We start from the raw sequence: 55,629 nt of genomic DNA on the forward strand, positions 1-55,629 counted from the left end.
GCCCATTTGCAGCCATTTACCATTGTAATTGGAAAACCAAGCACCTCCTTATGAGAAGCTATAGTGTAATAATGAAATTTAAAAGATTATGAGAGTCATTTGATTAGAGTACCTTGCTAAGCATCGACAACTAGTATAACTGAATCTTGTTCGTCCTCACCTTTTTTCTAGTTCCAACCACAAACGCGCTTGAGGCAATGCTAAAATATCACATAGTAATCAGAAATCTTTGACCTTGTTTGGAGTGGATTATTACAATCCACCAAAAACTCGACGATGATGCATTGATCAGCGATTCTCACCTTCTATCATAGGAGGCATTTAGCATAAGATTTTTGGAAGGTTATGAAGGCTAGACTAAGATTAACACGAGAATCTGCCAGGAAGAATTAGTGACTCGGTGCAAGATTGTGTTTCATATAGCCATCGACGTGGTCCGAAGGGTCGCCATTGAGAAGAGGATCGAAATGCACAATGATACATAGCCATACAGCTAAGAATCCATGATCAGGAGCAATTATTACCCCTCTCAGTAGCTTGAGATGCAATGAACCAGATACCATGGGCAATGTTCATCATCATCATCAGAATCCTTAGTTGGGGTCGTCTATGGGAATTCTATTCAGCCATTCAATTCTAATGAGGATGATATCCTCTATTAAACCATATGTAATTGAGTCTTTTCTTACTACCTTCCACCACATAATTTTAGGGCTTATCCTATTGCCCTTTTATAGCCTTTAAAGACCATGGCAATGTTGACACTTTAAAAAAGCGGCTTTTGGTAATTGTCCATGTTGTGCTGATAAGACAGGAGAAGAAGAGTAAACAGCCTGGGGTGCATTTGGGAACACCATCAGAAGCTATTTCTAATAGCTTCTCCTTCAAAATAGAAGATATTCTGAATTTTAAAGGTATTTGAAAACATTTCCTCACAGGAACTGTTTCTCTCAAGAATCTGAAATAAGCTAGAAGTGCATCCCTAGTGAAGGAGGGAGATGACTCTCTCTCTCTCTCTTTCTCTCTCTCTCTCTCTCTCTAGCTGAATATTGAAAATCAGTGGTACTATTGAACCAATGTCGAAGTCGAATGGTTCAATTCAAACGATACTAAAGATGAATGGTCAAACTGGACATATATTAAAAGGTCCAATTAGTCCATATTTGAAAATTAATGAATCCATTATTGATATTGAAGATGAATGGTCTAATTGGGCTGTAAATCAACAGCTAAATCGGACTGCTGTCGATAGCGAATGATCAAATTCAAATGATATTAAAGATGAAGAGTCTAATTGGAGCCATATAAGAAACAAAATACTCTATTAGACCAAAATTGAGGATGCATAGTCTAATTGTTTTGACATTGAAGATTGATGGTTCAACTGGGCCAATATTTAAAATCAACAGCTCGATTAGGACCGATGCTGAAGCTGAATGGTTTGATTCGAGTGATATAAAAGATGAATGGTCCAATTGGACTGATAACAAAGATGAATAGTCCAAATTTTAATATCAACAGTCCGATTGGACCGACATTGAAGGTAAACATTACGATTTTGATGACCGAATGGTCTGAGTAGGTTGATATTGACAATAAACAACCCAAATGGATAAAGTCAAAGTTAAATGATCTTATTTGAATTACACTAAGGAAGAATGGTTTGATTGGACCGATATCAAAGATGAGCAGTCCCATTAGTCCATAGTTGAACATCAACGGTCCAATTCAATACCCTTAAAGATTCTATTAGACAAAAATTGAAGATCAACGGTTGATTGGCCCAAAATCGCACATGAATTGTCCATTTGTACTAAAATTGGAGACAAATGATTTAATTAGGCTGATATATATATATATATATATATATATATATATGTAATTCAAAGGAGCTATTGGACTGATGTCAAAGACAAGTGATTTGATAAGGGCAATATTAAAGAAAGAAAGTCCAACTGGACTAGCAGCATTAAAGATGAACGTTTGGATTATTCAAAAATTAAATATCAACAATTGAGTTGGACCAATATTAAAGATCAACAGTCTGATTCCGTCAAAATTGGAGATGAATGATATGATTGGTCTGATATTGAAGATAGCTTCGATAGCAGCAACAATCAGATTCGATTAATAACAAAGATGAATGGTCTACTTGGGCTGAAATTAGAGATGAATGTTACGATTAGGCTGATGATCAATGGTTGATTTGGCTAATATTGATGATCAAGGTATGATATTGAAGATGAATATCAAATTGGATCCAATCAAACTGTTCATCTTCAATATCAACTTGTTGATCATCAACATCAATCCAATTAGACCATTCAGATCTAACTCAATCCAATCATACTGTTTATCTTCAATATCGGGCCAATCAATCAATCATTAATATCAGCTAATTAGATCATTTATCTTTGATATCGATCCAAGCTGACCGTTCATATTTATTTGCCCGAATTGGGCTAATCAAATTTGACATTAAACCAATCAGGCCACTCATTTTCAATATCGGCCCAATCAAAGTATTCATCTCAATTTCAACACAATTGAACTATTCATCTTTAATATTTGTCCAATCAGACAGTTGATCTTCATTTTTTGACTAATTGGACCATTCATCTTTGATGCTAGTATAATAACTAATAAGATGTTCATCTTTAGCATCTTTTGAATCAGACCATTCATCTCCAATTTCAATTCAATCACATGGTCCATCTTCAATATCAATTCATTTTGACGATTGATCTTAAATTTTGGACTAATTACATCTTTTGTCTTTGATATATGTTTAATCTAACTGTTCATCTTTAGTATCATTCAAATCAGACCATTCAGCTTCGATATTAGTCAAATTGGACCATTGGCTTCCGATACCGGCTTACTTGGACCAATAATGACAAAGACTAGTCCAACTATCTTGGGTGCCAACCTATTGATTATGGATTAAAGGTGTGGCTGATATGGACTTGGAATCCATCATGTGGGCCCAACGATTATCCAAATATAGATTGAAAGAAGCAAGCCTCAAAAGCTTAAAGCTATTCTTTAGTAGAACTAGAAGTTATTTTCAAAAGCTAGTTAAACAATGTTTTACCTATGTTCTCTTCAGAAGTTTGACAGTATAGTACTTCTCAACGTAACTCCTTTATGGAAGCTGCAACCAAACGTACCCTTACATTCCAACCGGTGCTAAGCATAGAGGAATAAGTTTGACTGTAAGTTACTTTGGATAAGCTACTTATGGCATAAGTAGCTTATCTTGGTTTCTACTTATTCAACTGATAAGTTTGTTTGGTAACACCATACATATTTACCAAAAAAAAAAAAACATGTTTGGCTTCTAACATCATAAGTAATTATCTCTCAAGTTTTTATGGTCCCCCTCACAATCACCATCCATCATATGGGGCCAACCTTTGATGTGGACCATTCATTGTGTGGGCCCCACCTTTGATGTGGGTCATCCATCATACGGGGCCCACCTTGGATGTGGGTCATTCATCATTATGTCCTAACCTTTAATGTGCACCATTCATTATGTAGGGCCCACCTTTGATGTTGGTCATCATCAAGCGAATCCCACCATCAATGTTATTGTCCATCATATGGGGCCACCTTCGATATCCACCACCCATCATGTGAAGCCCACCTTTGATGTAGACCGTCCATTATGTGGGACGCACCTCTGATGTGGGTCGTCCATCATGCATGGCTCGTCTTAGATATGGACCACTCATCATTAGGGCTAACCTTTGATGTGGATTGTCCATCATGTGGGGCCCACCTAGATGTGGACTATCCATCATGTGTGGCTCACGATTATTAATTGCGCATCATGTGGAGTGTGAACTGTCCATCATGTGTGGCTCGCCATTATTAATTGCGCACCATGTGGAGCCGACTTTTGATGTGGATTGTCCATCATGTGGGTCCCACCATCAATGTGGGTTGCTCATCATGCAGGGCTCACCTTAGATATGGGCCATTCATTGATGTAGAGCAGGTCACGACAATTTTATGTCCAAGATAGACCATAGAAGGCCCGATTGGAGGTGGAAGCAATCAGGACTGTCAGAACCCTAAAATAGGCATATCTCACAAACCATAATGAGTTATTGGACGTTCCATATATGATTCTGGGGTAGGAGAAGCTACTTTAGCTACTCAACCCGCTATACCAGGTTGCCCATGCCAAATTTGTGAGATTCCATCTGATCGACGGTTGAAAATCCTTTCTAATTTCATTTTTACTATTTATAGTAAGTTTTAGTTCGATCATAACTCTTGATCCTTTGAGCTTTCGGAGTCGTGCCCAACATGAAAAGGGCTTAGAAAATTTAGGAGAATCATATGGTTAAGCCAAAATTGGACACTTACTATTTTTGGCTGAAAACCATGAAGTCTAGTAGGAATCATGACCGTCTGTCTATAAATAGTAAGTTTACTATTTATAATTTTTAGGGAGTTTGAGTTGGAGTTTGATTCTAAAACTTCTTATTATGGTTGTTGTCACTATTTAAAGGGTCGTAAATTCATTTTTATCATCAATTAATTAATTTTTAAAATTTTTAGAATTTATTTATATTTTCCTATTTTCCCTCATGAATTCGAGGAATCTCTATGAGGAGTCCAGAGAAGCTTCGTGGATTCGGATTAATTATCCCCTTGAGGAAGATGGTGATCGACCTCATCACGTCCATCCCTGTGCCAATTGGTATCGGAGCGAGAACTCCCCTCGAACCGATGACAAATAATGAAGAATTGACCAAAATCCCCTAGATGGTGATACAGGGATTCGTTATCTTTTGGAAAGAATAAAAGTTTTCCACTGAGTGAGTTAGTTGACCATGCAAGGGCTGCAAGCAACCCTCAACCGTCTTACGTATACTCTAATTTTGTCCCGATCCCAAGGCAATGCTCAGCCGCTCATAGTTGTTTTACGACCCAACCCAGATTTCTGTAAGGCACTATAAGTGGTGAACATAGGGCTACCCAGACGAGTCGTACTCTAGCAACAAGGACATTAATGACGGTTTTGCCCAACGACCACTTCATGGAGGCGATCAAATAGATCGTGCTGAAAGAGATTATCAAGGTAAGGCCGAACTTCCTAGTTTTAATGGTATATTACGTATAGAAAATTTCCTTGACTGGTTAGCTGAAGTAGAATGATTTTCTATTACATGTACGCTAGAGCATAAAAAGGTGAAATTAGTAGCATTCAAATTAAAATATGGTGCTTCTGCATTGTAGGAGCAATTACAACTCTCACGTGTCCAATAGAACAAGGTGTCCATTCGATCATGGCCACTGATGAGATGCCTTCTTTGATTACGATTCCTCCCTAATGATTACGAGTAGGTATTGTTCCAGCAATACCAAAATTGCCGACAGGGGAATCGAACTGTCATAGATTATACTGAAGAATTTCAGTGGTTAGCAACGTGGAATGACTTGTTAAAAACTGAATTGTAGAAGGTAGCACAATTTGTAGGTGGGTTACAATTGATGATTCAGGATCGAGTTTAGATGCACTCGGTCGGGACCATGGATGAAGTGGTTCAGTTCGCAGGTAGAGCAAAAACGCACCTTGCGAGAGTCCCTACTCGGACTTATCCTTCAACTCGGCCCCTATGATGTGTCCCATGTATGATTTAATGCTGGCATGTGGAAAAGAACCAATAGGAGGACATCTTCAACCTCTTGCAACCATAAACCGTGACATGGGGAGCGGCTCATCTAGGCCTTAACATATAGCACCCACAACAACGAGCTCGAGTAATATTCCAAATCCTTATAGTTGGCTAAGGCTGAGCACTTGTTACTGCTATGGTCAACCGAGCCACTTATCAAACACCTGCCCTTAACGTCCTGCAGCCCATTTAACTATTAACGAAGGGGGCACTGAAGATGATGTAGTGGAAGAAGACCTTGAATTTGATGAAGATGAATAAGCCACTGAGGAAGGAACTAGTGATGAAGAATGGTTTGCCAAGGATCATGATGAATCCTTGATTGTGAGGCGATTATTATACACCCCACGAAAGGAGTTGCATCCACAATGACACAATATATTTTATACATGGTATACCGTCAATAAAAATGTCTGTGATATAATCATAGACAGTGGCAGTAGCGATAACATTGTCTCAAAAGTGATGGTGGACAAGCTACTCCTACCTACGACAAAGCATCATTCCCTTACTCTATTGGATTGATAAAAAAATGTGAACGAGACCAAGGTAACCAAACAATGTACTGTCTCGTTTTCAATTAGTAAAAATTATGAGGATCAAGTGCTTTATGACGTGGTCGATATGAAAGCATGCCATATGTTACTTAGTCGACCATGGCAATCGGACCGTGATGCGACTCACCGAGGATGAGACAATGTTTATGTCTTCGTCAAAGACGATCAAAAAATGGTCATTACCCTTATGGCACCAGAAAACCACCCTGAAGCTTCTAAAGTGAAGGGGAGTTCCCTCCTGATTATTCGAGATTTCATGGAAAAATCTAAGGAAACCAGCGAAGTATACGCTGTGGTGGGAAAGGGCGAGGAATCAGTGTTCTTAAACATTTCTCTAAGTTTAAAGTCGTTGCTGAATGAATTCAAAGAAATTTGGCCTGATGACCTTCTCGATGGATTACATCCCATGCGAGATCCTCAACACCATATTGACATTGTTCTCGGGTCCAATTTACCGAATCGTCTTCACTATCGGATGAGTCCAAAGGAGTGCAATATTCTGTAAAGATAAGTGGAGGAATTGATTCGTAAGGGTCTAATCCGAGAAAGCATGAGCCCATGTGTCGTACCGGCCCTATTAAATCTGAAGAAAGATGGAAGTTGGCTCATGTGCTTCGACAGCCGGGCGATCAACAAGATTACCATAAAATATAAATTTCCCATACCACGACTGGACGATATGTTGAATATGCTTAAAGGTGCAAAATTATTTTTAAATTCAATTTAAGGAGTAACTACCATCTTATTCGAATACGACCGAGTGATGAGTGAAAAACAACTTTTAAGAACAAGGAATGGTTGTATGAATGGTTAGTCATCCCCTTCGGTCTTTCGAATGCATGTAGTACATTCATGAGGTTGATGAACCAAGTTCTAAAGCTATTCATTGGGCGTTTCGTAGTAGTCTACTTTGATGGCATTTTGATATAAATTCAGGATGAAGCAAGCCAATGAAATACTTTAAACAAGTCCTTCAAGTGCTCACTGAAAACAAGTTGCATTTAAAATTAAAAAAATGCAGTTTTTTTTTCTTTTTTACTGATAGCTTGTTATTTTTGGGCTTTGTCGTGACATCCATGGGCATCCAAGTGGACAAAAAAAAGGTAAAAGCCATCAAGAAATAGTCGGTTCCAACAAACATCCACGAAGTACGGAGTTTTCATGGATTGACGATATTCTATCGTTGGTTCATAAAAAATTTTAACAGCACTGTGTCACCAATTACAGATTGCATGAAGAAGGGACCATTTCAGTAGACTGGTGAACCTGACATGAGCTTTGTTGAAATCAAGCATAGATTGTCCACAAACCCTAGTTCTTGTAGTTCCTAACTTCAACAAACTGTTTGAGGTCAAATGTGATGATTCATATGTCGTAATTGGAGAGTTTTATCTCTAGAAGGCAAGTCGGTAGTCTTCTACAGTGAAAATCTTAGTGATGCACGTAAAAAGTAGTCGACCTAAGAACACGAATTGTATGCAATAGTCCAGGCACTGCAACATTGGCAACATTATTTAATTCAAAGGAAGTTCATTCTTTACACATACTATTAAGCTCTCAAATTCATTAATAGTCAGGTTAACGTGAATCGTGTGCATGATATATGGGTTACATTTTTATAGGAATTCATGTTCATTCTGAAGCACAAGTCAAGGCAGCAGAACAAGGTGGCTAATGCACTTAGTTATCGTACTTCACTAATCGTTACAATGAGCAGTGAGGTAGTCGGCTTCGACTGTCTCAGCAAGCTGTATGCTGAGGACGAGGACTTAAAAAAATGCATGGATGAGATGCCAAGATGGTCATTCGAGTGGCCAACATATGTAAAATGGTTTCCTCTTCAAAGGGGCTCAACTGTGCATGTAAGACCCATAACCCTGTGAGACCAACCATATGCTTTATTTTCAGTGTTGACACGTTCCAAGTGAACCAGATCGGTGAGTTTTAATCGCGACCCTATTTCAGTACCGCAACACCCTGGACTTGTACCCTAGCGATTGCACGAGCGCTACAATTTCAACGCCACACGGCACACCCCATTGCGATTCCTAGATTCGAAGTTGTAGTTTTAACACAATCTGATGTGGGCCGCGTAACGCACACGGGCTCCACTTGCACAAATCCCAAGATTGTCCAATCCATCAATTAACACATCAATGAAGCCATCCATCACTCATGTCTCTCTCTTCCTAATAGTCAAACAAGCCACGCCTCCTATCATGCAACCCATGCCTTGCCCATGCTAAGCCATCCCTCTCTCCTTCTTTTTCTCCCCATTATATCCCTCCAACTTTTTCTAATTCCCTCCCTATCCTAAAATTTCTACCATAAAGCCCCTGATTCCTTCTCATTTCTACTATTTTCTAGCAAGAGAGTAGGAAAAGATTAGAGAGAAAGAGAGAAAAGAAAGGAAGATTAGGGAGATGATTTAAGAGAAAAGAGAACTTGAAGAGAGAATTAGGAGAGATCAATATGTTAAGAGGAAGAGAGGAGAGAAAAGAGAGATTAGAGGATATTGGGGGTGGAGAGGAGCTTAGTGGATTGTCCGATCGCCTATCCACGTCGATCCAACCATTCATCTATCACTGTGAGTGCTTGAGAGGATCAAAACCCTCCATTTCTTTGTAATTTTTTTCATTTTAGTGGGCCCACGATGGTGGGACCCACCTTAATATGTACAGAGTACATGGTGGACCCCATAGTGGCGAGGGGCCACTCCGATGGTTGGATCTACTCCCCTTGTTTTTCTTATTTCCATTTCCTTTCTTTCCCCATTCTTTTCCTTTTAAGTTATGGTGTTGTAGGGCCCACAAGTGGGACACGCTAGTGGAGAGCGTGCCCCGCACGCTATCACAGTGTGGACCACCTTCTGTGGCCCACTGTGATGTTTATTTCCAATCCAACATATTGATGGAATCATGTACATTTGGAGGGTGGAAGACCACCAAAATTGGGCTAATCCGAAGCCCCTTGGCCCAACATGAGTTGGTTCACTTGATGGACGGATCAGATCTCTCACATGGACCCCACACACACACACACTGGACGTCTCTGGCATTGAGAACATCCAACATCTGGACGGTCCTCCCCTTGTGTGTGTGTGTGTGTGTGTTTAAAAGGGAGGACCGTCTAGACGTTGGATCTTCTCAACGCTAGAGACGTCCAGTGTCCAGACGCCTTAAAAAAGGAGGGAGAGTGGGACCTCCACTCATGGGTCCCACCCTGATGTATATATTTAATCCATACTGTCCATCCGATTATCCTTCTCATTTCAGGCGTTGAGCCCAAAAATGAAGCTGGTCCAACTCTCAACTCGTCCACACCATGAGGTGCAAGTGGGCGGGAAGCCCATGCATCACAAGCACTTTTGCATGGGAAGTTGAGTTGGATTTCCACTCGTGGGACCCAATGTGATGTGTTTATTGGATCCACACCGTCCATCTGTTTCTTTAGATAATTCTACACTATGGGCCAAAAAATGAGGCAGATTTGATTTGTGAGTGGGTCGCATGGAGGAACCCTTACTATTGAAATCTTACAAAGCCCACTATAAGGTCCATGTTCGTCCAAACCAACCCATGTCAAGGCCCATTAGACCATGTTCGAGCTGGCTCATATATATATATATATATATATATATATATATATATATATATATAAATATATATATATATATATATATATATATATATATATATATATATATATATATATATATATAGGGCACTAGCTACTACCAGCACCTTGGGTGGGCGTGGAGTAGGACCTACTTGTGGGACCCCCCATAATGTATGTGACTTATCCACTCCGTTCATCCGTCTTGCTAGATCATGTTAGTCCATTGGGCCAAATATCAGGCCGATCGAATCTTAGGCAAACTGCACCGAAGGGAAAAGTGGACAAGTATTGCTGCCCATTTTAAGCAGCACATGGGGCCCCCTCATGGGACCCACCTTGATGTTTCTATGCCATCCACGCCGTTCATCCTCTTGTTCATGCCATGTTAGGCTAGAGGCGAAAGGTTTAGGCCGATCCAGATCTTAGGTGGGCCGCACCCTAGGGACTGTGGGGGTGGAAACCCCTTAGACTTGGCCCTGGATATAGAATCCCTTAGATTTGTGATCCCATGACTTAGGAATCCCTGAATTCGGGATCCCTTGGATTTGGGGCTCTCTTTTGAATTAATTATTAAATCAATTTAAAATCACTAATTAGTGTGTGCATGTAATGTTAACACTATGGTTGTATTAAATTCGTTGAGGCATATACTTTACCTGAAATGATGAAATTTCAAAACTCAGATGGACCACAAGCATAGGATCACATCCTAGTGATTAACCAACTATTTATAACCGTTGATTACATCGTAATGTTCAAATGGTGCAGATCATCCTATTGATGCCGATGATAATCTGATCATTTTGGGATATCATCAGTGGGCCACGTGCCCAATAAATCAATAGCGTAGTGGCACACATGTTGAACATGTGGGTGTCCATCCGGGTCATTCCTAGTGGACCCCGTCACAACATATGTATCTTATTCATGCCTTACATCCAATTATTAGATTTGTATGTGCATGCTATATGAGGAGCCGATGTTAGTTTAACATGGGCCACTTCACATAGACCTCTATATTTCTAGTGGGGCTTGTTGTTCAGGTCCCACTCTCTATATATAATGTGCCAATTATGGCCGATTATCACCTAATATGTTTGATAACATGATGGTGTATTTAGCCCGATAGGACACTGATAACATATCTAATATAATGGATATCATGCTCATTTATATGCCCATACACATCATTTGTATAACTATTGTGGATGATGATTGATCATAACATACGCCTTTCAGTTTAAGATACTTAGGGGACCCTATACGAGGTAGGGTTGCCCCACATGATCGCGCAGTATACGTAGATTTGGTGCATGACTTGGATAGTATGACTCATGCATTTTGTATATAACGATCACTTTTATGCCCTAGCGACGTTGAGGTTGTGGCCTTCACAGGCATATCATGGATGGCCAGATTGGATACCAAAAATATCTATTCTAACACTAGGACATTATGCATGTCCTTGGGTGAAAGTCCTTAAACCCTTGTGGTACCAATAGGATGTTTCAGCATCGAGACCGAGTGGATAACATGAGCACCCGAGTGCCAAAAACTAGTAAGGCATGTCTCCCAATATGTCATGGTCAGTTAAAAATGGGTGTGACCTTATCCACTCGAGGGTAGAGGGTTGTAAGCTAGTTTGAGTCTGACCAACTCGTAAATGGGTCCGCTTTCGACAAGCTGGTTGGACAATGGCATAACACTGATAAGGTGAAAAGTGAGGTCTTTTCCACTCGCTTAATCGTATGCTCCATGAGCGGTAGCTAGTGTTGTAGTGTACTAGACTCTGGTGATGTTTCCATATACGAACTATACCGATACGTGGACTAGTTGAGGATTGACATGTTTGTGTTGTATCTCTAGCATATGACAATCGGCCATGAAGGCCTTGCATTACATAGCCTTGGTATAGCTAATAGTATTCATGGACTTAACAACTTAGCCCTCCATCAACTCCCGCATACTCTGATATCTGTATTATTATTATATGCATTATGCACGCACACACGCACTCCACTAAGCTTCGTAGGAGGCTATGTGCGTTTGTTTATGCTACAGGTGATGTTAGGGCGAATCAACAACTTCGAGCCCGGAGCATGAGCATATTCTTTGAGTTTTGATTACATCTTGTATTTCCCTTCCATCATTGTACTTAAAATTTTTATTAGTGGATATGTGGTGATGCTATTATTTTGTGACTTCGATACACTCACGATTATGTTCCTTTATAAAAAAAAATTTATCTCGAAAATCCTTATTGTAGGATCTCAGGATCGGAACCTAGCGTATAAGAGCTGAGAGCTAAGAATGGGGTACTACGGAGGTTGTCGGCACCGAATTCGACAGCAAAAAATTTAATGAGCTTGGTTCCCGAATTTGGGGCGTGACAGTGCATCCCTCAAAGTTGTATGAGGGAGAAGATTAGTCAAAAGGTACATGTAGGTGGACTTAGTAGACACCTTGGGCGAGACAAGACGCATGCTCTTATGAAGGAATGGTATTTACTAGCCGCAATTGTTACATGACGTGGGTAAAGCAGTGCAGCGTTGAAATATTTGTCAGACCTCCGAGGGGTAGTCTCAGAACATGGGCCTCTACACCCCGTTGCCTGTGCCTGACAGGCCTTGGGAGGACTTATCTATGAACTTCGTACTTAGTCTCCCACAAACACAGTGCGACATGGATTCAGTGTTCGTGGTGGTAAATTGTTTCTAAAAAATGGCGCGCTTTATCCCATATAAGAAGACTCGATGCAACACAAATGGCGAAGTTATTATTTAAAGAGGTCATGCGGCTACATGGGGTTCCCAAGACCATTATTTCTAACTGTGACACGAAGTCCATTAGTCTCTTGGCGGACTTTGTGGAATCGGTTCGGTACCAAAATTTAGTTCAGTAGTGCCTAACTCTCATAGACTGATAGACAAACTGAAGTTGTGAATCGCACGTTAGGAAACCTCCTTCGATATATTTCAGGTGAAAAATCAAAGGAGTGGGATTTGGCCTTATCTTAAACAAAGTTTGTATTTGACAACATGGTGAACCGCTCGTAGGGCTGTACACGAGTCGAGCTAGCTTGAAAAGCTCGCTCAACTCGGCTCCAGTCAGCTCGGATTGACTCGGCTTGAAAGGCCAACTCGGGGCGAGTCAAGCTTCTTTTCTAAAGCTCTAGTTGAGTTCGAGCCGAGTTTAACCATGGTGTATTTCAACTCGACTCGAGTCGAAGCTCGAACCATAAAATTTTCATATTATATACATATATATATATATGTATGTATGTATAACTTTTTTTAAAAAAGGTAAAAGTAAAAAAGTAAAAAAACCCTACCCGACCCATTCCCTCTCTTTGTCTCTTTCTTTCCATTACTCTTACCCTACCCAGCAGCCCGTCGGTCGCCATCTATGCCTCTCTCTCTCTCTCTCTCTCTCTCTCTCTCTCTCATTTCCTGAAGAGAGAGATAGAGAGGCCAGCACGCCACAGCCCACACCCGCGTGGCCACGCCCAATCTCGACTCAGCGATTTCGAGTAACTCGCATGGCCGCACCCAGCAGCCCACTCAGCCCATTCGGCCACCACAAAGCACAAAGGTGATTTTAATTAATATTTTTTATTTATTTATATTAATATAATGAATATATGATTATAGATTTTTTTTAAATATGATTAATTGGGTTGGGTTGGGCGATGATGGTCGATGGGTTGGGTCGAGTTGGGCAGCAGCAGCAATAGGTTGAGTCGGGTTGGGGTTTGGTCATTTGGGTCGAGTTAGGCGATGGGTTTGGGTCAGGTTGGGCACTATATTGAGTCAGGTTAGGGTTTGGGTTGTGTGGGTGGGCTAGGTTAGGTCGGGTTGGGTACTACGTTGAGTCGGGTTGAGGTTGGGTCAGGTTGGGGGCTGGGTCGGGTCGGGTTGAACAAGCTCGAGCTCGACCGGAGGTAAACTCGACTCGACTCGAACCACTAGTTTGACTCGAACTCAACTCGACAGCTTTGGCAAACAAACCAAGCTTCAATGTTGAGCTTGAGGCCAAGCTCGAGCTCAAGCTCGAACTCGAGTACATCATGGACGAGTCGAGCCGAGCTTGGCCCACCTCGACTCGACTCGACTCGACTCGATGTACAGCCCTAACCGCTCAACAGGGAAGTCTCTGTTCGAGATTGTCTATGGTCGAGTGCCCTCCACACACTTGACTTGGTCCTTTGCCCAAGTTCTGGGTACGAGCATTACAGCAAAATATATAGCAGATCGAATCGTGGGCCTTCATGCGGAGGTGCAAGCCAAGTTGCATTCTTCAAACGACAAATATAAGAGCAAGCCGACAAGCATCGGTGACAAAAGGTGTTCGAGATGGGCGGCCAAGTTATGGTCCATCTACTTAAGGAGAGATTTCTGACCAAGACTTATAATAAGTTGAAGAATAAGAAAATTGGACCGGTACTGATCCTCCAAAAGATCAATGAAAACGCTTATGTTATTGATCTTCCGAATAACATGGAGATCTCGCATAATTTCAACGTCACAGACCTGATCGAGTATCATGAATTGAAGCAGGATGAAAACTCGAGCACGAGTTTTTTTGAAGTAGAGGAGACTGATGTAGAGTAGGTCGCAGACACTTTCATGTCCAGGATGGACCAGAGAAGGTATGATCAAAGGCAGAAGTGATCAGGACCATCAAAACCTTAAAACAAACATATCTCACAAACTGGAATGAGTTATTTGACACACCATATATGATTCTGGGGTAGGAGAAGCTACTTTAGCCACCCAACTTGCTATGTCGTGTTGCCCACGCCAAATTTGCGAGATTCCATCAGATCGACATTCGAAAATCCTTTCTAATTTCATTTTTACTATTTATAGTAAATTTTAGTTTGATCATCACTCTTAATCCTTTGAGCTTTAGGAGTCATGCCCAACATGAAAAGGGCTTAGAAAATTTAGGAGAATAACATGGTTAGGCCAAATTAGACACTTACTATTTTTGGCCAAAAACCATGAAGTCTAGTAAGAATCATGACCATCTATAAATAGTAAACAAGTCATGGATTTTAGGGAGTTTGAGTCTGAAACTTCTTCTTAAGGTTGTAAATTCATTTTTAAAGGATTGTAAATTCATTTTTATCATAAATTAATTAATTTTTGAATTTCTTAGAATTTATTTCTATTTTCCTATTTTCTCTCGTGGATTCAAGGAATCTCTGTGAGGAGTCCAGAGAAGCTCCGTAGATTCTGAGTAATTATCCCCCTGAGGAAGACAGTAATCGACCTCATCTCGTCCATCCCTGTGCCATTCATCATTAGGGGTCGATCTTTGATGTGGAGCATCCATCACGCGGGGCCACTTTAATATGCGCAATCCATCATGTGGGACCAGCTTCAATGTCCACTGCCCATCTTGTGGAGCCCACCTTTGATGTGGACTGTCCATCATATAGGCCCCACCTTTGAAGTGGGTTGGCCACAATACCAACCATTTTTGAATGTAGGCTTTTTATCATTATGGGCTGACCTTTGATGTGGACCATCCATATGTAGGCCCACATTAATATGAGGTCATCTATCATGTGGGGCCCACCTTTTATGTGGACCATCCACCGTGTGAGCTCCACCTTCAATGTGGATAGTCCACCACATGGGTCCTCCTTTGATATGGATCTTGAGAGATAACCTCCTTTGATATGGACCATGAAAGAAAAGTAGAACACTCATAAGCTAAAAAGCTAAAAATAATTACTTATTAAGAAAAGTAGAGTTTGGTACATAAGTTACTTTTACTATGGTGCTTGCCAAACTAACTTAAGCGAAAAATAGTAACTTAATTACTTAACATAAGGTAAAAAGTAACTTATTTGGTGCTATCCAAATGGGCCCTCAATGGCAACTAATTTCCATGCATTAATCTAGTTTGGGAAAAGAATGATGAAGTCAACCTGCAAATTTTTACAAATTTATCCATTTGGAGGGTGTTTATTAATATGTTGGGATTATACATTCAAGGCCATAACATAACACAAGCCATTAAGTTACATCTACTACAAAAAAAAATTCACTAAAAGAGAATTCAACTATGTAGAAAGTATGTGGTGTGTGTGGACTATGAGGGCAATGGTGTGAGATCATATCTTCCAACTTTGGAGCATCAGTGACTGTTTTTTACAAGAATCTTCCCAGTTTTGGATGTTGAAGATGATTTAAGAACAGGAAGACGTTCATGATGGAGTCTGAGGGGCATATAATGGTATTCTATGTAGACTAGAAGCACTACGGTGCTACTAGTGTCATAGTAAACAGTAAGAGGGTACTCTTACATTGTTATACAAATGTGTAAGAAATCATCTACGTGGAAGCAATTCCTTGGATCCAATGATAGCGGAAGATAGAGGCTTGATGTTGGATCTTCCCGGATGTGTCTCACGGTGCATGAAGAAGGTTACACAACTTTCACTTGCATAAGAAGAGGTCTAATGGAGCACTCTTTTTCAAGCAAGATCGATTGATATTTAATTTTAGACCAATAAAATTATTTGTCTTTAATATTGATCCAATAAGAACTTTCAATTTAAATATTGTACAAGTAAGACCATTAGGTTACGCATTTGTCCAATTTGGCCATTGATTTTCAATATCAGCCCAATTGAACCATTTATATCCAATTTCATCTTAAGTCTGATCGTTCATTTTCAATATTGATCCAATCAAATCATCCATCTTCGATTTTAAGCTAATTAGACCCTTAATCTTTAATATCAGTTCAATCAAAATTGTTCGTCTCAATTTTAGATTAATTAGACGGTGGTCCAATCAAACCATTCATCTTCGACATTAGTCCAATTGGGTTGTCAATTTTCAATATTTGCCCAGCCAAACTATTCATCCTTAATTTAACACAATTGACCCATTCATCTTCAATATAGTCCAATCAAGCCATTGATCTTTAATTTTGGACAAGTTAAACTGTTTTCCTTTGATATATGTTTAATATGGTCATAGTCCAATCAGGCCATTGATCTTTAATTTTGGACAAAATAAATTGTTTTTCTTTGATATATGTCTAACACGACCATTCATCATTAGTGTCATTCAAACCAAATAATTCAACTTTGACATTATTCCAATTGGTCATTAATGTTAAATATCGGCACATTTGAACCAATCGATGACAAAAGACCACCAATCTTTCCCATATTGATGGCTAAGAATCAAAGGTATGACCCACATGGACTTGGACTATTTATCACGTGGGCCCAATAATTTTAAGAGAGAGAGAGAATAATTTCTCATGAGAAATAAGTTCTTCCCTCGCGTCTTTCAGTAAAATGCTAGGTACAAGTGTAGTTAAATGGGTGTGGGTTTGAGTCATTGCCTTGGTGGTAGACTTTTGTGAGTTTCAACATGAGATCTTGGGTTTGAGTAACCATAGGTGGTGAAATTTTGTGGGACTAACTGCTTTATCCATGTAGTTCATCAATCTTTCTGGCTCAAGTGGACCACACCATAAGAAACAATGGGGATTGAATACCTATGGTCGAAAGCTTCTCAAGGGCTGATATTTGCTTTATTTTAGGGTATTAACTCAAAATTGAAGAATATCCAAAGCTCAAATAGACCACACCACAACAAACAATGAAGATAGAATACCCACGGTCAAAAACTTTTCAGGGCTCATAGAAGTTTTAGATCAACATGATATTTGGTTTTCCCTTCATTTTGGTTTGTCTAACCTTATGAGTAGGTTGGACGACAAATAAACATCAATGTGGGTCCTAGATGTTGGGGGCCTTACACAAAACCTTTGGATCTGGCCTCCCAAAAACACCAGAATTACGGGATAATAAAGCAATGAAAACAATCAAAGCATAAATTACACCACACAAGAGATTATTACGTGGAAAACCCTCAAAGAGGTAAAAACCACGGGACCTCGTACACATCAACAATCCACTATCAAGTAGAACGTTACAACCAATCACAAGCACACACCGCTTGGATCAAACTTTCTTCACTCGCGCAGGAGTGGATAAACAATAAGAGAATAAAAAGAAAACAGAGAGATCTCACTGATCACTAGGATGTAGAAGCGCTGAGACGTCGACTCCCTTTCACAAGCTTCATCTCTCTCTCTCTCCTCTCTCTCTCTCTCTCTCACCTTTGATAGCCCTAAACCCTTGCAAAGCTTTAGAAAACCCTCTTGCATTCCCTAGAAAGCCTTAGGTACCTCCCATTTATAGTTTAGGCAACTTCCTTTTGCACTATGGCGAAAACCGCCTCAAATTTTCGATTCGTGCACAGAATCGGACTCAAATCTGCGTAACCTTGACTGGTCGAGCAGTGTCCTCGACCGGTCGAGCGTCCCACTCGATCGGTCGAGCACCTCCCTGGACTGATCGAGCACCACGGGAAAAATAAACCCAAAGTCGCTGAACTTTGAGTCGAGTCAGGGCTCGACTGGTCGAGCACAACCCTCGACCGGTCGAGTGAGGCTCAAGACTGGTCGAGCCTGGGACGAAATCCCATCAAAACTCCCACTTTCCAACCCAGGAAGGATTCACCTTCTTCAAGCCAGCCTGGTTTATACAAACCTCAAATTTACCCTTGACCAAAGTCTTGGTCATCATGTCTGACCCATTATTGTCCGTGTGAACATTCTCAAGCTATAATACCTTTTGTTCCAAAGTATCCGTGATCCAGTGATACCAAATCCCTATGTGCTTCGACTTGGAATGCTAACTTGGATTCTTGCTCAAGTGTATAGCACTTTGACTATCGCAATAGATCACATGCTCCTCCTATTATAGACTAAGTTCCTGTAGGAACCTTTTCATCAAAAGTATCTCTTTACATGCCTCTGTGACCGCAATGTACTCGGCCTCTATCATCGACAATGCAACCACCTTCTGTAGCTTGCTCTGCCAAGAGACTGTTCCCCTACAAACGTGAACATGAACCCCAATGTAGACTTTCTGGAATCTATGTCACCTGCCATATCTGCATCTGTGTAGCCCTCTAACACAGGTTTTCCGTCACTATAGCATAGGCTCAACCTAGATGAGCCTCTTAGATACCGCAGTATCCACTTCACCGCTACCCAATGCTCTTTGCCAGGATTGACAAGATATCGGCTGCAACACCAACTGCATATGCTATGTCTGGGCGGGTACACACCATAGCATACATCAAACTTCTTATTGCTGATGCATAGGGTATCTTCTACATCTCATCCACCTCTGCCTTCGTCTTGGGACACTGCCTATCGCTCAATATGAAGTAACCATCCAGTGGAGTACTGACTGGCTTCTCTGCATTCATATTGAACTGCTCTAGGACTTTCTCAATATACCGCTCTTGTAACAACGAAAGCTTCTTGCTGCTTCTGTCACAGGTTATCTCCATTCCTAGGATCTGCTTAGCTGGGTCCAAGTCTTTCATCGCAAATGACTTGCCCAACTCCTGTTTCAGCCTGTCAATCTTCTTGATGTCTTTTCCCATGATGTGCATGTCATCAACGTATAACAGTAGAACTAAGAAATCACCATCTGAGAACTTGCGCGTGAACACACAATGGTCCGACTCCATTTTGTCATACCCATGCTATAACATGAATAAGTCGAACTTCTTGTACCATTGTCGTGGAGCTTGTTTCAACTCATACAAGCTCTTCCTTAACCTACACACCATATGCTCCTTGCCCTTAACTTTGAACTCCTCTGGTTGATGCATGTAGATCTCTTCTTCCAGGTCACTATAGAGAAAGGCAGTTTTAACATCTAATTGCTCTATCTCCAGATTCATGCTAGCCACTAACTCAAGTAACACCCGTATGAATGTCATCTTCACCATTGGTGAGAATATCTCCTCGAAGTCTATGCCTTTCCTCTGACTGAACCCTTTCACTACCAGTCTCGCCACCCAAGGTTTTTGTCCTCATAGGACCACAAACATTAGAATAAACCAAATCTAATGTATGCACTTTATTAACATGAGAAGCAGATTTAACAAATGGAATTCTATGTTGTTTCCCTGATAAAAAATCAATGCAAGTTTTGAGAGGTATACCTGTCGCGTTTAGAAGGAGCTGCTTCATCGCTAGTACCTGAAGCCCTTTCTCACTCATGTGGCCTAGACGCTTGTGCCACATGTCAATAGCTGAATCTTTCGCTGCGTTCAATCCACCTTTACACACACTGATACTTACCATGTAAAGGGTGCAACACTTCTTTCCTCTGGCTGCGATTAACAAACTCTTGATGAGCTTCCAACGCCCACCAACAAATCGGCTTTCATAGCCATCATCATCCAACCTTCCCGTCGACATCAAGTTGAGGAGAAGGTTTGGGATATGCCTCACATCCCTGAGAACCAATGTGCAGCCCACATCGATCTTCACACAAATATCACCGACCCCTACGATCTTCGATATGCCAGAATTTTTCATCTTCACGGTCCCATAGTCACCTGACTTGTAGCTTGTGAAGAAATCCCTGCGTGGAGTCGCATGAAACGAGGCTCTCGAGTCTATCACCTAGTCGGTGTCCTGACTTGTAGCTGTGAGACATACATCGTTATCTGCTGAAAGAACAACTACAAACCGCAGTGGAGTCTAATTCATCTTCCTTCTCCTTTCCTTTTCCTTTCTTGTCGTTCTTATTCTTACGACATTCATGCTTATAGTGGCTCTTCTTGCCACAATTACAGCATTCAACATCCTTCCTGGTACTCGACTTACCTTTAGATTTATCTCGGGCCTTCCCGCTTTTTCTGTTCTTTCCTCTCCCCCATTCTTGTGTCACAAGGGCCGCTTATTGAGTGGACCCCTGAGACTTGCTCCTTGTCTTCTCATTGAAGAGACAGCTTGTTACCTGTTCTATGGATACCTTTCCGTCTAGCGCGGAGTTACTTACAGACACCGCCAATGTCTCCTAACTATCAAGCATTGAGCTAAGCAATAGCAAAGCCTGTAATTCATCATCCAGGACGATCTTCATGGCGGAGAGCTGGTTCAATATATCGCTGACCTCATTCATGTGCTCAGCCACAGAAACACCATCTTTGAACTTTAGATTCACAAGTCGTCGTATAAGGAAAATCTTATTGCCGACTGTCTTCCTCTCATACAACCATTGCAGTTTCAGCCATAGGCTAGCGGCCGAAGTCTCTATAGACACATGGTGGAACACAGAATCATCCAACCATTGTCTAATAAACCCCACCGCCTTCCGGTCCAATTTCTTCCAATCATTATCAGACATATCCTTGAATTTTGCTGATATGCCTAAAATTGGAGAATAGAGGTCCTTACAATAAAGCAAGTCCTCCATCTTAGCCTTCCATATGGTCCAGTTAGAACTATTAAGGCTGATCATCGTTGATGAGCCACCTTCCATAATTCAGAACTGATCCCACTTCGTTCAATGAACTTAGCTTTGATACCACTTTGTTAGGGGCCTTGCACAAAACCTTAGGATCTAGCCTCCCAAAAACACCAAAATTACAGGATAATAAAGCAATGAAAATGATCAAAGTATAAACCATACCACATGAGATTTTTACATGAAAAACCCTCAAAGAGGTAAAAACCACGGGACCTCGTCCAGATCAACAATCCACTATCAAGTAGAACATTACAACCGATCACAAGCACACACCGCTTGGATCAAACCTTCTTCACTCACGCAAGAGTGGATAAACAATAAGAGAATAAAAAGAAAATGGAGAGATCTCACCGATCACGAGGACGTAGAAGCACTGAGATGTCGACTCCCTTCCACAAGCTTCCTCTCTCTCTCTCTCTCTCTCTCTCTCTCTCTCTCTCTCTCTCTCCTTTGATAGTCCTAAACCCTTTGGCAAACCCTTGCAAAGCTTTAGGAAACCCTCTCACATTCCTTAGAAAGCCCAAGGTACCTCCTATTTATAGTTTAGACAACTTCCTTTCGCACTATAGCAAAAATCGCCTCAAATTTCAGATTTCCGCACAAAATTAGACTCAAATCTGCGTAACCTCGACTGGTCGAGCAGTGTCCTCGACCGGTCAAGCGTCCTACTCGACTGGTCGAGCATCTCCTTCGACTGGTCGAGTACCACGGGAAAAATAAACCTAAAGTCGCTGGACTTTGAGTCGAGCCAGGGCTCAACTGGTCAAGCACCACCCTCGACCGATCAAGTGAGGCTCACGACCGGTCGAGCCTGGGAGGAAATCCCATCACTAGAAGGTTCCAAGGGAACATTAGTAGGGGTCCTTTGGCACCATAGATTTGGGGGGATTTCAAATCCCCTCATTGTTTGGCACCATAAAGTATTTGTGAGTTTTAAATTCTTTCAAAGATGGGGTTGAAATCCCTAGTGAAAGCTTCGATTACATCTAAAATCATTCCAAGAGTTGCATGTGTAATATATGTGTCACTAGACTATTAATACATTGGGCACATGACCCACTAATGATATCCTAAAATAATTATATTATCAATTGTGTCGCTATAATTACTTTAATATGATGATCAACACTGTCCGAACATTGTTCATTTAAATCAACAGTTAAAAATAGTTGGTTAGTCACTCGGATGTGATCTTGTACTTGTGGCCCATCGGAGACTTGGAATTTCATCATGTTCAGGCAAAGTATATATTTCAACTAGTTTATCATAACCGTTGTGTCAAATATCACATACGTTGACTAATTGGAGATATTAAAGCTGATTTAGTAATTAAATTCAAATCCCAGTAAATATATCATGCACAACTACTTTTGGTATTAAAGTTGATTCCAAATCCTGAGTGCCAAACACAACAGGAGGATTACAAATCCATGATCCCAGGCAGGCCCTTATTCCCATTATTTCTTGTAGTCCACTTGAGCTTTGAATATGCTTAAATTTTGGGATCTAACCTAAAATGAGGTGGAAAAAAGGATGAACGACTTGGCTTAAATATATACACATATCACGGTGGCCCCACAGAGTCCTTAACACCACGTAGCTACGTGCCGTGGAGTTTACCACGCAATCCGCCTTCCAAATCATTTGGAAATATAGCAGGACTTGTAAAGCCTAACTTTTCAGAATTAAAGTCACAGGGAAAAAAAACAAGAAACTTTCTATCAAAGCCAAACAGTCCGAGAGAGAGGATCGTTTCTATTTGCGAAATGGCACGACTCTTGTTGGCCAGGACGCTCGCCGCAGCACCAGCTTCCCACCGCCCTCAACCTGCTACTACAACTCCAGCTTCTCTTCATCTCCTCGCCAAACCGTTTTCCTCTTCTTCTTCACGGACAGACCCTCCCCCTGTGAATCCCAAGCCCGACAAGAAGCAATCCCATCGACTCTCTGCCGTGATTGACGCTCTCAATGATCGGAAGCTCCCCCCCGAGCTCCGTGGCCGTCGATCCGACGCTATCAGGTCCTTGTTATTTATTTCTTCTTCTTCTTCTCTCTGTCTTTTTTTTTTCTTTTAAAAATAAATAAATTTGCAAAAGGAAATAGAAGATGTGTGGGTGTCGGTATCAATTCCCTCATTCGATTTCCGTCTTTCTTGATAATGATTGTTCGAGTTATGGATGATGTTTCGGTGGGCGTACTCGTTGCTGCCTTCAATCCGATCAGATGATCCGTTGGGAAGTTTTGTTTTCTATAGGCCATGGGAGGATGCATCAATACCTGATGTAAACCCGAAAGGAAAAGCAAATAAATCAATAAGAAAAGAAAGAGATTGTGGGAAAGATCCAACAATCCTCTAGCCGGATGCTGGAGATCACAAATGCAAGACTGTGAGCAAGCTCAACAGTCCTCTAGTCTAGAACTAAAGATCACTTTCCCTCCCTTCAACAGCCATAGTAGAGAAAAGAAGAAAATTTCATAAAGAGAATATTGATCAACTTATCTTATTCCATAGGACACAGGTCCTATTTATAATCAACCTTACAATCTGTAACAAAAGATATGAAATCTAAAAATCTATGAAATAGGAAAGCTTTTAAGTAACAAAGCATTCTATAATTAAGAAAATGCCTAAAATAAGAAGATACTTAGATAAGAAAATATTTAAAATTATTCCCTACCTAAAAATTAGGGTGTACATCGAGTCGAACCGAGTACAGCTGGCCTCAGCTCAAACTCGGCTCGGCTCGGTCCTCGAGCCTAACTGGCCAGCTCGGCTCGGTTCGGTTAGCAGCTCGGGTGAGTTTGAGCTGAGTTCGCCTGTGCAGCATTTTCACAAACACCTGGACTGCACCTTCAAAATCTCACTGTATGTAAAACAACTATAATGGTTTTACAAGTATTTTATCAAACACCTTCTAAGCAACATAAAAATCAAGAAAAAAAGGGTATTTGTTTCACATACATACCTTCCTTGCCACCAGCCACACTTCGTTGAGTCGTTTCATCAAACACTTGGTGAGCAACATTAATATCAAAGTAACCGAGTCACCGAACTGGTTCGATCCAAGTTCGATTCGAGTTGGGTTCGATCTGAGTCGAGTCGAGCTAGGGCCAGCTCAAACTTGGCTCGAACTCATTTTCGAGCTCAAAAAATCAGCTCGACTTAACTCGAACTCAGCTTCGAACCGAGTCGAATCAAGCTTTTTCAAGTTGAGTCGAGCGAGCTAACCGAGCTAGCTCGGTTCGTGTACACCCCTACTAAAAATAAAGATATGATAGGAAGAACAGATTTCCTAATTTAAAGATTTAAAAAAATAAAATGGGAAGTGATGTTGGCTAAAAAAGGAAGATGGTCCTTTTCTTGTACACACGTGCGAAGCGTGCTCGTGTGAGATGCGGGCCTTTTCTTCAAATTTTGATCAATCGGCACGTTTGGCCATTTGGTTGCATCAATTCCACACGGCTTCGAAAACAACTCGTCCTCGAGTTTAAATTGGTAGTCATAATCTCCTGTGAAGATCCTTGTTTGTAGCGCATCTTCTTCAGCTTCACTGGTAGTTGATGGTGGAGACCTACACGCCTGACGGGTAGTTGGTGCATAATATGGTGTGGAAACACGAACCTTTTTTTTTTTTTTTGTTGTTGTTGTTTCCTATTGCTCCTCCACGTTCTAGACGTTGATCATGACCCGTTTGTCATAGTCCACTTTCGATTTGCATACCTTGATTGATGTTGAGATGGTATTATCGTGTTAACCTCTATGGATTTTGCCACTATGATTGTAGCACTATCTATCTCTTTGACCATCGGATCGTCCATATGTGCCAAACCTTCAGTCTCCTCAATTGGATCATCCATCAGTTGATCTTTTGGTTTTACTTGAAATTCCTTCGATCTGACCATTGATCCATCAACCAATCCAAAGCAAGATTCCTTTTGAGTTGCCACAATATCCATAACCACATCATTCCTTGGAATGCTAGATAAAACATATTGAAGCCCATAAAGCTTTTCCTGTTCATTCAAGGGCTCAAAGCAAGCTCTCACGAACTCCTTGGGTTCCTTGAATTCATTTACAATATCTTCCTTGGATGCTTTAAGCTCCTTCTTGACCTCCTGCAAGTTCTCCTTCCGCATCTTTTGAATATTCGTAGGTGTCACTGACATTTCCGTGCGATAGGATGCTTTTGGATAACCAGCACGTGGGGAGGGGTGTTGAAAGGAATCACCATAAGGCACATGTGAAAATAGGTATGACTCAAGATGATATGAATGGCGATCTTGATCATCGAAGTAACTCGGATAAGAATAGCGCGCTGGATATGGAAAGGCATTTGAGTCCGAATATGGATAATTGCACGACACATGAGAACATCTTCCTATCTATGACATCTTTTTTTTTCTTTTTCTTTTTTAAAAAAAAAGTTTCTCAGGAGTAGAACTTGCTCTGATACCAATTTGATGCAAACCTGAAAGGGAAAGCAAATAAATCTTTAAGAAAAGAAGGAGATTGTGGGAAAGATCCAACAATCCTCTAGTCGGATGCTAGAGATCACAAATGCAAGACTGTGAGCAAGCTCAACAATCTCCTAGTCTAGAACTAGAGATCACTTTCCCTCCCTTCAACAGCCACCGTAGAGAAAAGAAGAAAATTTTATAAAGAGAATATTGATCAATTTATCTTATTCCATAGGACATAGGTCCTATTTATAATCAACCTTACAATCTGTAACAAAAGATATGAAATCTAAAAATCTATGAAATAGGAAAGCACCTAAGTAACAAAGCATTCTATAATTAAGAAAATGCCTAAAATAAGAAGATACTTAGATAAGAAAATATTTAAAATTATTCCTTGCCTAAAAATAAAGATATGAAAGAAAGAGCAGATTTCCTATTTTAAAGATTTGAAAAAAAATGGGAAGTGATGATGGCTAAAAAAGGAAGATGGTCCTTTACTTGTACACACATGCAAAGCGTGCTCGCGTGAGATGCGGGCCTTTTCTTCAAATTTTGATTAATCGACACGTGTGGCCATTTGGTTGCATCAATACCTAGGGCTTGTGGGCTTTTCTATAGTGTTCATTTTTTACAATTTGCTAGATTGGCAACTCATCTACTTTACATGTACATCGACTGAGACTGTCGCAACTGTTGGGCCTGTTTCGGATAGAGCATAGCTTGAAAATCTTATTGGTAAGACAATCCTGGCTTATGTATTTGGTAGCCCTCGATGAGTTGGAAGGACATTGTTAGGAATCAAAATGCAGTGGGGGAAATCAGATGATTTGCCTCCCCTCCCCCTTTTTTTAAGGAAATGCTTGATTATCAACGAGGCCCACAATCTGGACAGTTTGTATAGTGGCTTAGTTGCCACAATTTAAAAAGTTGTATTGCAAGCAGATGATAGTCTAGCTGCAAGGAATTGTACACCACTCTGGTAGAGGTATGATAGAACACGCATGCACACATCGATCTTGCACATAGAATCCATGCACGTCACTCTAAGAAATGGCAACAAAGAGACTAAGAAAGGGGAAGAGAATTCCTAAAAAAGGGTGGCCCTCTAATCACTCTATCATTAGTGAGGGAGTTTGTGCCTGTAGCCTCATTCGTCTCTCCAGGTGCTTGGTGAAAAAGATACATCCAAAGATGGCATGATTTTACCAATCTCATCAAAGATAAAAAAATAAAAAATAAAAAAAATCCATGGCTCCAAATATGGATGCAAGGATCAGTCAACGACATTAGTGGAGTTGCCTTCCATAATCATTCACTTGGAGAAAGACAATACAAAGAGATGTAGCCCCTGACGAAGAGTGTAACGTCCACTTCACTCCAGTCTACGATAAGCAATAGCTGGGAAAATAAATATTCACTTCCAACTTTATCCAAATAAAAAAAAAAACACTACCGGTGCTTCAATGCCTGCTTACCAAGCAAGATACCACCAATTTTCAAATTCCAAGGTCCTGTAGGAGCAGCTCTTCAAATGGGATTGGCCTGAAATTTCTAAGCACATACTGCTTCAAAATGGTTCCAAGTATAAATTGGTAGAGTAATCCTTGGAAATGGATCCTTCATCTTCTCAAAGCCGACCCCGTCACTAATGAGGACATCTGAGCACCATACTAAAGGAGGAGGGCTGAGCTAGTCTCCTTATGGCTAGACAACCATTACATGGGGCCCACTTGGCCCAATTTACATTCCTAGCCACGTTAAAGACCCCACGTGCATGTTCGTGCATCTTTGAGGACCCCACACTAAGAAGATGCACGTGGGTTGCATATAGGAGCTTGATGGACACGTCGGACCGTTGGATTGAGTGGACACGATTAGACCGTTGAATTTTAACCGTGGACCATTCTGACGGTTGGATCATCATCACGGGACTTGTTGATCATGGACCCCCATGGGCCACGAAATAATTTAGTTGTTTAATTTGTTTACATGTTTCATTATTTTTGATATGGCTCATATTTTTGTTGAAATTAGGGAACTAGGAACAACTTTTAATTCTTTAAGTGTTTTTATGTTGAGAATCTTATCTAAGAGCGCCTTTTTGTAATAGGTCTTCTCTAAGACTATAAAGGATTTGATGTCCCCATCCTAGCCATTATGCATGTTATGAGTGAAAGCGATTTCTCTACTTTTGCTTTGAGGTTAAGCAAAAATAAAATTAAAAAAAATCCTGTGATTGAATTAGTGGTGCGAAACCACGGGGAGCGATTCCCTAGTTATCTTTTTTGCTTTTCACTTTTCTCAACAAAGTATTATCTTCAAATTTCTCTTTTCTTCTCTTTCTTTACTTTCCCCATTCTCTCTCTTCTTTGATCTTTCTTTTGCCTCCCTAAAAGCCACATCCAAATTCCTACCCATCCACCCAAACCCGTGTCCGTACGGCTGTATGAACACACGTGTGGGGTTCTCTGTATAGGCGGTTCCCTTCTCCCTTGTCCCTCTTGCTTCATCACCAACATTTCTCTCTATTCATTGTCCCTTATTTCAATCCTAATTCTAAAACCCTAACTTAGATTTTAGAATCCCAAACCTTAATCTATGAACCCTAAATTTCAAAATTCCCAAAATTTCCAGACCCAAATCCCCAAAATCTGAAAATCCCTTGTCCAAATCATAAATCCATAATTCCCACAACATGAAACCCAAATTCCTAATTCTAGAAACCCCAAGTCCTAAAACCCTTAACCCTTAAAAATCTGAAATCTCAACCCGAAACCTCCCAAAACCTCAACCCTAATGTTCCAACCTTAATTCCTCTGGGCCTAGACACCACAAACCCATTTTCCACATTCTCTAGCCCTAGCATGTCAAAAGTCATACAAGACACATGATTTCCATTGAATTCAGATTTAACCTTATGATAGGATGGGGATTCTATCTTTTATAGGTCCTAGTTAATCAGTTATTTATGATATTCGCGTTGCGGGACTATCATAGGCTTGAATTTGGACATGTCATGAATATGAAATTTTCGAATTTATGGTAAATTAGCTTTAGTTTGTCATTCCATTGATCTAGTTAATTTGTCTTTTAATTTCGTGGCATCATATTAGGTTAGATCATTCCGTCCTGCATCACTCATGCTATAGGATTCTCATACAAGAGGCCACCGTCTAGAAGCAAGTTGCAAATTTGAGAAACAATATTCATCCTGTGGCCAGCTATGGAGTTGTGGTCGGCTATAGAAGGGTGGGGAGAACACTTGAGGGAGGGAGAGGTAAGTAGAGCTGAAAAGGGAAACGGGAAGATCCATCTCAAGGGGAGCACTGACTCCCAAAATGGTGCCAAGGGAGGATGGATGGTTGTTTATAAGAGGAAGAAAAGAAAGAAGGAGATTCAATATCGATCGTTATGTGATTATCTGACCTTGTTCATGGAGAGCTTCTCGTGGAATTGAGGTATTCATTTTGTCAATACTTTAGCCGATGCGGTCAAGCGATGGATGTAGCCATTCCTCAGGATAGGAAGACGAAAAAACCTCGGGGCTTCGCATTTGTGTGTATGCAGATAGAGGAAGAGCTGGTTCAAGCTATAGAGCAAATGCATGGCCAATTTTTCAAGGGGAGGGCAATCATTGTCCAGAAAGTTCACTATGGCTCGGATGCACTAGTTGAAGAGAGGCTCTTGCAGGGTGGAGTTATTTGGGGGAGGGGTGGGGTGAGGAAGGAGAGGGTGAGTGGGGCAGTCAGGCTAAGGGAGGGGAGGAACCAATAGTAGGGGTACTAGTGGGGGAGGGAGAAAATGTATAGGGGTAAAGAGAAAGGAGGGTTGCCAAGACTTACGTGGGAGTAGCGGAAGGCAGTGTTCGAAATATCGGTATTGCATTACATATCACATCCTTGGGATATAGATATGTATCGGTTATCGCATGGAATAGATCGTTTGTATTGGGTAATTTATCACACTTTTTGGGAAACATGAGGAAAAATTGGGAAATTTGTTGAATTTTTAATGAAACTTTAGGGATTGCTAAAAAAGACCTTAATACACACTTTTAAATCATAACATATCAAAAACAAGGTGCAAATAATAGGTTTCCTTTGTATAAGGTCCTAAGTTATGCATTGTTTGACCAAACTAATGCAACTATATTTAAATTGAATGCATAATAACATTTAGGGGATGTTTGTTTTGCTGTAAATGTATGTAAATGCATGTAAAAGGGCATAAATGAGTAATTATTGCAAATGTTAGTTGTTTGATAGAGGTTGTAAATACATGATGCTTTCCTCCTTACAAAAGCCATTTGAAAAGGATTGATGTCCATTCGTGGTCCCCACTATGATGTATGTAACATATCCACGTTGTGCATCTATTTTACCGAAACATTTTAGGACATGAGCCCAAAAATGAGGCAGGTCCGAAGCTCAAGTGGTCCACACCATAGGAAATCATGGTCATAAAAGGTTTTTAATGGTAGGCATTCAACCCACTGTTTCATATGGCGCGGTCCACTTGACCTTTGGATTTACCTCAATTTTGGGCTTATGCCATAAAATCAGCTTGCAAAACAGATGGACGGTGTGGATAAGCCACATACATCACAGTGTGCCCCACACGAAATTCACACATCCCTCGGTTTTAGTGTTCAAAAAGTAACCCGTCAACGTTAGCATCGAAAAGTGTGTGGGAGTTACTTTGGTAAGTAATTATTACCTATTTACCAGGATTTACCCTAGTGAATTGGAAAACAAACACAGCCTTAGAGTATATGTTATGATCATTTCATCAAAAAGTCCTAAATACTTTGAAATTAGTCTCAATTGATAGCTGGTTCGAAAAAAAATAATATTTTAACAATTTTTAATTTAAAAAAATGAATTTTATTTTTTGAAAATTTACAAGGACTTAACAGATAATTAGATAAACCCTCATATATGCTTGATTTCATGTTTGGAATTCAACATTGCAAGCAATTTGGAAGAAACTTGGAAATTTTTGAATTTTTCTCAAATTGGACCACCTACAATCAAATTTCGAAATTAGAGTATATATGATAATCATTTCATCAAACACTCCTAAATACTTCGAAATTAGTCTCAATTGACAGCTGGTTGAAGGAAAATTTCGAAAAAAACATGGAGAACATGAACCAATGGATATCGAAATCAAAGCTCAAACTCCATGATTTTTTTCATACAAAACATGAAGAAACAATGGATTTGTGATAATTTGACATTGATTTCACATAATTTCAACAAAAAAAAAGGGATCGAAAATTGAAAATGCTCACCGGATCGAACATGTGGGATATATTGGTACTACCTGTGTGTTTCATATCGCATAGGTGGGAGACAAGATATATCGCCTGATATCGTTGATATTTAAAACATTGGTGGAAGGGTCCTAGAAATGAGAGCCCTGAAGGAGGAAGGAACGACACAAGGGTTCAAATCATGAGGGAAGGAAGAGATATGGGCCTGGAAGGAGGTGGAGGAAGGGGTTCAGGTGATTAGGATGAACCCGAAAATCATGAAGAAGATCCAACTGCAGTTGCAGCATGCCTTATTTGTTCAAACAAGGAAATGGGCTACGGTGAAGGAAGTGCAATCGTGGTTCATGTTGTTGGATAAAGGACGAAGATTGCATAATCAAGTTTTTGGGAGAGACCGAGCTTTGGGTTTCAATAAGGGCAGAATCAAACATCGACTATGTCATAGCAACAATTATCCTCTTCAACGATGGGCTAGTAATAGCAATTCACATGTGGGTAGAAATATCCTTTTCCGGAGAGGTAGATGTCTAGTTCCTCCTATGGGGCATTCCATTGGAACTATGGGTAACAGAAGTGTTCAAGGCAATTGGTTCGTGTTGGGGGAAGGTTACGGCCATTGAACCCCTAATACAGAACGGAGAGGAGATTAGTGTTGCTCAGATATGCGTGAGGAGAAGGATGATTCTGAGGGATCTAACATCAATAGTGATCTATGTAGGGAAAGAGAAAATAGAGGTTGGGGTGATGAGGGAGTTAAGCTGGGGTGTTCCATGCAGGTGGGGGGAAGAATGCAAGAAGAGAGGTGAAGGAGAGGGGGCAGGGAGACGTGAGCTTGGTGGGGAGAAGGAAGGAGTACCAATTCGGGATAACTCTCATCAAAAAGTCCTTATTGAACCTTCCTATTTATTATTATCTCTCTATACAAGTGCCTGAAGTCAGTTTTGAAAAAGTTGACACGGGCTTTTTTATGGCAAGCAGTTGAGGAAAGATGGGAGGTCTATAAGCCCTTTTTTTTTTTTTTTTTTCGGGGGGTCCAAATCCTGGATTCTATGAATGTTGCTTTATTAGGGAAATGGGAATGGTGATTTGGATCCAAAGTAGGCAAAGGCCTTGGAGAGAAGTTATTGCACACAAGTATGGGGTTCAAGAGAAGGGTTAGGAGCTGAAAAGTTCATCGCATTATCCTGCATTTGGAATATGGAAGACAGTTAATTTAGTAGGGCCCTACTAAATTAATTTTTGGGAAGATCCATGGTGAGGTGATAGACCCTTGGAACTAGAATTCCCATCTTTGGCAAGGTTGGCCCCATTAAAGAATATATCAGTGTCCATATGTTTCTCCTATGATGGAGAAAGAGGAGTGTGGTGTCCCCCATGTTGAAGAGCCTTATCAGATGAAGAGGCATAAGAATTTGCACAGCTATTGGGGCGGCATCATAACATTCTTCCTCGTTAGCTCTTCCCCCTGTGTAGAAGAGCCTAATCAGATGAAGAGGTAGAAGAATTTGCATAACTATTGGGTGGGTTCATAACATCCAACTCTTGTTAGCTCTGGAAAACTGTTATGGTTTGGAATGCTCACCCATCAGGTAAATTCTCAATCAAGTCCTTTCACAAGATGATTAGAGGCCATGAAGGGTCTAGGGGCCCAAAATTCTTCCATGTGTATTAGTTCCCCCGAAGGTCGCAACCTTTGCTTGGCAGGTCGGGTGTAATTGCATCTTAACGATATATTCTCCCAAACATTTGTCTGTTGTGCATGAATGAAGCAGAATAGGTAGATCATCTCTTCATCCATTGCCCCTTTACGCAACGAGTTTGGATCACCTTCCTAGCATCCTTCGGCGTCATAGGGTTGATGCTCCAATCGGTTGTCAATATGCTTTGGGCCTGCATGGCACCCATCTTCTGAAGGAAAGGCAAGAAATATGGTGGTCTGTGTTGTTAGCAGTTTTTTGGAACATATGGAGGGAGCAAAACTAGCAATGCTTCCTAAACAAGCAAGGACCATGGGAAGAAACGGTGTTGCTTTCTAAGAGGAGGGATGTTATGGATTGGGCATCGGGATGAATAATGTAAGTGCAAAGGAATTGAGATCTATGTTGAGACCGTAATTTGCGTTGGAGTTGGGGTAGTAAAGGGGATTTGTTTTTCTTTTCTACCTTTGATGTACATAGTAGGTTTGGTGGGGTTTTATTCTTTGTTGTTTGACTGTTGTCATTCAGTTTGTTAATAAATTAAATTCGTTACTCTCCGAAAAAGAAAAAAAAAAAAAGAAAATTCAAAGCTCATAAGGCATCATCACCTTTGAATCCTTTGCAAATCATCAAAGGAGACATCTTTTGATGCTCCAATAGTTTGGCCAGTTTGAAAAGAAGGAACAAAATGGATTCTTGTGATCATAGGACCTGTGGTATCATAAAAAAATTCTTATATTCTCTCCTTCTAGATGCCCTAAATAATAACAAAACGAGTATCCTCCATAACATTCATAATGGAAAGGGGCCAACTTTCCAACCTCTCATCTTTTTCTTGACTTCCTTTATTACATACCAAACAGAATGATGCAGGACGTGAATTTAAATATGATATGCAAGTTTTCAGGCTTAAATCACACCAATTCAAAAACAATCACACAAATTCCACATCCCACATGAAAATCCAAACATTCAATTAAAGGGGAATCTATGCGGGTCCAAGCCGACACTGGTTAGGACTGGACCAATAAAAATTATAAACTAAACGATGTCAAAGGGAAATAAAATCAACCACTCATGCATAAAAATCAGTCCCTAATCCAAGGGATTTCCTAATTTCAATTCAAGGAACCCTAAGGTGATAAAAAGGGGCAAATCAATTAGGGATCATGTAATCTAGGGTTAGGATTCATGAAAAACAGCTATGAGAGAATAAAAGAGGATAAAAACCTGAGCCAAAAGATGATCCTGCGTGTGGACAGCAACAATGGCCCAGACGGACGTGCGTGTGATCCCGGCCGCACGTGTGTGGGGCCCACTATTTAGAAAAATGCTACCTTGGCCCTGGTCGGCTAGGGATGGACTCTAAAATCCTCAAATCTCAGCTCGATCCGATGTACGGTTTGTGCGTGGTGCTCCGCTGAAATTTCAGCTCACCTGCGGGCCGAAATCTGGAAACCTGCTGTAATGAAGAAATCTGATGCAACAAAAGGACAAATTCAAAGTACAGATGGTGAGGGAAGATGGAAAAAAAAGATGATGGAAGATAGGGGTGAATTGGGATCGATGTAGCTTCGCACCACGGTAGTTAGCCCTTTGAAAAGGGAGGGTTTCGCACCCACTTTTGAATTCTTCCACAACTCACGAAGAGAGCAGAAAAATAAAGCAAAATTTTTTTATTAACTTCAATGAATGAAAAGAACTACAAGGGATGCCTATTTATAGGAAAACCTTATACCCCAAAAACTTGCACCATATGCGCAACCTATTACTTGGTGATAAAGTAAACTAAAATAAAAACCAAACAAAGAAATCTAAAGCGTTCACGATGTTCTAAATAATAACAATAAGCAAAACCTAAAATATGAAATCAATCCGACTAGCGGGCCATGGTCATGAGATCCCATGATGGGCTTTTCTTGATTATCGGGCCCATTTTTTTAAACAAAAACTCCGTCTTTTAGCATGGGAGCCCTCCCTGGACGTCGTCATCGATCCAGATCGACGGTGGGGCCCTCCTTCGTGTGTACATGCGTAGGGGGCGGCGTGTGTGCGCATGATGTCCCCATCACAGAACCTATTCATCATTGATATTGATCGTTGGGATTCAATTGTAAAGCTTGTGAGTACTTGCTATCTTATGGAAGTAGCATGTATTCCAGTCTCCCTCTTTTAGCCACTTATATATGGAATTCTGTCACAATGCATCTCTTCTTTTTGCAGCACATCCCCAAACTTCTCTTTCCTCTCTATCATGCTTAGATCCTACTAATTCCGTTCTTCTTCACTCTTTATAACAACTAACTTTGATTGGAGATGATCTTTGATTACTCTAATATTCCCAAACATTTACTATAGCCCCCAGGAGATAAAAGAGGAGAGAAAGCTATATCCAATGGACACGGATCATACAGGGACACTGTGACCAAGGTATTCCATAACAGTAACAACAGCAGTAACTGTCACTGCCGTTACTGTTACGATACGTGCCATAATGGCCGTTATATATATATATACACCACCTTGATGTGTGACGTACATCCATCCCATCAATCAGATGCACTCTTCCATGGTGAGCCATGGGCCTAAAGATCAGGCCAATCCATGACTTAGGTGGGCCACACCATAGACAATAATTGACAGTGGATGCCCGGCCCGCCCATTGAAAACTTTCTCATTGTATATAGGGCCAAGTGAGATTTGGTTTAGACATCCAGCCCATCCATTGTCTATGTGCCACTTGGACGAGGGGTCATGCCAAATTTCGGGCCATTCTAAAACTCAGGTGGGCCCTACTAAGTGCTTTAGATATTTTAGCCATGATTTCCCATAGTTTCAGATGGTGTGGCCCACTTGAGCTCCAGATAAGACTGACTTTTGGCACATCCCATAACCTAGAGGGGGCCTATAAAGTTCACGACATGGATGTCCATCACACAACACAACGGGGCTCATAGTGCTCGACATAATAGGAAGCTCCCATGAGGTCGACCTCATAGTACCATTTCCCATATATATATATAAACCTATTTCGGTCTCGTATGGACCGTTATGGGTCAATTTTTCCATAACAACCATTGCATAACCATTTTGGAATACCTTTACTATGACAAGTGGCTCTGTCAAACTATCTCAGGCCTAGAAAGCTGGCTTGAAGGAAGGGGGAGAGACGCACAAGGAGTTGTAAATTTGGAAGGAGGAGACTGAGTGAGGAACAAGGCTAAAGTCCAACAGCTAGTCATGGAGAATGCAATGGAGGTGCTATAATGGAGTCTAGCGGCCCAAGTAAGGGAGGAGCCTCGATTAAAGATCGACAAGTGTGGATGGAAGCTTGTTGCAACCTTGAGGAAGATTATATCTTAAAGCCTCTCCGGGGCAAAGAGCTCTAGATCTCCCTCAAGCCCCCAAGAACCTCGATCACATGTCATCATTGACGCACTTTTCAATGACGGTCCAATCATCTCCATTTGTGAATGGTCGAAGAGGATGTACGACTTCAAGGACACAGTGTTGCTGATTTGGGGGATTCCCTTGGAACTGTGGTTTAAGGATATGCTCCTAGTGATTTATTCTTTTATCGGTGAGGTCCTTGCCATTGACCTTTGGACGGAGTGTGGAGAGGAGCTCTGAGCAGCCCACATCTACCTAAGTAAGAAGAAGCTCATCCCTGAGCTTACTCTTATTCCTATAGCCATGGGAGGAGTGCATTGAGGTCATGGTGGTGCAAGAGGCAAAAGGGAACCAAGCCACCTTTTGAAAGGACCTCTGACGAAGGTTGGTGGTTCTACACTACTCTAGGGAAGTGTTTGTTGGATAGTGATGACGGTGCACGAGCCTCTCAGTTGTACAAAGCAACACGACGAGGACAAACGGTGGTATGTGGTGAGACCCTGCCTGTCTGGTCGACATGTGGTACTGCTCTTAGCTGCTTTGTAGTGATGGTGGATGGTGCCACCCCTCCCTCGCTAGTTGTCCTTTCGGCGTCAGCCCCCTCGACACGTGCCTACTTGAATAGGCTCGATGGAGCCTCTTTGTTGGGTAAGGACACGCAGACGCTTCTCCAGAGCCAGGCGGTGTGGAGATCGTGCCTCGCACCACTGCAACAATCTTATCGATGTCAGCGATAACAAGGTAGACAAGACGGTTTTGCTTACACGTGGACTAGGGGAGTCTGCCATCGAGACAGGTGCCAATTGCACGGTCGAGTCTACACCACGTACCTCCCCTCTACCAACTATGATGGCACATGTCTAGTTTCATTCCCACGCGGTGGATGACCTGTACCTGGCCATCATGTGCTCCCCTATAGGTGTGACTCTCACGTGCGAAGCCCCTATTATTTCCTTTGATGTGGGTCTCTCTCCCTTTTTGGTTTTTTAGTGCCAGAGAGCAAGAAGGATGCCATTGTTGGCTTGTGCAACTGCCCCCCTCCCCTGGCATGATGTTTTCAGTATCGGTGCAGATGGATGTATTGCACCCTCGTGATACAAAAACATGTTGGGCATCACATGAAACATTGGATTTATCACATAATGTATCATTATTTTTGTGAAAAAAAAAGGAAACATTGGGAAATTGGTCAAATTTTTCAATGAAACTTCATGAGATGTTAAAAAAGACATCATTACACACTTAAAAATCAAAAGATCACAAAAAAACAAGTATACAGTAAGTTTCCTTCATTGGGGTCCTAAATTATGTGTTATTTGATAGAAGCGATGCAACTATATTCAAAATCATTTAATATCATCTATAAACCTAAGAAGACATGTATGAAAACACAAGCAATACATTAAAAAAAGAAGTAGAAATATACCTATGATGTGCCATCAATATGCATGTGTAGTTGTGTACCTCAGGCCCATATTGAGTTACATGGCGGCTTAAAGTCATTATCTCTATCTCAATGAGGGAAACCGCCTTAACTGGGTCAGATTTCCCTAATTTCTCCCATTTTCCCCAAATTTGCAAATTGAAGGTTGAAATCCATGATTGAGCATGCAAAATCATGGATTTCCATCTTTATTGTAGTGATTCCAAGTGATTTACAACAGCAAAACTGATTAAAATTGAAAAATCTCACCATTTCCTATGCAACCCACTCTTTGATCTTGATTTCCACACCAAAATCACATATTCCTTCAAAAACATCAAACAGGGTTGGTTGATTTCTGGTTAGGAAGGGATCAGAAGCAAATGATTTGAGAGAAAACGAAACTTTACCAGGTTTTGGCAGATTTTCAGTTTTTCGTAGGAGGGTGTAGGTTGGAATTGTATTGACGACGCATATCGATGGTATCGTCAATACTTGGAAGAATATATCGGCAACATAATGGAAGTATCACAATATATACATTGCGATCTATAACAAAATACCGACCAATACTCGGAAGTTGTAACACTTTCAGGTAGTTCTAAATCGATGACATAATGAAAATATCATAATATGTACATTGCGATATATAATAAAATATCGGCCAATACCTGGAAGTGGTAACACTTTCGGGCGGTTTCGTATCGTTGACCCATCGATAACGATAGTGTCGGCCAATACTATCAATGTTGCAAACACTGGCCAGGCTAACCCAACTCAGTTGTATTCAAAAGAGATGTTTAACCCGAAGAGTGGGTCCTCGTCGCTCAGCCCCATGTCCTTAAGGTTGTGCACGGAGTTGTCTCAAAAAACCTCATATTCCCTCTAAAAAATCGAGAAGGGTTCGTCAATTTCTGCTTAGAAAGGGATTAGAAGCAAAATATTTAAAAGAAAATGTGAATTTTCAGGGTTTTAGGGGATTCATTTTAGTGAAAGAGGGGGAGTGTCAGTTGGAATTATCAATGATACATATCAATGGTATCATTGATATTTGGAAGAATATAATGGCTAAATAATGAAAATATCACAATGTATTGATATTTCCACGATATACATTGCAATATTTAACAAAATATCAACCGATACCTAGAAGTTATAACACTTTTGGCCAATTTCTTATCATTGACCATCGATACTGATGGAATCAACCGATACTATCAATACTACAAACAGCCTTGGTGAACCCCACCCAGCCGGATTCAAAAGAGATGCTCAACCCTAAAGAGTGGACCCTCATGGCTCGGCCCCAAGCTGCTGAGGCTGGGTGCATGGACTTATCTCTGGGGAGTTATCTTTGCAATGATGAGGCCCTCTCGAATGCCTCTCCTAGTCGGGAGCTTTGGTTCAAGGTGAACAACTCCACCCCCCTCATCGCTACTCTCTAAGAACCCACTCCTTATCCAAGGAAAAGTATTGGATCGGGGACGCGATCATTCAAGTCGACAAGATTGCGTTTCTCTTTCTGTGATTGCAATGATGACTATGTCGCCCTATTCCAATTTGTAGAGGAAAGAGGATCTCTTAAATCCCATGCATCAAGTCAAAGGAAGCCTTAAAAGTCTCTATAGGGGTGGAGGGAGCTCATCAGTCTCAAATCATTCATCAACTACAACACTAGCTCTAGCTCCAAGAGTGCAGAGAAGGGTAGAAAGGCTAAGGTCGTTATATAATGAAGTAGCTCAATTGGAACATTAGAGGCTTGTGGTGCAAGCAAAAGAGGACTCAGGGCAGGGATACCTGCGTTAGAGCAAGGTATTCCATGACGGTAATAGTAGCCACAATGGCCACCACCATTATTGTTATGATACGGGCTATAATGGCCTTTTTTCTTTCCAAAGAAAACCTGTATTGGCCCTGCAACAGGCCATTAAGGGGCCATAACTGGTCATTTTTTTCCAAGATAATATAATCATCGATTAACTGACTTAACCCCCTCCAACCCTCTTGCACCCACTGAATTTTCTTTCTGAATCATAGTTAATAGTGCATTCAAGACTGAGCAGCTCATGCCATCCTCTCAGAGATTTTTTCATCTTTGACGCTTGCAAATCCCATTGCCTCTGCGCTCCTCTGCCTTGCACGAACCGGAAAAACCGTGTAGACATCCCGAGCCCCACAAGACATCCCCAACAGGTTGCACACCCTTTCTAGATCATCCTCTGACCATTTGAGTTGATCCTCCAATATGTTGTTACCCCTCTCCATTACAGGCTGAACCTCTGTTACCATCCCAGATATAGTCTGATAGCCCATGCCAAATTCTTCTCTCAAAGATGCACACAGGGGAATGATGACCAGCGCCTCCATCAAATTGGCAATCAAAATCTATCCAGCTCCAGTGTAGGCCTTTCCACAATCACCATTTCCTCCTGATAAGTCGGGATCCCTACCTTTTCGAAAGCTTCATCATATTCAATTCTATCCTTTGATTGATAAGATCTGGAGTCTTCATTCTCACTCCCGAGCGCCACCACAGAGCCAGCCCTGTAGTTCGGAAGAAGGTACAGCTCCCATCATTAAGGTTCTCGTCTGTCTCCTCGCTATGAGACACAAGCTCCTCACGGTCCTTTAGACTTCTAATATCAATGGGTCTCTGATATATAGGGAGCGAGCAGTTCCACATGTTGGAATTAAACACAGGAGTCAAGTAGGAGAGGAAATAAGTGCTAGCATAAAGTGGGCCCCATCAGACATAGTGTCACCGCCTCGTTCTCGTCTTGGACTTCTCCCCGCCACAAGTCGAAGCAGCCATCTTGCTCACCATCCTCATGAAGACAGCCATCAGCTTTATCAAATAAGACAACTCCCATTCTCATATCATTACGCCATGTCGGCCAAGCCAACTTCTGACCCTCTACGAAGCAGCCAGCAACAGGAGTACATGTCCTCGCTAACCCAGGCTTGGATTCAGAACCATGAAAAATAGGCCTTTAATGTGCATATCAGCCGATACTGATACATGACTACCATATCAGCACTGACACACCCCATCTCGGTCCATACGACCCAAAATTTCAAGCCAGGGTTGATTCCACCCCACATCAACACATCTGCATCGGCCAGCATGCTACTGATATTTCGATCCATGATACTAGCTATATGAATCCACACCCCTCTAATCGTGATGACCTCTGATAGACTCTACACCTTTGCCTTTACAATTTTCAAAGAGGATCGTGTCATGTCATCCTTTAAAAAAGCCAGGATCCCTTCCCACAAGCGAAATGAAACAAGGAAAGAAATCACAGATAACCCTGCAATAGAGAAGCTTGATGCCCCTAAAGGAGACGATAAAAAATCCTCCACTAACTTGAGTAACAAAATATCTTCAAAAGAGACTCTTACTCTCTCTACTACAAGTTTGTGAGTATTCCCCATCCTAGAATCCACATGTGCTCGTTTCATCTGAATGCTCTGAGATCCAATTGCATCTTAAAAGGATCTCCCCTTGCTTTAAACCAGCTCCATTGTTAGCCATGGGAATTGCTATCTCTTCTTCTTTGTCAAAACTATGCATCGAATCCACCACTTTGTGATTTGGACCCTTTTCTTTTGCATCTGATACCAAAATTTACCTCCTCCAACCGATTTGCCACTTAGCATGCTGATGGCATTAGATGCTTCATCTTGGTACCAAAATTGAACGAAACCAAAACCCCTATTTTGGCCTATATTTCTGTCCCTTGGAATATAGATATTTATTATTGACCCAAATTTCCCAAATATCTCTCCAAGATTAGATGCTTCAAAGGAGAAGGGAATGTTTTTGATGAATAGGTTGGAAGGGCCTCGTTCCCCCAAATTTCCTTTACAGTTTGTCACCTAAATCCACTCCCCCATATCAGTCCTGGTTGGTCCCCCAAATTTGCTAAGGTGTCATTTCTTAGTATGTGATGTGGTGTTGAACCCAAGGTTTAATGTATTGTCTGAAACCGATATGTATCGCCTAATATGTACCAGTATCACCGATAAATGATACAACTGTATTGGCTGAAATAGTCCAATACAGAGGCGATACGGAGCCATATTTCCAGTGAACGATATGATACCTGATACACAGATTTAAAATCTTGGTTGAACCGATTTTGTTCTTATTATTGATGAATTAATTGCTAATATCAATTATGAGACCACGTGATGAATACTATTTGTAGATGATATGGTTAGAGCTGGGCATCGAGTCGAGTCGGACCGAGTTAGGGCTGACCCGACTCGATCCGGTTTTGAAATATGCCTGACCCGAACTCAACCCAACTTGATTTCAAGTCCAGGATGCCTGACCCAATCTGAGTCTGGTATGCCCTGGACTAATCCGGACCGAGTCTGAACTGGTCAAAAGTACCGAGTCGAGTTGGCACCGAGTCGGATCGAGAGATGAGGGATGGAGTGGAGAGGAGAGAGAGAGAGAGAGAGGAGGGTGGTGATGGTGGTGGGTGGCTGCCGGATTTGGAAGAGGAGGACAAGGGAGAGAGAGAGAGAGTTTAGGTTCAGATTGGGGTCGGGTGCGGCGGGTAGGTTTAGAAATACTTAAAAACTAGGGTTTTATATATATATATATATATATATATATATATATATATATATACCCGAATCCGGGTCGTGTTACTGGGTAACTTGGACTCGACTTGGCTTAAGTTTGAATTGGGCAAAATCTACTCGGTTCGGACCGACTCAACCATTCGGTTCAGATCGAGTCAGGTCCGAATGAGTCGGACAAGTTGGGTTAGTCGAGTCAAGTCGTCCTGTGCCTAGCTCTAGATATGGTATTGATTAACGACTAGAAAATGCAAATGCTAAATCAGAGGTTTGAAAGAAGATTCCATAGTCTAGGGGATTTTAAAAATTAGCAGAATCAAGATAAGACTATTTGGAATGCAACTTTTTTCTTCTTTCTTTCTTTCTGTTTTTTTTTTTTTGGGGGGGGGGGGGGGGTCGGAAGGTGACAATCTATTCAAAACTAAAAGCAATAAAGACAACAATGGCCAGGCAATAAAAGTGATCCTCTCATCAATCAGCAGTAACAATGCAAACATAAAAACACTAACAATAACAAGAGGAATCCTGGGAAAAAAAAAACCCACCCTAGAAAAGCTGACTGCAACTTTCTAAACCCAGTGCAATTCCCTGAAAGATCCTCTATAGAGTAACATGGAATTCCTGCCTCAATAACGTCCAGTGGATAATCATTGTTAGAATTCTTTTTTTAAGAATTCAGCAAAGCGACTTTATCCAAAAATAAATAAATAACTCCCATCTCTCTTTCCATGAACCCCATAAGATGCCCGTAAAAACTATCTTCCAAAGGATCTCTTTTTGGCATTTGATTGGCCTACAGTGCCATTCCATCAATATAAATGGAGTTATTGAAAGACCAGTCCGAGCCGATCAAGGAAAAAAGTCCAAACCTCCCTCACCAAAAATGCAATGAAAGAAAAGGTGGTCAATTGACCCTTCCTCTTTCCTGCACGTGAAACACATATTGGGAAAGGCCACGGTGTGTATATATATATATATATTAAATTATACATTGCTAAGATTTTATTTTTCATACAAAACCCAATCAAAAGGTTTTAACCCTTGGTGGCATAGGAGGAAACTTTAGCACAAGGATGAGAGTCACCACTAAGTGTTAGTTCTGAAAATACTGAATGGAAGGATTTCGCCAAGAAATTACCATTTGGAGGCCATCTAAGTTTTCCTATCGATGATCGAATTGTCAATATGCACATCACTCTACCTGTTTAGTAAGTTTGCAGATGGAGTTGGTTGCTCGTCAGAAAGATTCCTTTGCAGCCTAAAGTTCTGGGCCAGGCTACCTCCCATTATCTCAGAGCAGTCTTGGACCTTTTCTACCTTTCCCATTGCAAGTGAGAACAAGGCTTGATATGAAGTTGTCCAACCATGCATCCAGATATTTTAATTCTGGATAATCTGCAGTTCCTATGTTGGTCATTCAAAAAATGTGACTCATTACAGTAGGAATTGTTGAACAGCCAACAAATTTGTAATTCCCACATTCTTTTATCCAAAAATTAGAGGTCAGACTAAAAAAAAAGTTTTCAACAAGTCAGGCTAACAATACCATTTTTTAAAATCAAAAAGTAGTCAGACAACCATTGAGTATGTGTAGAAGACAAACAAATGTGTTTCCCATTTCGCCCCTCTTTTATGATATTTTTTCCTTCTCTTTAAAGCACGCTACGGTCTCCATAATGTATCCTATTTGGGCCCCTGTTGCACCTCTAGCACCTATATTTGAAATCTTGATCATATGCTTTCTTCTAATCTATAACAATCATTTGTAGATCTTTCCTCTTAACTCTATACTTTCCATCAATTTTCTAAGTAGAAAAATAGCTTCCACCGTTAAACTCACTGAAATGAAGCCAAACATTTTTATATATTCTTCACTGCCCACTCTCAGAGCTTCATAGCTTGATTCACAAGATTGATTCCCTAAGCAATTATGTGCATCTCTGTTGTTCTTGTAGACAGGTATTATGATGCTTCTCCACTCAGCTGGCTTTTTTGTTGGTTTGTTTGCAAAACTGTATTGAAATGGTTAATCTAGCCAAACTAATTTAATTTCACATGGTATTTTCCTCACTTCTATATGTATATCATCTGGCCACATAACCTTTCCTTTCCTCATCCTTGTTAAGTCATCTGCTTTCCCTACCTGAATTCTATGATTATACACATGCTTCAATTGTATTCTTCAGTGTAAGAACAAAACAATGGTTGGTTCATAATCATGAACATCCGACTCTTAGGCAGGTCAGAGACTGATATCGTTAATGTTGTGGAGCAAAGAATATGGCATTCGATGGAAGAAGGCCAGTTTGAGAACTTACCTGGAAAAGGAAAACCTCTAGATTTTAGTAGTAACCCGCATGCAGATCCTGCAGAAGACACATTGTACAGAATTCTCTCAAAGAATGGATGTGCACCTGAGTGGGTCGAACTTAACAAAGAGATACGATACAAAATCACCCAATGGAGATCGGCTCTAAGAAAAGCTTGGGCTAACAGAACAAATGGAAATGATCCCAAATGGGCAGAAGACTCGGAAGCTTTGAAGGCGCAACTGCATGACATTAATGATAAAGTAATAATTTACTATCTCTTCATTTTCATTTACAGTCAAAACATCTAAAGCACCCAATATAACTTCAACAAGCTGTTGCATGGATGCATGGACTGAGTTTCTGTGTGACAAATTCAGGTTTTTCGTTATAATCTCATCGTACCATTTGGCCGCCAGATGTTTGGCCTTAAGTGGGAGAAAGAAATACATCAAATGCAAGAGTGATCTTTTCAATTCTGAAGTCGGTTGATGGCGGGAGTATGTCGAGGTTAGCATGTGGAGGAAATGGATATAGTGGAGAGGCCCTTGTAATTGCATAGTTCGACTTAACTATCTATATTTCATATGACATCTCACTTGTATTATTTTATTACTGCCTATGTTCATGCATTGATATGTAATACATGCATGTGTGGATGCCATTGCATACTTAATTTTATTTTTTTTGTGGCAACATGTAACTTAATTTTATGGGGAGTCATTATTGATGCATAAGCTTGTATCCTACAAAAGAGAGGATGATACTACCATTTCACAAAAGAAAATAAATCTACATTCAGACCAATTTATTTATCAATTTTGCTGATACTCTGCAATAATTGATCTCAACTTCAACATTTCATATTGGCCAAGTTGTTTTTGTATTCATGCATGAATCCACATGCTCATTCACTCATATTGTATAGACTTTAGAGCATAAAAGTTCACGACTCATGGAGTTTTGCGCTTCCAATCTCCCATGAAGATTGTTGAGGATCGTGCCACATGTGGTTAGGATGATGTGAGCTCCAAGTGGTGGTCGAGTCTGCAATGTTGGGACCATGATAACGGAAGAGTGAGAGTTAAAGAGAATAGATGCTCAACACCAAGGGATGCTTTGATGCCATCGGAACTATTGCAAACCTCTATGATTCAAATTTTATATTGTTTCTTGCCAAATCTCGTGACTATGATGCATTAGTATCGGCAGCTGAGCTCAACATTCTTAGAGGGGAAGATCCTCTCTAGCAGTCCTCTTGAAGGCACACTAAAGTAGCATCAAGGGTGTATATCTATAATTTTTTTACCTGCGGAGGTGGATATACAAGTTCAATGTAGCTAATTGATATAGGACATGAAATTAAATATGACATGCAAGATTTTAAGCTTTAGATCATACCAATTTTAAATAATCACAAAAGTCCACATCCCATATATAATCAAACATTCAATCAAGGGGAAACTATGGGGGTCCAAGCCTACACAAGTTTAGAGGTGGATCAAGTAAAATTATAAACCAAACAATGTCCAAAGGAGTGTAAGATTCATCCACTCTTGCAAAGGATTGTTCCCTAATTCAAGAGATTCGCCATGTTTCAATTAGGGAAAAACTTAGGGTTTGCAAAAGTTGGAAATACTTGGAATTGGGGACTATCTAGGGTTAAGATTGGGGATTTAAAGCGAGAGAGGAGATAGAAGAGAGAAGAAACCTGAGATGCCTGGCCCAAGCGCACGTGCGTGAATCCCTGTCTGCACGTGTGTGGGGCCCACGGAACTGGAAAAGGCGACTTAGGGTGGGATTGGCCAACGGTGGCCCACTCACACACCAAATCTCATGTCGATCTGCTACCCGGTTTGTGCATGGTGCTTCGCCGAAGTTTCAGCTCCTTTGGTGGGCCAGAATTTAAAAATATGTTATGGAGGAGAACTTGGGTACAAAAAGGAGTGAATCTGAAGATGGGAAGGTTGTAGAAGATGATGGATGTGGGGTGTAGGGGTGAAGATGATTTGGAATGGTTTTAGCTTCGCACCACAGTAGTTAACCCTTCGAGGAAGGGAAGGTTTCGCACCTAATTAGATTCTTCAACTCGGAGAGATAGAAAAGAAGAAAAAAAACGCAGAATTTTATTCATAAAACTTCAATGGAAAATACCTACATGGGGTTGCCTATTTATAAGAAAACCCTAAACCACAAAAGCCACGCCATTTGCGCACACTAATACTTAAAGATGAAGTAACAAAAATAACAACTAATCTACGCAATCAAAACCATTTATGATGTTTCTAATAATGATAATAACCAAAACTCAAAATCTTAAATAATCTAAGGTAGTGGGCCACGATCATGAGATCCAATGGTGGAATCCACATGACGATCGGGTCCACTCCAATGCTCCATAGCACGGCCCCCTAATTAAGAGGTTCTCCATAGATGTCGTCGTCGATTCAGATTGATAGTGGGGCCTTCCTCCTCCTTGAGTACGTGCATAGGGTAGGGGGCGTGCGCGTGCACATGATGTCCCCATCAACTCTCCTTGACTGCGAAGGTTTCACCACTGGTGAAACAAAACTCTTGAACCGCTCCAAGATATCAGGATCAAGTCTCTGAAGCTCCTCTTCAATGAGTCATGTACTATCTAAAGCTGGGCATGACTTCCACTTGACCAGGAACTTTTGAAATCCGCCGTCCGACGTCGATACTATCTGATAGTCCATAATATCATCTATCTCCTCTCTCTTGGGAAGGGTAGGTATGGGAGATAGAGGCTGGGAAGATGGGTCGGGAATGGGCCATGGATCAAGGGAAAGGTTAGGGGGAATCAGGATGGTTAGGTGAAAGGCTGGACAATGTATCAGTGGTCCTCTGAAATGCAACTAGATCCTCCACATTGAATGTGAAACTAATTCCCACGGAAGGTGGAAGATCTACCACATACGCATTGAAACCGTTTCATTCTATGATTTTAAATGGTTCAGCGCTACGCGCGTGCAATTTACGAATGGCTCCCCGAGGGTACCGCTCTGGCCTAATGCGAATCATCACAGTCCCCTACATTGAATTCCTTGAATCGTTTATGTTGGTATGCAAAAATTTTGTAATATTCATTACTAGTATTGATTTTTCGCTTGATTTCTTGATGCAATGAATGAATGTGATGTGCAAAGGACTCTGCAGACTTTGATGGCCTATGGGACAGGGACGTATGGACAAGATCAATAGGCTTCCTAGGTTTATAACCAGTAACGACTTCAAAATGACTTAAACCTGTGGATCTATTGACAGAACTATTAAATGTAAATTCGGCAATAGGTAGTGCAGTGTTCCACATCCTGATGCGCTCCCCCACTAAACACTTAGAGTAAATTTCCTAAGCTCCTATTGACCTCCTCAGTCTGACCATCGGTCTGAGGGTGGTAGGCAAAAGAGAATTGGAGCCTAGTATTCATCATATGCCATAGTGTCTTCCAAAAATAACTCATGGATCGCACGTCACGGTTAGACACTATGGTTTTGGGTAACCCATGAAGTTTGGCAACTTCACTAAAGAACAACTTGGCAACATGAGATGCGTCAGAGGTCTTCGAACAAGGAATAAAGTGGGTCATTTTAGAAAAACGGTCCACGACAACAAATATGGAATCGTGTTTCCGAATAGTCTTAGGGAGCCCAAGCACGAAGTCCACACCGATGTCCTGCCAAGGGGCGAATGGAACTGGCAAAGGTGTGTATAGCCTCGTATTCTGTTTTTTTTTTATTTTGCCAGTTGATAGATACGACGCTGCCCTATAATTTTGGCCACGTCTCGCTTGAGGCTTGACTAATGGAATCTATCCTCCACTAGGGCAATGGTTTTGTCTCGACCAAAATGACCCGCGACCCCTCCTGAATGTAACTCCTAGACAAGAAAATCTCGGAGTGAGGTGCAAGGTATGCACAAACGGTCACTCCTAAACAAATATCCGTCCAATATCAAATAATCACTGCTAGCCCCTGACGGACTCTCTAACAACAATGCGTACACAACTTCAAAATCTGGGCACTCAAAATAATTCTCTCTGACACGCTCTAACCATGTGACTTCGACACTCATGGAATTGAGTAATGCGACTCGACTACTTAACGCATCGGCAAGCTTATTCTCTACACCGGCCTTGTGCTTAAGCACAAAAGTATATTCTTAAAGGAACTGGACCTACTTGGCGTGCTTGGGGTTTAATTTCTTCTGAGAGTTCCGATATCTCAAGGCCTCGTGATCTGAAAACAAGACGAATTCTTGCGACAATAGATAATGACGTCAGTGGCGCAACGATTGCACTACCGCATAGAACTCTTTGTCATAGGTAGAGTATTTTTGTTTCGCCTCATTCAGTTTCTCACTAAAGAAGGCGACAGGATGCCCTTCATGACTAAGTATTCCTCCTATGCTGACTCTTGACACGTCGCAGGCGACTTCAAAAACTTTTGAAATATTCGGAAGTCACGTGACTGGGGCTTCAGTCATCTTAACCTTTATCTCCTTAAAGGCCTTCAAGGCTACCTTTGTCCATTCAAACTCTCCTTTTTTTTATGCAGTCCGTGATGAGAGCCACAATGGAACTGAAGCTTCGAATGAACCGTCTATAGAAGGTGGTCAAGTCGTGAAAGCTACGCACCTCATGAATACTACGCAGTTCAGGCCAATTGATGATAACCTTGACCTTCTTGGGATCCGCCGACACACCCTCAATTGACACAACAAAACCTAAGAAGATAGTACTACTAGACATAAACACACACTTCTTTAGGTTTGCGTACAATTTTTCGGCTCTAAGGATCCCACAAAATTGCCTCAAATGGTTGAGGTGTTGTTCCTTGGTCATGCTATAAATCAGGATATCATCAAAGTAGACGACTAGGAACTTCCCCATGAAGGGCCTCAACACTTAGGTCATCACACGCACGAAGGTACTTGGAGCATTAGTCAGCTCAGAAGGCATGACTAGCCACTCGTATAATCCATCCTTTGTCTTGAAGGTCGTCTTCTCCACTCATCACCAAGGCGTGCACGGATTTGGTGATAACCACTTTTTAGGTTAATTTTCGAGAAGATAGTAGCATTGGCCATCATATCCAACATGTCATCAAGACGTGGTATGAGAAACCGATACTTGACTTTGATTTTGTTGATGGCCCTACTATCAACACACATCCTCCATGTGTAATCCTTCTTAGGTGTAAGAAGGGCATGCATAGCACATGGGCTCATGCTCTCTCGAATGAAACCCTTTTCTAGGAGCTTATCAATTTGTCTCTTCAACTCTGCATGTTCCTTTGGGTTTATTCTGTAATGAGGGAGGTTTGGTAGAGTCGCCCCGGCGACTAAATCAATGGCGTGCTATATATCCCTCGTAGGGGGAAGTTCATCCGGTAGATCATCAGGAAAGACATCACGAAACTCATCCACTACTGAAATAGCCTTAGTGGGTAACTCTACACTAGCCTTTGGTGCACTCTCCCTAGCCACAAGGGTGTACACCATCGAGTCCGACTCAGTCTCTCGCTCAAAGTCTTTGGCACTTAGAATATGGAGAGGCTTAGACTTAGACTTCGATTCGTTCAATTCTTTTGAGCCGCTTACACCACTCTTTGTGGTGGACTCCTTTTCAATTGTGTTCTTGGGTGGAAGTGTATTTAGCTTGACTTTCTTGCCCTCAAACCAGAATGTACACACATTCGAATGACCAAATATGGTGACATCCCTGTCATAGAGCCAAGGTCTACCCAAAATGATATGTCCAACATCCATAAAAACAACATCACACCAAAGTGTCTTTATATGATTCAAACTGAATAGGAACAAGACAACGGTATGAGACTGGAATGGAAGTTTCATCAACCCAAGACACTCTATAGGGTTGAGGATGGGCTTTGAGCATCAAGCCCAAACGGTTCACAGTGTCAATTGATGTCACGTTGACACAACTACCATTATCCACGATCATCTTGCAACTCTTATCACCACATTTTGCGTAAGTATAGAAGATCGTGTTGCGGCGCCAATCGTCGGTATTCTTTGCTTGTGCAAAGGTGCAATGCACAACTACAAGAGTCGCAAACTCTTGCACTCCCTCTTCCTTATCACTAGGGGTTTCTGCTGGCTCTTATTCTTCCTCCTCACCGAGTCACCGTCACTTTCTAGGGGCACTACTTTTACTTGCCCATCAATAAGGAACACCTTGGTGCCCTCTTTCGTGTTACACTGGTGGGCAAAGTGACCAACAAAGCCTTGACATCTAAAACACCTAGTTGCATCATTTTTACGCGAGCTAGACCCGATAACTCATTTACCCTTATCATCCCTAGGCCTAGACTGAGAACTACTGGAAGACTTATATTGATATCAGTGCCAGACTTAGCCCTAGAAGGGTTAGCTTTAGCGCCAGAATCACGAGACTCAAACCATCTTCCCACAGATGCTTTGAGGTATTGATCGACTTCCAACACTACTTGATACATCTGTTCAAGAGTGTCTATGTCCTTGGTGAGCAACTCTCTTCTAATGTCAGAATGGAGGCCCGTCTTAAATTGAGTAAGAGTGAGTACGAGGTCTTCTTCAACTTCACACCGGGTCAAGTACTCTTTGAAGTTCTCAATGTATTCAACCACACTCATGTAACCTTGTCGAAGAGACTGCCAATCTTCAACCAACCTCAAGTGATGAGAGAAAGGGAGGTACTTCTCCTTCAAAGTTTCTTTCATTTCTCCTCAATGGACTATTGGGGGCTCCCTCAACCTTTCTTTCTTTCACTGCACAGTAGTCCAAAACCTCTTTCCTTGGGCCACAAGCTTCATCTTGACAAATCAGACTTGACGAGCATCCGACATGTCATACCACTCAAAATAGTGGTCCATATCTGCCAACCAATCTAGAAAAACTTTAGGGTCCAAGTGGTCATTAAACATAGGGGCCTCTACTCTAATTCCCTTGAGGAGTTGCGCATCTGGGTCATAATGATCATGATGCCCCTCGCGGGGTGGGTGCATGGGTGCGCGCCCATGACCGTTTCTTTGGTCACACTCATTCCCTTGTCTATCCTCCTTACCACCTGCTTGAGATTGGGCATCTTCCCCAATGGCAGGGTTTGCCCGGGCGGAGATCTCTAGTTGGGTAACGCGCACATTAAGCTGATCCAAGCGTTGGTCAATACGTTGTTCCAAGCGCCTACCCAAAGACTCAAATTGTTGGGTTATGTTGTTCATTGACTCTTGCAATTGCTCCATGTTTAGCGTAGGGTGCAAAACAAAACCACAACTAGTACGTGTGGGCATACAACCACTCACTCAACTCAAAGACCCTCTAATACAACTATATGCATCTAAATGGGACTGAATGATCCCATAGGACTCTATATGAGGGAAACTACACAACGCTACTAAAATTTCAGCAATATAACTGCCTAAATAATTTGTTAACAGAAAATTCAGCCATGAAATTTGGGGATTTTTTTACAACAGAAAATTCAGTAGCCCATATTATGAATGATGGGTCCTAAACAACCCTATATGAGGAGACTTGATGCAAAATAGACATAAATAAACTAAACCCTAAACATGCAATGCATTCCCCTATGAAAACCCTAGGCTTTGATACCAAATTTGATGCAGGACATGAAATTAAATATGACATGCAAGATTTCAAGCTTTAGATCATACCAATTTTAAACAATCACAAAATTCCACGTCCTACATACGATCAAATATTCAATCAAGGGGAATCTATGGGGGTCCAAGCCTACACAAGTTTAGGGCTGGATCAAGTAAAATTATAAACCAAACAATGCCCAAAGGAGTGTAAGATTCATCCACTCTTGCAAAGATTGTTCCCCAATTCAAGAGATTCACCATGTTTCAATTAGGAGAAAATCTAGGGTTTGCAAAAGTTGGAAATACTTGGAATTTGGGACTATTGGGGATTTAAGGCGAGAGGAGAGAAATAAAAGAGAGAAGAAACCTGAGATAATCCACGCATGTGGACAGCAACCCGGCCCAGGCACACGTGCGTGAATCCCTGTCCGCACGTGTGTGGGGCCCACGGAACTAGAAAAGGCCACATAGGGTGGGATCGGCCAGGGGTGGCCCACTCACACACCAAATCTTGTGTTGATCTGCTATTCGGTTTGTGCACGATGCTCCGCCGAAGTTTCAACCCCTCTAGTGGGCTAGAATCTGAAAATCTGTTGTGGAGGAGAACGTGGGTACAAAAAGGGGTGAATCTACAGATGGGAGAGCTGTAGAAGATGATGGATGTGGGGTATAGGGGTGAAGATGATTTGGGATGGTTGTGGCTTTGCACCATAGTAGTTAGCCCTTCGAAGAAGGGAGGGTTTTTCACCCAATTAGATTCTTCAACTCAGAGAAATAGAGAAGAAGAAAAAAACGCAGAATTTTATTCATAAAACTTCAATGGAAAATACCTATATGGGGTTGCCTATTTATATAAAAAAAACCCTAAACCCCAAAAGTCGTGCCATGTGCGCACACTAATACTTAGGGATGAAGTAACAAAAATAGCAACTAAACCGTTCATGATGTTTCTAATAATGATAATAACCAAAACTCAAAATCCTAGATCACCAAGGGTAGTGGGCCACGATTATGAGATCTAATGGTGGAATACACATGATGATCGGGTCCACTCCAATGCTCCATAGCACAGCCTCCTAAATAAAAGGTCTTCCATAGATGTCGTCGTCTATTCAGATCGATAGTGGAGCCTTCCTCCTTGAGTACGTGCGTAGGGTGGGGGGCGTGCGCGTGCGCATGATGTCCCCATCACCAATGCTAATATATACAATTTTATCAGAGTTAATGGGGTTTATTGATCGTGTGTGTGTGTGTGTGTGAGAGAGAGAGATGTTTCTTGGTTCGAGGAGAGCGGTAGAAGGTTTGCTTGATCATGGCCGAGGGAGATCAAATCCTAGTCGGAGCAGACAACCGAGCGGAAAAATTGTCCGAGAGAAGATTTACATTGGTAAGGATCAACATCAGAGCAACAAACTGGTATTCACGGAGGTAGTGGGAGAGGCGAATCTCAGTCAAAGGTGAGTCTAGCGCTCCGTCTGGGTCCAAGGAGGTGAGGAAGACAGAAGAGGGAGGTAAAGGATAGTTGGGGTGGCAGCCGTAGATGATGATAAGCAGGGCTACTCTCTGGGAAGGGAAGGAGGGAAGGAGAGTAGATTCTGGTGGCTGAAAAAGGGAAGCGCTTTGGGAAAGTAAAGGGTTTCAAGGCCAGCTCTCTGTTGGTGCATCCGACACTGTTTGTGGAACAGTTCCCCAACGGATGGTTGGCGACGAATTTCAGGCAGGTTTTTGGCCAGGTTGGGAAGGTGTGTGAGGTAGTGGTGCCCAGATCGAAGGATACTAGAGCCGTGCATGGATTCACATTTGTTCGGTTTGAAAAGGAAGAAGAAGTGGAGCTTGCGATGGATCTAGAATATTGAGTCTGAGAGAATAGTAGAATGTTGAGTTCATGAAATTTCCTTGTAAGAGAGTTGATAGCCACTCTATTTAGAATAACATCCTAGAGTTGATAGCTAGTCTGTTGTGAGTATCATTTTACCATTTTAATGATATTATTTTTGTGACCAAAAATTGTGATAATTAGAAATATATATTCTGTTGTACAATAGAATTATATCCTGCTGTTATATTGTGTAGAGTAGGATGATATCCTGGTGTTATATAATGTTATATCCTGGTGTAGAATGGTATCAAAGCCATCATATGTACTGTCTAAAAGAGAGTTTAATATTTGTCAGTCTTATAATTATACTACCTCGAGGATTAGACCCCTAAACTCGTGGTTTTTACTCCTTTCTGCCCATTGTTGTTTATATCGCGTCAAGGGCTTTCTTTGAAAGTTTTCTGCTATTGGTAAGTCATCAAGATTTAGTTGATTATATAGTTATACAAAAATTAGATTATCATCTTAATCACAGTTATGACTAGGCTACTGAGATCTTTCACTATAACTTTTGATAATCCTAATACCAATTCTAATTATATTAGAACAATGTCTATGAAAAACTCTTAAAGAAATAAATTTTAGTGATCTAGAAGAAGCATTCAAAATTGAAAATTGCCTAAGGTACCCATAAATGAAATATATAAGGCTCTTTCAAATTAAAAACTGACTATTCAATTAAAACTATAGAACGGATCAGTTCTTTAATTGACCCAGGAATCCTTAAAAATTTAACATTACATATTTAAACAAAATGAGTAAAGATAGTTTTAAGAACAGAAAATTTCTCTCTTACATATAAGATTAACTATAAAGTAATAAACATAGTTACACCTAACATCGTAATTTCCAACATTAAATGATAAACTGGAGTGAAATTATACTCCTTGAAACATGAAACTTATTTAAAACAATCCTAACTAGACTATTAGAAAAACATGAACTTGAATCAATTAGAGAAACATCTGATGGTGATGTTTGTGTTTCCTTGTAAAAGAGTTCAAAATGAGTCTGTATGGAATTATATCTTGATGTTGGCAGCTTGCGATTGAGCAAAAATCTGTTTAGATGTTAAATTCTCTACATTATTTTTTAAGACATCTTTTGCAGTCCTGCAATAAATTCTTAACAAGAAATCATAATTTGCCTCTTGAAGCATGTATACTTCTATTAAATAAACAACTTTATACCACCTAAAGTCTTTATATAGAGAGAGAGGAATGCTCACATGCGCACCTTCTTACGTGAGCACCCGTGCGCACCTTTGCACACGTGTTTTAGGCACAAATTCTGAATGGTCCATGTGATGCGGAACCCCTTGAAACTCTATAGGCCCAATTCTCAGCCTGATCCAAAACTCTAATGGGCCATAGCAAAGAGATGCAAATCAAAGGAGGAAACTGTTTCCTTTTGCCATGGCCCACCAAAGTTTTGTATCGGGCTGAAAGTTGGGCTTGTGAGGTTTCAAGGGATGCTGCATCAAGTGGACTATTGAGATTCCGTGCCCATGACACGTGTGCAAAGGTGCTCACAGGTGCTTACATAAGAAGGTGCGCAAGTGAGCATTCCTCTCTCTCTCTCTCTCTCTCTCTCTCTCTCTCTCTCTCTCTCTCTCTCCCTATATATATATAGGGAGAGAGAGAGAGAGAGAGAGGAATGCTCACCTACACACCATTCTCACAAGTTCTCATGAGAACTCATTTCCAGAGATATGACCCCAAAATCTGA

General features: G+C 41.1%; 1 protein-coding gene across 1 annotated transcript; it reads left to right on the plus strand.

The window, feature by feature from the left end:
• The first annotated feature begins 22,947 nt into the window (after positions 1–22,947).
• LOC131248876 (uncharacterized) lies at positions 22,948–45,215 on the plus strand. The gene is made up of 3 exons (XM_058249373.1): positions 22,948–23,265; positions 44,329–44,659; positions 44,777–45,215. The coding sequence occupies exons 1-3, from the start codon at positions 23,012–23,014 to the stop codon at positions 44,861–44,863; spliced, it is 672 nt and encodes a 223-aa protein (XP_058105356.1). The 5' UTR covers positions 22,948–23,011; the 3' UTR covers positions 44,864–45,215.
• The last annotated feature ends 10,414 nt before the right edge of the window (positions 45,216–55,629 follow it).

This window comes from Magnolia sinica, chromosome 6 (genome assembly GCF_029962835.1).
Source record: "Magnolia sinica isolate HGM2019 chromosome 6, MsV1, whole genome shotgun sequence".
In the NCBI taxonomy this organism is placed as follows: Eukaryota; Viridiplantae; Streptophyta; class Magnoliopsida; order Magnoliales; family Magnoliaceae; genus Magnolia; species Magnolia sinica.

Excerpts from the sequence above, each read along its gene's own strand:
- LOC131248876 (XM_058249373.1), top strand. The coding sequence starts at position 23,012 with ATGGCACGACTCTTGTTGGCCAGGACGCTCGCCGCAGCACCAGCTTCC. Across the intron at positions 23,266-44,328 it reads CGTCGATCCGACGCTATCAG|GTCAGAGACTGATATCGTTA; the intron begins GTCCTTGTTATT and ends ACTCTTAGGCAG. Across the intron at positions 44,660-44,776 it reads TGCATGACATTAATGATAAA|GTTTTTCGTTATAATCTCAT; the intron begins GTAATAATTTAC and ends TGACAAATTCAG.